Raw genomic sequence first — 71,082 nt, 5'->3', positions numbered from 1 at the left:
ATAGCCATAATTATTTGACCTGCTTTCTCCGGGTATTTGTGCTGCATCCTGTTTGGCATAAATTCTTCAGGCAGCATGAATTCTCTCTATGTCGCTGCAGCAACGAGCTAGCTAGTGCTGAAACAGATCTTGGGATTAGTGAGTGGGTCAAAGTATTGTTTTAATCTGGTTTTGGCTCCGTGACCCTGAGTGGTGCAGAACCGACAGATGGCTGCAGCAGAGCTGTGTGTGTGGGACACACTATTACAGACTTATTACCATCATCAGTTACAGTGGATGAAGCTGGACACTGTTAGTGGTTGAGCCTCAGGGCCCCCTTTTTATCGACAGTCCAGCCCCCCTGATCCTACAACCACATGCACGCTGATGCTTACAAAGAAATGTGCCCCCAGAAAAGCTTTAGTTTACTGGCTGCTTCTGGGTTAAGGGTGAGGCACATCTCGCCCTGGGCTGGACCAGGTAACGGTCAAGTTACGACTATGGTGGGTAATGAAGAGAGACCAGGAAACTCTGCAGTCTGCTTCAGGTGATTTCAGCTTTTAGACGGATGCTGCTTTAATAAAACATCTCATACAACAGGCGAGTAGTTTAGTTACCAGCAGGCTTTTCTGTGTTCAGGATGAGACGTTTAATAACTGGTTGGCTTCATGCTGTCAGAGGCTCTTACTTTCAGACACATTGTGGTCTCTCTTCATTACCCACAATTGATCGTAAGTTGACCGTTACCTGGTCCAGCCCAGGGCGAGATGTGCCTCATCATATTTTCTTGTGTTATTTATTTTAAATCTCTGTCGTTGATTCATCATTATTTACTACTTTCACAAATTTGGCAATATCCAGCTAGCTGTGCATAAACATTTAGCCTTTCTGCCCCCTGCATGGTTTCCTTTAACATCAGGAAGCTTTGTGCAGGCATGCTTTGGCAGTTTCAGCATTTTTAAACCTTTCCTAAAAAACTGAACAGGAAATAAAGAGAAATATGTTAAATCCAGTGAAACACAGGCCTCAACATGTTTTAAGCAGCTGTTGTTTCCAGAAAAGTCTCAGAATCACAGAAACACACACAGGATCCTCAACAGGGTCACAAATGTGATCGAAGGTCCACACTCTTAACACACTCTTAACACACTCTTAACACACTTTTAACTTCTGCAGCTACAGTTAGGATACCAGAATGAAGCAAAACACTTTGGTTTTTAAAAAGGTGTAATTGGAAGTAAATTATTTTGTTTGTATCAAGGATCCCCATCAGTCCTCCTGGGTGTCCACATCTAAAGCCACAATGCAAGAAATGACCTTCAAACAACTCACACCCCAGCCCACCCCATACTCCCATTACCCCACCCCTAAAAGCCAAGACATGACCCACACCCACATACAAACTCAAGCTCTACCAAGAAGAGACCCAACAAATGCTTCTGTCCAAATTAAACTAAAAATCACAAAATCGATGCAATTCATGTCGTCTACAAATCAGATTTATAATAAAAGCAATAAAAATGACTCAGTAAAAAAGAATCTCACATTAGAACTTAGTTTAAATTCTGCATGTACTGTTCAGAGTTTTCAGGGACCAGGGAGGTGGTCCTGCATGAACATGGTCCCTGCACGGGACCGAGCTCGCCGTCGGGTGGACATATGAAATATTTCAGTAGAAACGTGGAGGCTGAGTCCTGCATCGCAGCAGCGCTCGCTCGGGATGGGAAGTTTGTCCCGGTCTGGACAGATAACAGACAGAACTAACCAGGGTTTAACCCGTCTCATGAAAAAGCACATCTTCCTATTTTAGTAGCAGTTTTCTGTTGAGACCACATTAGTTTCTCATCAAGGGTAACACCCAGAAGCTGGGCTTCGTGGACTTGCTCTAGAGAAAAACCTTCATAGGGATGGACAGAGTCAGATCATCTTTTAGAGCCTGATTAAAACAGAAAGTTCTGCTCTTTGTTTCTGGTTAAATTTACAACTATCTCTATCTTAGATACAGTCAGATCACCTATGTGGACCCAAGTGTTGGTTGTCAGACATCTGTGTTAAATGGGAGCGTACGGTGATGCTGGCATCCGTTTAAGGGCTGCAAGGGCTCAACCGGCAGAGAGAAGAGCTGACCCACATTATGGAGGATGTACAGCAGGCAGCGTCGTAGCTTAGAGCGCTGGAGTTAATTTTAGTGCCTCATCTCTCTGCCTCGTTGCACAGACACGCACTGCAGTGAATGCTGCGGTTCGTTATTCACGCTCATTTTATGTTGATGGACATATGAGAACGGGATTATATACAACTGTGGAAGGAGGCCCAGTTTTATTATATAATAACTCATTTATGTGGCACTCCATTGTACAGTGTTGTCATGGCCACCGTTGTGGAAAACATCACATCCCACTGTTTCCTTGGATGCTTTTCAACTCCTGCATGTTGAACTGAAGCTTGTGACGGTTGTTGTGACATCCTGGTACGACTGTTGGCTCAGTGAGCCCTTTGCTGGTGTCCAGCTTACACCAGAGATGCTGGACAAACGAGGACTTCCATCCAAGACCAGGACCTGGATGGCAGCTGGTGTTTACATGACCAGCAACGTCTGGTAACTGGGTGTCATCGGATAATTGTAATAATCTGATCCGATGTGTCTGTGTGTTCTACATTTTCCAGTCCATTATCAGATTTATTTCGTACGTAGTGCTGTAACTTCCAGTTATTTTCAGGATGTCTGTTCTTTGTTAAACATGGCGATGCCTACTAGGGCTGGGCAATTAATTGAATTTTAATTGCAATTACAATCTGGGTTTTCAACGATCATCAAAATGAAATGGTCCGATTATTTTTTGTCCTTCGATTTGTGCTGTTTTCAAATTGAGCGCAGCTTTCATTGCAGCGCTTTGCTGCAGACTCCTCCCACTGCTGCAGACTCCTCCCACAGCCCGACCGCTTTAGTTTTATTCAGAACGAGTTGCAGACACCTGGACACACGGGAGGCGGCGTCGCTCCTTCTCCATCATTTTCTATGTAAACTTGCGCGAGGAAGCGAAAATCGTTGCCCTCCTCCAGCCAAGCGACAGGCAACAGTCATGCATGTAAAATGTCGCTTTCGTGCACGCAGACGTGCACACGGGGGCTTGTGACGCAACACAAAAAAATAGAAAAATGTTCAATTTTTGTGAGTCGCAACTAAATAATCCACCAGCTCCCAGAGTCACAGAGAGACAAACGTTATAAACAAACAGAACTTTTTTCTCAATTAACACAGTGAACAATCCGGGATTTAAGAAACTCATCAACACTTTGGACAAACGGTATCACTGCCATCTCACCACCATGTTAGTGGACTGTCTCTTTCTTCCCTGTATGATGAGGGTAGAGAGGGTGTTGTGAAAGACGTGGTGACAGTCTGATGTTTCGCCACCGCTACGGACCTGTGGTAAAGCCGCACCAGAGCCGTATAGAAATGTCGCGCTACATTTTATTGACGTGGATTTCAACGTGAAAACGAAATGTCTCCAATTTTTTATTTATTTAGTCGACATTACCACAGTAAACACTTTAAATGCCCCCCCCCCCAACCTCTCATCTATAATTGTGTTATATACTCGAGATCTCAATTTCAATCAAAATAATCATGATTATCATTTTTCCCATAATCGAGCAGCCCTAATGCCTACTCTCTGTGAGAGCGAGAACTTTCTTTTTCTTCTTGCAGCCTTGAGAACAAGAACAAAGTTCTCGCTTCCTGCGTAACCGGCTTTAGCTGTAGCTGCTAACATTGGAGCTAACATGCTGCAAAACAGACTGCAGGAAAAGTTTAAACCTGGTTTATACGCAGACTGCTGCTGCACATTATTTTTCTTTTCAGTTCCACCCTGAGCCCGTTTACATCACCAGCACCAGATACCTGACCGGATGTTTTTAACGTCCTCTGAAAAAAAGGCAGTAATGCGATATTACCTTTCAGAAGTGCATGTAGACTAGTGGTAGCCAACCTCTTTTGAACCACACAACAAACAGAAAACACATTCAGATATCATTAAAAGTATTTTGTAAGTTGTAAAGCTGTGGCAGTAAATGTATTTCCCTACCTCGATGAGACTTCTGGCATTGGGAGGAGGCAGTTTGTTTCTCGTAGTCAGGGCAGTAGTAGCTGGTTGAAGCCTCTGGCAGTCCACAAGGTGAATGTCCATCATTGTAGGTCTCTGGTCCGACCTGATGATTTTCATGTGAGAGAAAGCAGCCTCACACAAATTTCCAAAAATTCCAAAAATTCCAGTCACATCGTTGGGATGTTTTAGTTCCATCAGTAGGTTCCAGAAGTCTCTTTTCTTGCTAGGTGTTGCCCTGGATTTATTCTCCATGTCATTTTGCAGGTGAGAATCTCACTGCCAACAGCAGAGCAGTCCAGTTCAAACAGTGCTGCTCCACTTTGATGTCCTCCCCAAACGGAAAACAGGTAGCTGGCAACAGGCTCAGCGGATGTAGGAAAACACCTCTAAGTTCTGACCAGATGCTCTGAACTTGCTGAACTTGCTCCTAACGTGCAGTCAGCTGTGCAGAAGCATTGCCATGACGCTGGAGTTCTGCTTGCATGTGAGGAATGTTTTGCAGGTCACAGCGTTGCAGCCCACTGAAAACAGTTGAAGTTGCTTTTATATGTATTCACCCTGGAGCTTTAAACTGAGCATGTCAGTAAGATTTGTCCGCAACGCAATATTCTGCCTGTTCTTAAGACTTCAGAAAGTCTGATTTCTGGCAACAACTCACTGAACCTCCAAAACTTCACCTCCATCCATGTTCTGCATCTGTCTCCTCCAGGTGAGCTCTGAATATCCTTCTCTATAGACTCTTGACCCGAACAGAGCATGCTGTTTCCATAGCAACATCTATCTCTTCTTTCATATTTAAAATCTTCCCACACAATGCCAATGAATAATGCAGTGATAATTAAGGATGTCTGGGAACGATTACAGTGCAATGAACCCACGAGTGTGGCCTCCCGCTGCCGGAGCACCGTCAGCTGTTATGGATGAGCTTGAAGAGAGACAGTTGGCTCTTGTTAACAACCTCCATGGAAGCGTTGAACACATCTTTGCCTCTTGTTGGCCTGTCGATGGAAAACTGTGAGCAGCTCTTCTTTGGCCTTCATGCCTTTCCTTTTCCAATGGAAACACAACTGAGCCACATCCACATATCAGTCGACTCACTGAGCTGGAGGGAAAGCACTCACATGCATCAATGTCCTCCTCCACCTTCCGCCATCACCTCGTGTTATACGACTCCAGGATAATTCATGTCCTTAATAGTGGCAACAAGTTTTGTTCTTAAAATAAGCGTGCATCTGCAGCCTCAATGAACGCTTCTTTCACAGCTTATAGTCTCCTAGTTTGGTGCACTGCTGTCCTAGGTACGCCGCTCCAGAAGCCTCGTCTTTGGTACGTCTTCGGTAGGACCGCTTCAGAAGCCACGTCTTCGGTAGGGCTGCTCCAGAAGCCCCGTCTTTGGTACGTCTTCGGTAGGGCCGCTCCAGAAGCCCCGCCTTCGGTACAGCTTTGGTAGGACCTCTCCAGAAGCCCCGTCTTCGGTACTTCTTTGGTAGGGCCACTCCAGAAGCCCCCTCTTCGGTACGTCTTCGGTAGGGCTGCTCCAGAAGCCCCGTCTTTGGTACGTCTTCGGTAGGGCCGCTCCAGAAGCCCCGTCTTTGGTACGTCTTCGGTAGGACCGCTCCAGAAGCCCCGTCTTCGGTATGGCCGCTCCAGAAGCCCCGTCTTCTGTACGTCTGCTCCAGAAGCCCCGTCTTAGGTACGTCTTCGGTAGGGCCGCTCCAGAAGCCCCATCTTCGGTACAACTTCGGTAGGGCCGCTCCAGAAGCCCCGTCTTCGGTACGTCTTTGAATGGACTTTGAATGTGAGTAAAGAAAAAAAAAACAAGCCTCCTCCCACTGAATGAAAATTTTAAGTTTTTGACTTTTTGGACTCTGCCATGGGGCTGCACAGTGGTGTGGTGGTTAGCACCACAGTCCTAATAGCAAGGTCATTGGTTTGATCCTGGGTAGGGTGGAACAGCAGCCTTTCTGTGTGGAGTTTGCATGTTCTCTCCGTGTATGCGTGGGTTCTCTCCGGGTTCTCTGGCTTCCTCCCAACATCCAAAGACATGATGTTAGGTTAATTGATGTCTAAACGGTGCGCATACGGTTCGTGCACACTTACTACTGCTTGTGCAGTCTATGCAGACTGCAGTCGACTGGTCGGGCACCTCAGATGTAGACGCTTCTGACCAGATGATTACAGTAATCTGATTACCTGTTATTAAATGGGCTCAGTAACTTGAGGTATCTGGTGGACAAATGTGACCTGACCAGTTTACAAGTAGGAAAGAACTACCACTAGGAGCTACTAAACTTTAAAATGGCTGAGATTCCCCGGATGCTACTGGGAAAGCTTAGCTAGGTGAATGAAAGTGTTCTCTCCTGGTGCTCCAGCTTCCTCCCTGAGTCTGAACTGACCCCAGGAGTCGGTGGGGGTGTTGGGCTCAGGACTGATGACTCTTCCAGCCTCTGCTGGGATAGACTTCCTTCCCCATAGAGCTCTGGCTGTATTTATCTGCACACTCCAGACCAGATAGCATGTTTATTAGTGTGATGTGGAACGGGAATAAGATTTATTTCCACTTTATTACACTATGCATCCTGTTTTCATGCTTTTGGTCTTTGTGGTAGAAACATCAGACGGACGCAGTACGCTTACTTTGCTGATGGATCAGCTTTAGATCAGCTGAGCAGTTGCAGCTTATCATAAGCGTACAGCTGCATGTCCTTCTGCTGATGACATGATCCAGTAAGACAGGTCCACAGGGGTCATCGCGGAGGCACTTTGGTTGCGACTGTTTTTTTTTAGCTTAACATGAGTATATGATCAGAAAGGCTGAGAAATGATTCCAGTTTCCATCAAGTAACAAATCTTGACTTCTGATGAGTTCTTATTCTAACCAAAGCATTCTACCACTGAACCTTTATGTGCATCAAAACCAGTTGGCTGAGAGCTCCGTCATGACCGAGACATGGCAGTAAACACATCTGCAGCTCTTCCTGGTGTTTAGCTGAAGAAAACTGCAAATAACTGAAGTAACACACATCCAAGAGCTGGATGCCTTCTAGGAGGATCACCTGCCTGGTGACCCAGGGCTATCCCTGCAGGACCTGGGACTGGACACGCTCCTCCCTTCTGCAGACTCCGGGTTTTTCCCAGAGTCGACTTATCGTGTCAGCTGGAGTTTGAATTCAGTTTCTTTCTTTTTTTTTTTTATAATTTTATTTGTAATTCTTCAACAGCACATCAGTGAGACATTACAACAAATACACAATTTTTGCTGTTCATTTTTTTTCTTCAAGTAACAACCCCAACAACAAAAACAAAAACAAAAAACAAACAAAAAAAAAAATAATAATAATATTAAATAAATAAATAAAAAATATTAGTAGTGATGTCACTGATTAACAAGAGGTGTTACAACAAATATCCCATAAAGTAAGACTGAATAAATAGATAAACAAGTAAATAAATAAGAAGAAGATACACCAGATCCACAGTAACTATGCTTAAGTAGTGAGTTGGTTACCAGGTCCTGTTAGGGTGCACATTCTAAGCGTTTCTGTGTAAGTCAGAAATGGCTGCCATGTTTTGTAAAATTTAGCTGTCGAGCCTGCCAGTGTACATCTTATCTTTTCCAAATGAACAAATCTCAGGAGATCTGCAATCCACTGATCATGTGTGGGAGGAGTCTCATCTTTCCACCTCAAGAGTATAAGGCGCCTCGCAATTAAAGAAGCAAATGAAATTGCATCTGAACAATATCTGAGGATAGAGAAGCCGGGAGGTATAACACCAAAGAGTGCAGTTAGGGCTGAGGGAGCGAATTCGATGTCATATGCTTTAGAAAATGTGTCAAATATGGATGTCCAGTAAGTATGAATATTGGGACACGCCCAAAAGGTGTGGACCAGTGAACCAGTTTCCACTTTACATCGACTGCACAGTGGGTCAATATCTGGATAAAACTTTGCCAATTTTTCCTTAGAGATATGTAAGCGGTGAAGGACCTTGAATTGGAGGAGTCCATGCCTGGCACATATAGAAGAAGAGTGTATCCTGTTAAGAATAGACTCCCAGAGGTCATCTGTTATGTTGAGAGCTAAGTCATTTTCCCAGTGTGATTTAATAATTGAAAGGGAAGGAGATTGCAGGTCTAGTATTATACTGTAGATTTCTTTAATCACCCCTTTTTTATGAATTTTGATATCCAAAATTTTGTCCAGAGTTGTTTCTTCAGGTAAATTAGGAAACGAGGGATACCTACTATTTGTAAAGTGACAAATTTGTAAGTAGCGGAAAAAATGTGTCCGTGGGATGCCAAATCGTTCAGTAAGTTGAGAAAAAGAGGCAAAGGTCCCCTCTATAAAGAGGTCTTTAAAGTTATGAAGTCCATTATTTCTCCAAATTTTAAAAGCGGAGTCAAGCACGGAAGGTGGGAACAAATGATTGGAAAACAACGGTGCCTTTGCCGACATTAAGTGTAAACCAAGTTTCTTCCTACACAACACCCAAATTCTGAGGGAGTCATATAATAAGGGGTTACACTTGTAGGTAGACAACTCTATAGGAAGTGCTGAGCACAACAGTGCTACTAGAGATGTTTTACAGCTAGATGACTCAACATGTAGCCAGGCTGGGGTTTGTCGAGATAGGTCACTATTCCAGTAAAGCATGTTTCGTATGTTCACTGCCCAGTAATAGAACTGGAAATTTGGTAAAGCCAGTCCACCTAGTGGTCGAGGTCTTTGCATAAAATCTTTACGTATTCTAGGGGATTTACCATTCCAAATGAATGCAGAGATACATTTATCCAACGCTTCAAAGAATTTCTTTGGTATGTAAATTGGAATACACTGGAATAAATATAAATATTTAGGTAAAATGTTCATCTTTATGGAATTAACACGGCCAATTAACGACAGTGGTAAGTTGTTCCACCTCTGAAGATCAGATTTAGTAATTTCAAGAAGTGGAACAAAGTTTTCTTCATAAAGCTTTTTATATAAGCGAGTGACCTTGACACCAAGGTAGGTTAGGTGGTCTGATTTTATTTTGAATTTAAAATTTGTAAAAGAAACCTCACTTGCCTTAGAGTTAATCCGTAGTAATTCACTCTTATGCATATTCAATTTGTAGCCTGAGATGTTGCCGAAATCTTCAAAAATGGCAAAAGCATGGGGAAGCGAGTTTAAAGGATCCGAAACATACAACAAAAGGTCATCTTCATATAAAGAAAGTTTATGCTCGCAGTTGGCTCTGTAGATACCTTTAACTTTATTCTCTGCTTGTAGCCTAATTGCTAAGGGCTCGATAGATAGAGCAAAAAGAAGATGAATTCAGTTTCTTAAATAAAAGAAAGAACTTGATATCTGAAACTAGTTAACTGGTTAAATAACATGTTTTTAAGCTCTATCATAAAAACTGAATTATTTACTTAAATACTTATTTTATTTATCTAGTTACTTTATTTTTCTGTTTCTGAAATACAACACTTTATCCAGTAAAACAAAAATCTATTTATTTATTTATTTGCTTACCTCCTTACATGTGAACTTCCTAACTTTATTTATTGATTCATGGCCTTCATTTTAATATTAGAATAAAGATGTGGTTTTATCCATCCACCTATCCATACACACATCCATCCATCCATCCATCCATCCATCCATCCATCCATCCATCCACCCACCCACCATCCATCCATCCATCCATCCATCTGGAGTCGGGTCGCAGGGCAGCTGCCTAAACAGGGAAACCCAGACTTCCCTCTCCACTGGTCACATTCACCAGCTCATCCGGAGGGATCCCAAGGCGTTCCCAGGTCAGCCGAGAGATGTAGTCCATCCAGCGTGTCCTGGGTCTTCCCCGGGGCCTCTTTCCGGTGGGACGTGCCTGGAACACCTCACCAGGGAGGCATCCAGGAGGCATCCTAACCAGATGTCTCTACGACTCTACTCTGAGCCCCTCCCGGATCACTGAGCTTCTCACCCTATCTCTAAGGGAGAGTCCGGCCACCCTGCGGAGAAAACTCATTTCAGCCGCTTGTATTCGTGATCTTGTTCTTTCGGTCACTACCCACAGTTCATGACCATAGGTGAGGGTAGGAACTTAGATCGACAAAGGCAAAGCTTTCGATTTACTGGTCGACTTTACAATGAACACATGTAAAGTGTGTTTACATATTTATATACATGTTTATGTACATATTTATATACTGTACTAAATACGTACGTACAATACTGTATATTTTCAACATCAATATGAGAGGGCGGAGACGGGGTGGTGGAGAAACTGGCAGAGTGGTGCCATGCTAACACAACTAAAGGTGGATTTATGCTCGTGCTGCGTCACTGCCATAGGCTCGCCGTGCACCTCTTCCAGACCTGACGTGCATTCCTGCTACCCAGACGGTTACAGAGGTTCTCCCTTGTTATTGATCAGTTTGGGATCACGTGTTGTGGGATATCTGGATCTTCTTGCTGAATTTGTGTGGTAACCACCGTTTTTAAAAACAACAACCAGTGGATCAAGTTGATGAGAAGCTGGTCGAATTATTTCTTCGTTTTCTTCCACAAGCTAATAAATACTGAACCATACTGGACACCATTGTTGTTTTAAAACAGGAAATACCACCGAACTGAAGAGAACCATCAAAAGAACCCAGACCTGGTGAGTTTTCCTGCTGATACCACCCCTGCTGCCACCTTTAGGTTAGGAGGAGAAACTGCAACACAACACCAAAACGACGTGTTCCTCTACGCTGGAGTATAGAGCAAATTAACCAGCGTCAGCTACATTGCAACGACCGCACTTATATATCGCGCGAGTATAAATCCACCTTTAGGTGATGATTACTGACTATAGGAGGAGCCAGCAGAGGAACTACAGCCCTCTGTAGATTACTGGGACTCTGGTTTAGAGGGGGTGCAGGTTCCAGTACCTGGACTCTCCTCACCGAGGATCTATCCTGGACTCTGCACCATAGACAGCCAGGTGAAGAAGACGAGGCAGCGACACCTGAGAAAGTTCAGTCTTTCTGAGGATCATGAGGATGTTCTCCACTGGAGTGGTGGAGAGAGTTCTGGTAACACCACCCAGTGGTACGGGACCAGGACTGGTCGGGACAGGAGGGCTCTGCAGAGGGTGCTGAGGTCAGCAGAGCGTACCATGGTACTACCCTCCCCCCTCCAGGATATCTTCATGAGGAGACCAGCAGCCAGAGGAACAGGATCATGGAGACCCTCATCATCCTAACAACGGTGTGGTGGAGAGGCGCCGCCGTCTGAGGCTCATGAAGGCGAACTCAGACTCAGGAGGAGCTTCTTCCCTCAGGCTGGCAGAGCTAGGGACTCAACCCTGCAGTGGCCCTGGCCAGCGTCCGACCTTCTGCTGGAAACACCGTCATTTCCTCCCTTTAACAAGCTTCATATGCTGCTCCATCCACACTGGAAATGTTCTGTATGTACATGTAGTCAGTCTGTACAGCAGCACCTCACTGTGGCCCAATAGATTTGTATTTATTGTCTTTTTACTTTATTACTGTGGTGTTGTATTACTGGTGGTAAATGTGTGCTCAGCCTCTGCTGCATGTACGACTGCATTTTACCGCCATCTTGCACGTAACAAATAAACAACTTGAAACTTGTACATACTCACCCTGTCAGACCAGATAGTGGACATTTTATTATCTGTGTGTGTGCTTCTGATTACTGCACTTGTACTGTTGTAACATAGATATTTCCCCACCCAGGGACTAATACATGTTTTCCTATTCTTAAAAACATGTATATTCTTCATGTTGCACCTGAGTTATTGGAGCAGAGTTGGTGGAAATGAGGCAGAAAGGAGGGAGGACTGGTTTTCAGGCTTGTGAAAGCAAGGGGTTGGCACTTCTTGTTTTTGAACTGCGTTCTTAAACACTTGCACAAAGCCCTGTTGCCTAGCAACGGGTGAGGCGTCTCAGGGAGGCTACCAGGTCTGCTTTGTGTGAGCGGGTCTCTGGCTGAACAGGATCATCTGGAATGCAGTCAGGCAGAATTCCCCTTCATCTTATTCAGTTTTCAGATGGTGGGAGTCATTCAAGTGTTGCCATGGTGCGTTGGCATCTTTTCAGCTCGGACAATCTGCCTCTGTGAGACCGGGAGTGGAGGTTTTCATGTCAAATTCATAATGATTAAAGAAAATTTATCAAAAGCAAACATGTCGAATTCAAGTGGATTTCTGGAATACTTCACTACTTTTGCTCTTTATGCTGCTCATCTTTTTCTGATTTGACTTTTTATAACACAGTAGAAGACCTCCACTCTCACACAACGCGTTTCTAAAAATCCTTTTGTGAAATACAGCACTCAGTCTAAAGTTTTCTCAACTTTCTCACAACCAACCAACCAGCAGGAGCTGATCAGCTGACCTCGGAGTGCAGGGCTTCAACACCTCATCCAAAAAGGATGGGCCCATAGTGTTCTTAAAAACAATCAATAAAACCTTAAACCTTAAATAAAACCTTAAAACAGACAGGAAGCCAGTGTAAGGCGCGCAAATGGGGGGTGTGTTCCTTTCGTAGGTTTGGTCGGTAGGCTGCAGCTCTGTAGGCGCTGTTGGTAGCAGCAGTAACTGGAGAGCGGTCACATGGCACAAATCTAATTATAAATCCTTCATCTTCATTTTCCTCATCATCAACAGCTAAACTGGATTTCATGGTGAAGCTCTGGAAGGTGGATTATTGACGAGCTCACCACCGAGACCAGACCGGGCTTCCTGAGATCTGGAACCATCAGTCATCCAGGAGACATGAGATGATGTTTAGACATTTTATTCATCCTAAATAAGTCAGTTTGATTAATTAAAATATACCAGAGAGAAACAAGAAGAAAAAAGAAAGCTAAAATGCATGACATTATATTGTATTGCAGTTTTTTAGCTCTTACTGAAAACCTTATAAACTTATTTTAAACCATTATTAAACAACCAAATATGCAACGTTGCAGAAAATCATTTAGCTTTAACTTGTTGTCTTTAAACAGAAGCCATAGACTGCACCAGCTACTATAGCAGTCTCATTCCTTCGGCCCTGGCTCGGATCTCACGGTCAGGGATGAGGGCTGCAGCAAAGCTAGACTGATCCAGCTGATCTGGACAACACTGCGGGAGAAGATCTTATTTGCTTCTGTTGCCACTAAACCTTATCAAGAGAGATATTTGGAAAATCAGACACCACTCAGGTTCACAGAGAGAGCTGGAGGAGTGCAGGGATTTCTTCAATAAACTCAGTCTAACAAAATACACCAAGAAGAATCTGGTTCATTTACAGCAGCAGAAAAGAATGTGAAAAGCCGATGTAGGAGAGACAGTGATGTGAGCAGAGATTTAAGGCCTGAGGGCAGAGAAAATGAAAATACTGAACGAGTGCAGCTATTCGTCACGTCTCCAGTCATCAACCCAACATGAGATGATCCCTGGACCTGAACCGTGGTTTTAATGATGCCTCATCCAGACACTGTTGTGTCTGAAGCTTTTCAAACAGACATGAAATCTTAACCCTGGAACCAACAGATCTTGTTTAAACCCCAGCTTGGTGTTGGTTATCTTGCTATCCTCCATGTGCAGGTCTGACAGCACAGACATCCTGTCGGGACATGCCTGAGATTACCTGCTCACCTGAAACCTCGGGACTGATAACTGGCTATAAAAAAGTGAAGGACATACACTTACACAAATGAAAGATATTTACAGTACTTAAAGTTGAGACTTGGCCATCATTTGTCAGCGTTATATACAATATTAGTACATATTTAGATGTGTAGAGTTGCACTTTCACCTTTAAATAAAGAGGTTTAGCTTGTTAAATCTCTGTTTCCTAGACAAGTAGTCATCACTAAAGCCAGGTCCACCAGGCTGTCAGGATGCTGCTCCCTACCTAATTTATTCAGTGATAGAACTTTAGTTGGTTTTGTTATTGGCTTACGCGCTTGTATTTAATGCATCGAAGTTTGAGAGAACCGTAATTTAATCCTCTGGTTGTCCTGTACATGCTGCAGAACTGACAATGAAGCTGACTTTGACTAAATGTTACAGAACCCATTTCTAACAGTTATAAATACTTAAAGTGAGCTAGCTGTATTTTTTTTAACAGTTTGTTGTATTTAAGGGTTACGGTTTAGATTGGGGGTGGGTTGTTGTAAGAGGAGATTGTTTCAGCAGGTCTGACTCATGTTTTTGAGGGTTATATCGGCCCAGCCCACAATGTCCCAAGAGAAGAGCATGTTTAGCACCACTGACGGTACTAATGTCCGTCCACCCGGCCTTTTCCCTTCCTGTTTTCACACTTTTTCTCTTCCCTGCAGCTGAGAGGATGACGGGGAAGAATCCTGGATCTCTGGACAGGCTGTAACAACAGAAAAAGCAGTGATCGTGGCAGCCTGTCCAGCTCCTGTATGACCTTTCTGTCTGCTGTGGAGCTTACCATGAGTTAGCGAGCATCAGAGACCGCCACCACCCCTGCAATCACCAGCATCTGGAGCACAGCGTTGGAAGACAGCTGCATCACTCGTCCTACTTCATGAGCCAGCAAGATGCGGCTGAGGTCCTCGCACTCTCCGAGCGCCTCCTCATAGCTTCACACAAGGGACAAGCTGACAATGTGGTCCAGCTAATCAACAAGGGTGCAAAAGTAGCTGTTACCAAGGTGAGAGAGTAACGCTGGGCATCAGTGGTGTGGATAATCTGCCTCATCACCATCCTGAGAATGGTGCAACGGCTTCAAACATTTCTTGGTAAAGTTTGGTCATTGTTAGGAATGTTTTAAATCCCACTGCACCATCTGTTGTTAACTGGTTTAGTGAGGCCAGTGTCCCAGTTGCAAACTTCTGAAGGTGTAATTATACAAGTCAGAGAAAGATTCTGGAGCTAGTAAATGTTCGTGTGTAATGGATGCTTGTTTGTTATTTCTGGTTTTATTCTCTCTGGTTGAGAGTTCAACAAGTGAGAGGGTCAGGGGTTAGCCATTAGCGTTTTTACCAGTCACTGGGGAGGATCAGGGGTTAGCCGTTAGCATCTTTACCAGTCACCGGGAGGGTCAGGGGTTAACCGTTAGCATCTTTACCAGTCACCGGGAGGGTCAGGGGTTAGCCGTTAGCATCTTTACCAGTCACTGGGGAGGATCAGGGGTTAGCCGTTAGCATCTTTACCAGTCACCGGGAGGGTCAGGGGTTAACCGTTAGCATCTTTACCAGTCACCGGGAGGGTCAGGGGTTAGCCGTTAGCATCTTTACCAGTCACCGGGAGGGTCAGGGGTTAGCCGTTAGCATCTTTACCAGTCACCGGGAGGGTCAGGGGTTAGCCGTTAGCATCTTTACCAGTCACCGGGAGGGTCAGGGGTTAGCCGTTAGCATCTTTACCAGTCACCGGGAGGGTCAGGGGTTAGCCGTTAGCATCTTTACCAGTCACCGGGTGGGTCAGGGGTTAGCCGTTAGCATCTTTACCAGTCACCGGGAGGGTCAGGGGTTAGCCGTTAGCATCTTTACCAGTCACTGGGAGGGTCAGGGGTTAGCTGTTAGCATCTTTACCAGTCACTGGGAGGGTCAGGGGTTAGCTGTTAGCATCTTTACCAGTCACTGGGAGGGTCAGGGGTTAGTGGAAAAACTTTGGGTGTCCTCTCACCCGGAAAAGTGTGGCTTTTAAAACATCCCCATCCCTCCAGTCCATGCATAGAGCCAGCCAGCTAATCGTGTCCATCTTACTGTAGACACCGCCATGTCTCACCTTCATAAATGACGGATGATGCGCATGCGTTAAAAATTTAAAAACAATTATTTACATAAATTTGTTACTGCTGTTAGCATGTTTTTGACAGCCTCAGGCAGGGCTAGTTTATTTCTACAGCACATTTCATGTACCGCACAATTCTAAGTTCTTCAAGGTAAAACATTAAAAACATTACAGGTGGTGCAAAGAAAGCTTTCAGAAGTAGTACAAGCAGCAACAAATAGCAAAAATCATAAATTACATTAAAATGATTAGAAGTTAATAAAAGTTAAAACGTTAGCGTGCAGATTTCATGCATAGGCGCATGAGAGCCTTGCTATAAAAGTTTGCTATATAAAGATTTTTCCATCCAGGTTTTGATCGAAAGAACTTTTTTCAGAGGTTTTTATAATTACACGCTTATAATTAGTGCATCAGAAAAGTGGAAAAGTGTTATTTATGTCCTTGTTTCAGTGTTTGCCACATATCTGGTGATTCCCTTCCTTCTCTCAGAGTTGGAGGAGCATGTTCACCAGGCCTCGTGAGCTCGTGGCTGACAGGTTGAGTTGCAGAGGTTCGGTCAGAGTGAGACCATACCTGAACTTGTAGCAGGTTCTCCTTCCTTTGTCTTCAGTTTGACTCATTTCACTTTTATGACATTTACCAATGAGATGTTTTAGGATGAAGAGGGTTGACAGGGATGAATAATGCAGCTTGATGTGACTCCGCCTGCATGCAGAGGCTCATTTAGCAGAAAGCTTTACAACAGCTGCCTGCTGAAGACAGGAAGGAGAGAAGCAGGTTAGAGGCTAGAAATCAATGTGGCTGTGAATATCTCAGCCACAGGGACATGAAATATGGATGGATTGAATTTTATAGCGTTATTAACATTTAATTCTCTTCATTTAGTCTTCTCTAATTCATAGTAGACACATTTTTACCATCATACTGGAAGAAGAGACTCAAACTCCTGCTTTAAACCTCTAATTCAGTGTTTCTGTGACAGAATGAGCCTCATTACAAACGGCAACATGTCGGTTTCTCTTCGTAAGTTCGGCATCATCACAGCTGATTTCAGCCCCAACACACCAACCCTGACAGAGCCTTGCTTTGTTCAGCTTTGCTCTCATATCCATTAGCCAGCACGTTTCAAAGGTCATTTACCGCCACCTGGGATGTTATATAACGCGCCCGTGCAGCAGGACGTTGACCTGGATGTTACATGAGCACAACAGGCATGTTTGCATTGGTTTTTCTACTTTAACATCAGTTTCTGTGGCATCAAATATCAAATCATTTGCTCAAGAACATCCATCATTTTTCACTTCAATCCAGCTTTATTTGTAGAGCACCACTTCACAACAAGGTCATCTCAGGGATTTACAGACAAATCAGTTCCAGCCAACTCATAATCAATAACAGCCTCGTTAAGGTAAACCAACAGACTGCATTCAATCTTGACTTCGATCAGTCCCCCATCCTGAGCTGCAAGAGGCAACAGAGAGAAAAAAAACTCCCTCTTAACAGAAAAAAACCTCTGACAGAACCAGAACCAGGACCTGAACCAGGACCTGGCTCAGGGAGGACACCGTCTGCCTGGACCGGTTGGGGGGAAGAGGACCGGAAAGATAGACCAGCAGACCCTGCAGCTTTTATCCAGGAAGACCTGCTGAGAGGAGAAACACGTTAATGATGCCGATGCTGTCACATTGTTCTACATGTAAGATGATGAGCAGAGAGATGAAGAGGAAGAGCCCCGTGCATCATGGGACTTCCCTCAGCAGCCAAAGGCTCTGCCTCCCATTGGACTCTTAGAGACTCTGGGAACCGCAGGTAGACCTGCAGTCTGAAAGAGAAGAGCTCTGGTGGGAATATATGAAACAAAGAGACCTTTGATATGGACCATTCTCAGTCACACTGTTCGTTTAATCCGCCTGAGTAGAAGCCAGCAGATGCAGTGACGTTAGCGTGATGTAAAGATTAGGGACGTCCCGGAGAGATATTTAGGAGTTAACGTTACTAACAATCACTGTTTGCTTTACTAAGATCACGAAGGAAAATACATGTCCAGTTTTTCATTACCACTGAAACCTGCCGTCACTGTGGCGATCCACGGTAGAGGCTGGATCAGTGGAACATCCACCCATCACCGTGGGGATCGGTGGTGGAGGCTGAATTAATGGAACATCCACCCGTCACCGTGGGGATCGGCGGTGGACGCTGGATGAGTGAAACATCCACCTGTCACCGTGACGATCTGCGGTGGAGGCTGGATCACTGGAACATCCACCCATCACCCTGGGGATCGGCAGTGGACGCTGGATCAGTGAAACATCCACCCATCACCGTGACGATCGGCGGTGGAGGCTGGATCAGTGGAACATCCACCCGTCACCGTGGCGATCGGCGGTGGAGGCTGGATCAGTGGAACATCCACCCATCACCATGGCAATTGGCGGTGGAGGCTGGATCAGTGGAACATCCACCCATCACCGTGGCAATCCAGGGTGGAGGCTGGATCAGTCGAACATCCACCCATCACCGTGGCAATCCAGGGTGGAGGCTGGATCAGTGGCGATCCAGGGTGGAGGCTGGATTAGTGGAACATCCACCCGTCACCATGGCGATCGGCAGTCGAGGCTGGATTAGTGGAACATCCACCCGTCACCGTGGCGATCGGCGGTGGAGGCTGGATCAGTGGAACATCCACCCGTCACTGTGGCGATTGGCGGTGGAGGCTGGATCAGTGGAACATCCACCCGTCACTGTGGCGATTGGCGGTGGAGGCTGGATCAGTGGAACATCCACCCACCACCGTGGCAATCCAGGGTGGAGGCTGGATCAGTCGGACATCCACCCATCACCGTGGCAATCCAGGGTGGAGGCTGGATCAGTGGCGATCCAGGGTGGACGCTGGATTAGTGGAACATCCACCCGTCACCATGGCGATCGGCAGTTGAGGCTGGATCAGTGGAACATCCAACCAGTTTCACCGTGGTCGCGTTTCCACTGGGAGAAAGTGGAGAATGTTTGGTTCATTTGCTGCTTCACATAAAACATGACTTACGTAGAAACTTCTCGTCTGACCATCCTCCCGGTTAAAACAACGTTTCTATGTTTCTGGTTGGATGAACCAGAATCTGTTCAAGAGTTAAACGAAGAAACGAGACCATCTTTAACAACTTTAATTTTTTCTCTTTTCTGCTTGCTGTCGTCTTTCTAACTTTTCCAGATCCTCCTTTAGCTTCTTTCCTCAGGAGTGCAGACAAACAGGAAGATGGACGGGACATAGGCTGGGGACAACGGCTTGTCTTTTACCCAGGGGACGACACAGTTAGCCTCAGCTACATGTCCGTTAGCACCAGGCTAACATGAACTGTCTGATCCCGGGACACAGTAACGGTAAACCCCTGCAGTTTGCTGCACTTAGTAACGCGTCTCCTTCATTTTTCATTATTAAATATATACAAAATTAGAGCATCCCACTGTTACGACTCGACTCAGGGGTATGGAAGGGCGTAACAAAGAACACGACATGGACAGATGTTAAATTAAAATGAAAGCGCATTTATTTACATTTCCCGTGCAAAGTGATGGACAACCTGTAAAACAAAATAAAGATGAGCTGGGGTTAGCGGACCTGCAGAAAGAAACAAACCAAAACCTATACCAAACACTCACCGAGTGCACACAAAGACACGACCGCAACTCGGTGAGGAAACTATAACCAAACAAAAGCAGCAGGCCCATAAACTAAAGTGACCGTCGTCACAACACAAAAACACTAACCTAGCCCAGCACTAAAACAATCACCACAAAGTAAACATAATCACACAACTAAACACTTAAGCACCCATTGTGGAAAAGGAGGTGGTCGCGACACACACACACCCGGTGCACAACATGAGGGGGAGAGCAGCCGAAGCCATTCTGGCTTCTCCCCCTCCAGACCTGCCTCGGCTGCAGCCTTTTCAGCCTGAGCTTTCCCGTAGGCTGCAGCCTGACTGGTCCAGAGGGATGCCAGTCACACAGGGGCGGGGACAAAGGCGCTGGCCTTAGCCACTCCGGGCAGTGCTCTGCCGCCCCTAATCAATATACAAACGGCCACAGCTGTCTGACAAGCAGGGGCCGTAACACGCCCCCCCCTAAAGTGTCAAAATCCTCCCTCAAGGATTTTGGCACAAAAAAAAACAAAAGAAGACAAACAAAGAAAACACACAAACACAATTGGTAGTGTTGCTCCAAACCCAGCCCGTGCCCGAAAATGTTCTCCACGGAGAACAAGGTGGTACGCCAACCCTCCAGGACTACTCTACCGTCCCCGACTAGAGACAACAACCCTGCAGGACTCATCCTGCTACTGACACTCGAATAGCCCGGCCCACACAGGGGCGGGGACAAAGGCGCTGGCCTTAGCCCCTGCGGGCAGCTCTCTGCTGCCCCTAATCAATATACAAACGGCCACAGCTGTCTGACAAGCAGGGGCCGTAACACCCACCATAAGTAGACCTGGAAAGCGTAGAAAAATAAAATTTCTATAAACTTTCAACTAACAAGTGCTGCTACAAGCTGAAAGTCTCTGACAGCTTCCAGTTATCTGTACTGGCAGCAGCAACACATTTAGGCATCGTCCAGGGTCAGCAGCAGTCTGGAAAATACAATCCCATCCTGGGGATGTGGACTGGATTATCCAAAGGCACAACAATGATGGATCCTTCTTTTATTTTACGCGAATAGCTAGCTGTAGATCTGAGCCCTGTAGCAGTACGTCTCCTTTATCTTTTTGTCACCCTCGAACGTCACCAATGTGCAAGTCATGTGATCAGTGACGGAAGCTGAGAATGGTCTGTACAATGGAGGCTGGTCATGGAGAGCTTTAGAGGTTTTTATGGTGAACAACAACTGGTGTAACTTCCAAACACCAAAACTCTCCGGCTCCTGCTCACCAGATTTGAATCATCTCTCCATCCTATGCCGACCATTCTATCTCCCCGATAATTTACAGCCATCATCATGACGGCCATATGCACAACATGGACCTACATGATGTGCTGTGTCGCTGCCAAACCGAACTCCTGGACGCTGCCCTTATCGTGGCGAGGGTTTTAACAAGGCTAACCTTAAAAAAGTTACGATGACTTTTTATCAACACGTCACGTGTGCCAGCAGAGGGAAGAACATCTTGGAATGCTGTTACACATCATTCAAAGAGACTACAAAGCGATGTCTTTGCCAGAAAATCAAACAAAGGATGACACAGGAGGAGGTCTCCATGAAGCAGGTGAGGCCCTGGAACGACCAGGTGGAGGCTACACTGCAGGACGTTCTGTAGGACGACGAATGAGACATGTTCCAGTCCCGCTCGCGGGATGTCAGTGAGTTTATGGAGGTGACAATGGACTTCATTGCTAAGCTGGTAGATTACGTCATTCCCATCACGACTCTCCAGGTTTTCTTAAACCAGAAGCCATGGGTGGACACATCTATTAAAGCACTGAGGGAGCACGCTGCCGCCTACAGCTCAGAGCTTCTCCTTGGTAAGATGGAGGACTACTAAGTGACGTCATACGTACTGTGACGCGCAGTGAAGGAAGCTAAGTGGAGATACACAGAGTGAAGTTGCTGTTTTTCCACATCACGAGTCCAGGAGCCTGTGGCAGGGACTGCAAACTATAAAAGAGGAGAGCCCCGCTCTGGTGGGTGCAGTTGCCGCTCTGGCTGAGGACCTGAATAGTTTTCACGAGCGGTTTCCAGGTACTGCCACCACCCTCACCCACCTGGGACTCTGTAAGGATGCTGTTCACTGACTTTAGTTCACCACTACAGTCCCACCACACTGCACTCCAAGCTGCTCAGTCTGGGGCTGAACTCCACCCTGGATCCTGGATCCTGGACTTCCTGTCAAACAAAACTAAGGTGGTGGTGGGCAAACACAGTTCCAGCCCCCGAACCCTCACCACCAGATCTCTACAGGGCTGCGTCCTCAGCCCTCTGCTCTTCTCCCTGTACACCATGACCGTGTAGCCATGGACAGCTCCAGCACCGGAGTGAAGCTCGCGGATGACACTGTAGCGGCTGGTTGCATCAACAACAACGATCATGAGCGGGCGGAGACAGGGAAGGTGGAGAAACTGAGTGGTGCCATGCTAACACCCTCCTGCTAAATGTAGACACAATTAAGGAGATTATTACTGACTATGGGAGGAGCCAGCAGAGGAACTACTGGGACTCTGGTTTAGAGGGGGTGCAGGTTCCAGTACCTGGACTCTCCTCACCGAGGATCTATCCTGGACTCTGCACCATAGACAGCCAGGTGAAGAAGACGAGGCAGCGACACCTGAGAAAGTTCAGTCTTTCTGAGGATCATGAGGATGTTCTCCACTGGAGTGGTGGAGAGAGTTCTGGTAACACCACCCAGTGGTACGGGACCAGGACTGGTCGGGACAGGAGGGCTCTGCAGAGGGTGCTGAGGTCAGCAGAGCGTACCATGGTACTACCCTCCCCCCTCCAGGATATCTTCATGAGGAGACCAGCAGCCAGAGGAACAGGATCATGGAGACCCTCATCATCCTAACAACGGTGTGGTGGAGAGGCGCCGCCGTCTGAGGCTCATGAAGGCGAACTCAGACTCAGGAGGAGCTTCTTCCCTCAGGCTGGCAGAGCTAGGGACTCAACTCTGCAGTGGCCCTGGCCAGCGTCCGACCTTCTGCTGGAAACACCGTCATTTCCTCCCTTTAACAAGCTTCATATGCTGCTCTATCCACACTGGAAATGTTCTGTATGTACATGTAGTCAGTCTGTACAGCAGCACCTCACTGTGGCCCAATAGATTTGTATTTATTGTCTTTTTAATTTATTACTGTGGTGTTGTATTACTGGTGGTAAATGTGTGCTCAGCCTCTGCTGCATGTACGACTGCATTTTACCGCCATCTTGCACGTAACAAATAAACAACTTGAAACTTTAGAAATGGGTAACAGCAAATTGTGTTTCGTACTTAAGACTGCTGTGCAGGCACTGATAGACGGAACCAGTACAGCTAAAACTGCTGGCTACATGCACCAGCAACACATCATACCGGGTCGTCCTCTTCATCAGGTCCACCTTCTAGTACCGGGTCGTCCTCTTCATCGGGTCCACCTTCTAGTACCGGGTCGTCCTCTTTATCAGGTCCACCTTCTAGTACCGGGTCCTCCTCTTTATCAGGTCCACCTTCTAGTACCGGGTCATCCTCTTCATCAGGTCCACCTTCTACATGCAAACGTGGTGCTGTGGAGACGCTGCCTCTCCAGTAGCTCTCCTGTTTTTTAGCTCTTTTCAAACTTTTTAACCTCTTTATTTTTTTCTTACTCTTCTGTGAAGAGATTGTGTGGTTCACATGTCATAAGGATACTTTAAATTTTTAAATGCAACCAGGAGCCAGTTTTATTACTTATTTACAGGAGGAACTGCTGGCTCTGCGAACAGAGGGACAAGCCAGGATACGACACCCCATTCCGGAGGAGCTGAGGAGGAGACCCCGGGGCTGCAAGGCCGGGCCAAACTAAAGGTGGAGCGGGCGGAGAACCGTAGGTGATACAAGCCATCGATTCCTTCCATCATTATGGGGAATGTGAACTCACTGCCCAACAAGATAGACGAGCTGTCCGCACTGAACAACCCACAGATCTACGGGGAGAGCAGCTTGTTTATCTTTACAGAAACATGGACCTGCTGGGATTCACTGCTGTGAGAGCTGACAGACACTAAGGCGAGCGGGAAAAGCAACGGTGGGGGTCTCATCCTGTATGTTAACAACCGCTGGTGTAACCCAGGACACATCGCTTTAAAGACAGTGCTATGCTGCCGAGACCTAGAGCTGCTAGCTGTTAGTCAAGACTGTACTCAACAAGAAGAAGGGTGCCTTCAGGAGCAGAGAAAGGGAGGCCATGAAAGCAGCACAGCAGGAGGTGAAACACTGTGTGAGGGAAGCCAAGGACAGCTACAGGAGGAAGGTGGAGCAGAAGCTGAGGGACAACAACATGATGGAGGTCTGGGAAGGGGTGAGGACCATCACTGGTCTTAACACAAACACAGTGTAGTGGGGGGGACAAGACTTCTTCAACAGGTTAAACCAGCCCGTGTCTCCCCCACCCCTGCTCTCACCACCTCCCTCTCTCCAATCCACACACCTCCCACCAGACACCACAACACCCCCTCCTCCACCCCCACATTAACTCAGTCTTCACCACTTATCACCACAGACCAGGTCAGAGGACAGCTGAAGAAGCTCCGACCCAGGAAAGCCTCAGGCCCAGACAAAGTGTGTCCAAGATCACTGAAGACCTGCGCGGCAGAACTGGGGGAACCACTACAACGGATCTTCAGCCTTAGTCTGCAGACTGGGAGAGTGCCCACCCTCTGGAAGATATCCTGCATCGTTCCAGTGGCGAAGAAGAACCGGCCTTCTGATGAAGACGTTGGAGCGGCTCTTCCTCAGCCTCCTCAGACCCCAGGTGCAACACGCCCAGGACCGCCTGCAGTTTGCCTACCAGCCAGGTGTTGGTGTGGAGGATGCCATCCTCTACCTGCTTCATGGAGCCCACTCCCATCTGGACAAGGGAAGTGGCTCAGTGAAGATTCTTTTTCGGGGCTTCTCCAGTGCCTTCAATACCATCCAGCCCTCTTTGCTCCAGGACAAACTGAGCAGGATGGGAATGGATCTCCATCTGATGGACTGGATCTCTGACTACCTCACTGGCAGACAACAGTACGTCAGACTGAAGGACACCACGTCTGACATGGTGGTCTGTAGCACGGGACCCCCCAGGGTAGTGATGTGCGGGTCGGGGTTTTTTCCGACCCGCGGGTCCCGCTCTTTTAAAAAAATTGGACCTCACCAAACCGCCCCGCACCTCCGCTTCTATTTTTTTAACCCGCCCCGCCCCATTAAAACACATGTTATGATACTGACGAATGCTTTTATTTAGTCTGAGAAAGGTGCATATGGTCTCCTAAATTGGCACTGGAAACTGGCAACACAAAATGTATTTTCATTTAAACGTTAAGCCTATAAACATAAATAGGCAAATAAATAAAGTGTTTTAAAGGGTTTAAGTGTTATAAAGCACATAGCCAATGCTGCTGCTGTTGTCTGCACTGATTACCTCGCTGAACCTGTCCCAAACCTGTGATTTAGCCATTTGACCCTCCTTCTTCTTTTTAAGGACGTAAACTCCCAAATGAATGTTATTCAACACTTCTTCTTCCATCGTTGCGGGACCCGCGGGTTAGGGGGCGGCCTGCGCATCACTACCCCAGGGTACAGTGCTTCACCCTGTACACCTCGGACTTCTGCTACAACTCAGAACTGTGTCACATTCAGAAGAACGCCGATGACACGGCCATCGTTGGGTGTATCAGGGATGACAGAGAGGAGGAGAATCTGGTGGGGGACTTTGCTGCATGGTGCCACAGTAACCACCTGCAGCTCAACACCTCTAAGACGAAGGAGCTGGTTATTGACTTTGGGAGGTTCAGACCAACACCGCGACCAGTCCGGATAAAGGGAGCTGAGGTGGAGGCTGTGGACTCTTATACATACCTCGGGCTGTGGCTGGACAATAAACTGGACTGGACAACACACACCAGCCACCTGTATGGAAGACACAAAGCAGGATGTACTTCCTAAGGAGGCTGCTGTCCTTCAACATCTGCAGCAAACTTCTGCAGATGGTTTACCAGTCTGTGGTGGCCAGTGTCCTCTTCTACACTTGGTGTGCTGGGGGGCAGCTTATTCAAGAAGGACACATCCAGACTGGATAAACTGATCAGGCGGGCTGGCTCTGTGGTCGGCATGAAGCTGGACTCTCTGGTGACGGTGACAGAGTTGAGGATTCTGGACAAACTGCTGGATATTATGGACAACGCCAGCCACCCTCTGCACACCGTCATCAGTAACCAGAGGAGCCTGTTCAGTGAAAGACTGCTCCTTCCCAAGTGTAGGACCACCAGGCTTAAGAACTCCTTAACCATCATGCCATCACACTACAACTCATCACAGGGGGAAGAGGACAGAGAGGAGGACACAGAACATAGAGAACAGTTAAAAAAGGGGGGTTAGATATTTACATCAACTTGTGCAGTTACAAGCACACAGAGACACTTTCCTGGTGCAATAACCTCATCTTCATCCGTAGTGTAATAATTTCAACTCACATTATATACAAGCCATATCTGGCTCTTTTTGCCTTATTTATCTTTATTTTTGTCTTATTTATCTGTGTGTTGCTCTTTTTACTCATTTTGCTCTTTCGTACCTGTGTGCTTATTTACCTGCTTTTTCTATCGTGCTGCTGGAATTTTGAATTTCCTGAGGAAGTCATCCCAAGGGATTAATAAAGTTAAGTCTAAGTCTTCTAGTACCGTGTCTTCCTCTTCATCTGGTCTGCCTTCTAGTACCGGGTTGGTCCCTCCGTTTCATGTGGTATAGGTCCAACAATGTGTTGGAAACCTTCCTGAGAGATTTTTGCCACACTCAGATCTACTCAACGCTGGTTGGTCATCAGGAATTTTCTCCTCGGTCACCAGGAATTTTCTCCTCGGTCATCAGGGATTTTCTCCCCGGTCATCAGGAATTTTCTCCTCGGCCGTCAGGAATTTTCTCCTCGGTCATGAGGGATTTTCTCCTCGGTCATCAGGGATTTTCTCCCCGGTCATCAGGGATTTTCTCCTCGGTCGTCAGGAATTTTTTCCTCGGTCATGATTTTCTCCTCGGTCGTCAGGGATTTTCTCCTCAGTCGTCAGGAATTTTCTCCTCGGTCGTCAGGGATTTTCTCCTCGGTCGTCAGGAATTTTCTCCTCGGTCGTCAGGAATTTTCTCCTCGGTCGTCAGGGATTTTCTCTTCGGTCGTCAGGAATTTTCTCCTCGGCCGTCAGGAATTTTCTTCTCGGCCGTCAGGAATTTTCTCCTCGGTCGTCAGGGATTTTCTCCTCTGTCATCAGGGATTTTCTCCTCGGTCGTCAGTAATTTTCTCCTCGGTCATGATTTTCTCCTCGGTCGTCAGGGATTTTCTCCTCGGTCGTCAGGAATTTTCTCCTCGGTCGTCAGGGATTTTCTCCTTGGTCATGAGGGATTTTCTCCTCGGCCGTCAGGGATTTTCTCTTCGGTCGTCAGGAATTTTCTCCTCGGCCGTCAGGAATTTTCTCCTCGGTCGTCAGGGATTTTCTCCTCTGTCATCAGGGATTTTCTCCTCGGTCGTCAGGAATTTTCTCCTCGGTCGTCAGGGATTTTCTCCTCGGTCGTCAGGAATTTTCTCCTCGGTCATCAGGGATTTTCTCCTCGGTCATGAGGGATTTTCTTCTCGGTCATCAGGAATTTTCTCCTCGGTCGTCAGGAATTTTCTCCTCGGTCATGATTTTCTCTTCGGTCGTCAGGGATTTTCTCCTCAGTCATCAGGGATTTTCTCCTCGGTCTCTCCTTGGGTTCTGGCCTCCTGCTTGTTTTTTTTAATAGGGGAGGATTTTTGTAAGAAAGTGTTTCTGTTGAAAACTTTGAATTTCAGTTTAAATTTTCTTTAAGGGACACTTTCTATTAGAGGACAATAAAAGGTTTTCCCAAAAACTGAAATAAAAACATTACAGATTCATACTTGTTTTGTTCAATACTCTCAATTAATTTCCCTTCTAATCAAAAGTACCAAATATGTAATTATTCATATTATTTTGATTACTTGATGTCACTGTTTTTATAAAAAATGCCTTTAATAGTTTCAGATAAAATACATGTTAGATAATGGGATTTTATTTAAAAATCTAAATAGTTGTTTTAACCTTTAAGACTGATTACACCCTCCCCAACATGTATTTTGTGAAATTGTTTGTTTGGTATTTCATTCTTTGCACCGCTTTGTCCATAACGGGTCGTGGGGCAGCTGGAGCCTAACCCAGCACTTAGCAGGTGAGAGCACACCTGGACAGGTAACCAGTCCATCGCAGGGCAGCACAGAGACACAGACAACCACTTACTCCTAGGGAGAATTTAGACTAACCAATTTACCTGGCATCATGTCTTTGGACAGTGGGAGGAATCCGGAGAACCCGGAGAGAACTCTGATTATATGTTGGCCAGCTGTATTTAGTATTTTGGTACAATGCCCTATGAGAGCTTAATCCAGGATAAAGGGGGCGGAGTTTCAGGGAAAGGAATGCAGACTCATATGATGAATGGGCTCAGACCAACTGAGAAAATAACTGGATGAGAAGAAAAACAGGATTAACTGGTGATAAAGCAGGATATGAAGGAAAGATGCAGAGACAACTTTTCCTCTGAATATTTATTTGGAGCAGATAAAAATAAAGACAAACTATTTAATAGGTATTCTTCAGTCCCATATAGAAAACATGAAAGTGAATGCAGCAATGCTGAAGATTCATGGGGCCATCAGACAGTGTGTTATCAGCTACTCGATCCTAGCGGCTCAACAATGACCAGAGATGAGACTAACACACTGTTTAACCACAGATCTTCACCTCTTTTAGGGCTCTTGTCTTCACATAAAACAGAGCTGGAGCCAAAGAATCACACGTGACTTCTGGTGCATCCAATCACATGACTGAAACATTAAATTAATAGATTTTAAAAAATCCAGGTTCAGATTCAGGATTTGGGTGAAACATGATGTTCTTCTGCCTCTGTGAGACTTCTTCACTAGAGGCTCAGAAGAAACCTCCATCGGGACCAGAACCAGGAAGGAAAACCTCCATCAGGACCAGAACCAGGAAGGAAAACTTCCATCAGGACCAGAATCAGGAAGGAAAACCTCCATCAGGACCAGAACCAGGAAGGAAAACCTCCATCAGGACCAGAACCAGGAAGGAAAACTTCCATCAGGACCAGAATCAGGAAGGAAAACCTCCATCAGGACCAGAATCAGGAAGGAAAACTTCCATCAGGACCAGAATCAGGAAGGAAAACCTCCATCAGGACCAGAATCAGGAAGGAAAACCTCCATCAGGACCAGAACCAGAAAGGAAAACTTCCATCAGGACCAGAACCAGAAAGGAAAACTTCCATCAGGACCAGAATCAGGAAGGAAAACCTCCATCAGGACCAGAACCAGGAAGGACGGCTATCTTCCAGGACCAGGTGGGGGTGGAGAGGACAGGAAAGCGGTGAACCAGCAGCAGAACTCTCATCCAGGGATTCCTGCTGAGAAAGAAGAGAAACACACATGAATGAACTACAACCTCAGATGTTTCTACATGGAGAGTAAAGAGAGCAGAGAGGAGCCCAGTGCATCATGGGACGTCCCCCAGCAGCCTCTGCCTCTAGCAGCAGGACCAAAAGATGGATCAGGGTCACCAAGCCAGACCTGCTAGAAGATTTATCAGGAAGGAAAGTTGGAAGATGATCTGAAGGTAGAGAGGGGTCTGAAACTCAAGCCGAGTTGGTTCCACAGAGAGGTTCTGCTTCCTTTAGGAACCAGCAGTAAACCTGCAGTCTGAGTAAAGCTGTGGTGGGAAAATGTGGAATTCTGAGATCTTTAAGATCTGATGGAGGTTGGTCACTAAGTTTTATGTGTGAGGAGAAAAACAAGGAGTCAGATAAGCTGGAGAAATCTGAGCAGATGGAACAGAACAATAATCAGGAATCGCAGCAGTCCGATCTGGAAGGAACAAATCCATGGACCAGTATAACGCAGACTGGGTAAAGGTCCTGGAACTAACCCCACTTCTCTGCACCAAGGTGTGGGGACTTCTCACCCCCTTTTTATTCTTCCATTTCAAAGAGTAAATAATAGATTGTGGTAGGCTTTTCCATGTCAGCTGGGACTGGCCTCCTGCCCCACCACCACCATAAAGTAGGTTACATATAGAGGATTTGTTGCAGAATTCCCAAAAGAAAAACCACCAGGACTTGAAGACGTGACCCTGAAAACCAGCAGCAACTGCTGCTGTATACCTGAACCTGTCTGCTCCCTTTGTTCCAGGCCCAGCGTAACCCGATCTGCAGACCGCATGAATGCAGAACCAGGCTGCACCCACACAAAGCAACACGCAAACACTAAGATCACACCTGCTGCGCACACCTGTAATAAACTCTGTTTATCCCCTATAATTAGACCTGGATCTGGTTGTCTGAATGAAACATTCCAGCTGCCATCCTGCTCTATCATTCATCTTGATCCAGCTTATCAGGAATGTGATGATCAGGATGCCTTAGATGAGCTAACCTGCAGAAATCTGATCACCTGCCGTTTGTCGGAGGGAATCCCTCCAGAGCATCACCGCATTCCAGATCTTTCTGAGTTTCTAGGTTAGCTGTAGTTTTACATCCACTGACGTTAATCGTTGCAGCATTATTTTCCCAAGCAGGGATTTTTCCAAGAAACTGGTTAGCCATGTGGTTAGCCACAGCATCTCAGCAAATTAGTTCATGTGATAAATCACCTCTTGGAAAACTTCCACATTATAGGTCCAGGTTTTCAGGTGTCACACCCTTCATCCTTCTCAGTGAAGATGAATCCAGCATGTGATACTCATACAGTAGCATGATCGAGGAACGTGATACTCTGCTCATCCAAAAAACACCTGGATTACACTAAGCTAACAGGGCGGAGCGTCCCATTGGATAATTCCTGCCTGGATGATGTTCGAGCTGCAACTAGTTATTTAACTCCAACTGGTCAACAGGCAGCTTGTCTTAAACAACCATGAGGAAAGACATCCATGGTTGTGGAGAAGATGTTTCTCTGTTCCAGAAGGGTCAGATCATCAGCATCAACCAGAGAAAACATCTGAGGAGAAGCAGAAACTACTAGAACTGGGTCCAGAACTGTCCAACCATCGTTAAAAACTGGAAGGATGGTGGGAACCATCGTCTTCCAGGAAGAAATGTGGTCAGAAAACATCCTGAATGGGGATCGGTGTATGTCCTGTTATTCTGCACAATCCTCAGGTGTGATGTCCACAGTTCAGATCCATACAGGACACGCCCCCACGGGCCGGCCTTTCAAACAACACACAGGTGCTTTTATTGGCAGGAAGCACTGATCAGCTTTAATCCTCTGCACTGCTCATATGAACAGCTGTGCACTGTTCTCTTAGAGCTTGTATTAAGGATCTGTTTGTGTTTGGTTGACTTATTATCAGACTAGATTGTACTCTGCACCACCAGATGACCACAGCATTGATAGTTCTGGTTTTCCTCACCAGGCTGTGTTGTGTGTTTTTGTCCCCCAGTATGGCAGAAGTCCTCTGCACTTGGCTGCCTACAAAGGCCACATGGAGGTCGTGCGTGTCCTCCTGAAAGCGGGCTGCGACCTGGACATCCAAGATGATGTGAGTAGATCCAGCGGTGTCTTTGGTGAGCATGCTTTCTGCTGTCCTATTTCCACGAGGGTAGTCAGCAGATTCATCTCCTTTTTGTTTTCAGGTCCATTTTTATTTGGAAAAAGCGTTTGAACTGATGTTTTTTAACTCATAGATAACTGTACTCTGATGGCCTCCAGTGGCCTTGAATGGGATCCTCTGGAGTGCCCACTCGTGGGTCTGCCTTCAGAATGCAAGTCCCTCTTTCCCACAGACAGTGAAGACCCAGACCTCTGGCTCTGCCCAGTTCACTCTCTTTGGTCAGTGAGCTCTGCAACAGGCTGCAGTACATCCTCCGGGACAGGGGGGAGCAGCAGAGGCAAACTAAAGCAGCAGGAGGAGGAGGGAAGAAGACAGGCTGGAACAGAGTCTGGAGGATCAGAGAGAGTAAAGGAGGTTAGCCAAACCTAGTCCTATTGAGCCGATGGAAATCTGCCCCCTGCCCCATCCCTCCTTCCCTGAACCACCTCCCCTCCTCCGCTGCCGGCTCAGTTCTGATCTCTTCTTCACCTTTCCCTCCCATTTCTCTGCTTATTCTGGTGGAGATCAGGCACATCGCTCTTTCCTGCAGTACTCTGTCAAACCTGGCCCACTAAAGCTGGAATTATGCGTGCAGTCGGTTACAGCGTAGCTGACTCTGGTCGGTTATGGCGTAGCTGTCGCTGGTCCCTGGTCGGTTACGGCGTAGCTGTCCCTGGTCGGTTACGCCGTAGTTGACTCTGGTCCCTGTTTGGTTACGGCGTAGCTGTCCCTGGTTGGTTATGCCGTAGCTGACGCTGGTCCCTGGTCGGTTACGGCATAACTGTCCCTGTCGGTTATGGCATAGCTGTCCCTGGTCGGTTACGGCGTAGCTGTCTCTGGTCGTTTACAGCGTAGCTGTCCCTGGTCGGTTATGGCGTAGCTGACACTGGTCCCTGGTCTGTTACGGCGTAGCTGTCCCTGGTCAGTTATGCCGTAGCTGACGCTGGTCCCTGGTCGGTTATGGCGTAGCTGTCCCTGGTCGGTTATGGCGTAGCTGTGCCTGGTCAGTTACGGCGTAGGGGGTACACAGTGTTTTGGTGTTGCAGTTTCTCCTCCTAATCTGAAGGTTGGTAAACTCACCAGGTCGGAGTTTTAAAACAACAATGGCATCCAGTATGGTTCAGTGTCTTCATGAGCTCGTGGAAGCAAACAGAGAAATAATTCCATCAGCCTCACATCGACTTGATCCATTGGGTGTTTTTAAAAATGGTGGTTACCACACAGCGAGAAGATCCAGAAATCTGGAAACGCGTAATCCCCTACTGACCAATCACAAGTGAGTACCTCCGCGTAAGTGTGTAGCAGGAGCACACACACAGACTGTATATAAAAGATGGGCAGAGCCTTTGTGACATCACCCGTAGGTTTCTGAAGGGCTGAATTGAAGCTCATTGGGCGGTTCCCACTAAAACAAAAAATGGGCAAAGAGGTGGAGGTGAGCGGGGGGACTGTTAAGATGGGGGCGGTGATTGCCACCCATCAAACTCGAGCTGCCTGTAGCTAGGAGCTAACCGAGCTAACCCAGAGCTAATGGTAGCTAACCAGCTAACGGAGGTAGGCGGGCTAAAGCTAAGGCGTGCTTTAGACAGCTAAAAATCGCAGTTATGCTGCACTCTCCCTTCTTGCCTCAGATATTGGATACCTGTCAATCAAAAGGACACGCCCCTAATTATGCCGAATTTCAAGATTAAATAACATCCAAACGGATGATTTAGAAAAAAAATTAACCCCCCTCACAGTTGTCATGAAGGTAAACTTAACCTTTTAATCCTAAAATGTTTTTTTGTACCAGGCTTTTAACATGTTTATTTCTGCTGTGAAGTTGGTCTTTTTAACATGGGAGTCTATGGGGATTTGCTCTGTTTTGGAGCCCCTAGTGGACGAGGGGGGAACTGCAGATTTTTTGCACTTTGCATAGACTTCACATTTTACCGCCGGAGGCTTTTGCTTGAGCGTATGTCAAGTCTGGAAGAGGTGCGCATCTGGCCTTGACAGACCTACGCAGACCTCTGTGCGACTTTATATCTGCATCTGCTCCGTCTGCAGGCTGATGGTAGAGGTGAGCTGGACCTCTTTCCTGGGACTCTGCAGTCTCTAACAGCGTAAATGAAAGAGTGGACTCTAATGATGGGGTGGTTGCTATGAGATGATGTTAGAAACACCTGTCTGTCAGCTTCTAATGAGTTGGTTTGTTTTGGGGAATTTCAGACGATGGCGGGGTGCTGGATTGTAGGAGGAGCTTCCGTCAGACTGCTTACTGATATCAGCTGAAAGCTTAGACAACCTGCTGCACACAGAGCGTCTTCTCATCACAAGGTTTAGATATTTTAATCCACCTTCTCTTGTTAGCAGTGCTTTTCTACCCTTGTTTGGGTCTGCTGTTTCCACAGAGGTGCTGCTAACAGATCTGAGACCTCAGTTCTTCAGTGTTTCTGTTGGGACCCATAAAAAGTCCTCTGAACATGCAGCTCATTTATTTCAGAGGAAGTTACACAATTACAGAAAGCAGAATATAAACTAAAAGACTAAAAAGTGCAACATGTTCTTCTAAAAAGGTTCCTCATCAGTGATTCTGTTGTCTGGACTCGTCCGGCCTTCAGACTTTATTACAACGATGTAAAAACATGGTTCCTCCTCCATGTTTACCGTGTGTGTTTGTATGTCGCTGTGACACACACACACAGGTTCAGAACGGAGGTTTTAAGGTAAAACCTGACTGTTGGACTACAAAGTGTTATCTATTCATCTCCAGGTCCACAAAGGATTAGAATCTGTATAAAATGTAAATAAAGCAGAACCTCGTCAGGTCCTATTTTCCTCCCAGGAGAAGATCATCACATGCCTCTGGTCCATCACATCGGATGATGGAACGGAGACATTTTAACATTTGATGGAAAACAGGAGCTGATAGTGAATCTGACCCAGAAGCATCTTCATCCAGGTTTCCAATTTGCCTCAGACCATTTTAAATGAGCTTTGGTCCAGAGAAGAAGCTCTTTCTGGATCCTGAAACCTGCATTTGTGGGTTTCAGGGTGAACTCTGTTCACAGACAGTGGTTTCTGGAAGTCTTCCTGAGTCCATGCAGTGGTTTCCAGTAGAGAATCATGTCTGCTTTTAATGCAGAAGATCACCAGCATCCAGCCTTGTCCCATGCATAGAGATTCCTCCTGATTCTCTGAATCTTCTGATGATATTCTACACTGTAGATGGTGGATCTCAGGGTTTCCCACACAAACCAGGTACTTTTCCAGCCTTTTGTTGCTCCTGTTCCAACTTTTTCCAGACGTGTTGCTGCATCAGATTCACTATCAGCTCATATTTTCATCACATGGTGAAACGTCTCCGTTCCATCCTCTGACATGTTGGTTATCTTCTACTGGGGATGAAAGATGAATCCATGGGGTTTATAACTAATTGAATCCTGGTTTTATTTACATTTTGCACAGCGTGCCAGCTTTCATGGAATCCTGCTGCCTCCAGCCTTGTCGACTTCACCGTGTTCCAGCAGAACATTTTCTCCGTGATTTCAGCGCTGTCTCATCTTTCGGCTTCACGTTGCACAAAGCTGTTAAATGTTAATAAAAGGCTTCAAACCTGATTATAACTTCCCTGAACGCTTGAGTCTAGAAAATGCTGGCTGTATTAACCAGTGAGTTTTGGAGGTGTTGTGTCTTTTAAACCTTCCTGTGTGATCTGAGCAAACAGACGAGTTCAGCTTCCAGCTGGAAGTAAAAAGCTCTACAGCTGACAGCTCTACCCGAGACGGGCTCATTCCAGCAGGAATAAACCCAGAATGGCCTCCATAACTGAACTTCTAACGCTTTCATCTAGTTTGTTCCTGTCAGCAGGCTTAAATAAATCAGAAATGATCATGCAGCATGTTCTGACTCAGGTGATGAAACATGAAGGTTTCTACGTATTTCTGTCTGGTTGCTCATGGCTGTGTGTCTGTCCACAGGGAGAACAGACTGCTCTGCATCGTGCTGCTGTGGTGGGAAACAGCGACGTTGTCAGAGCTCTCATCCAGGAAGGATGCGCCCTGGACAGGCAGGATAAGGTCCGGGTCACAGCACACACGCTACACACGCCAAACACGCTACACACGCCATACACACTACACATGCTAAACACACTACACACGCTACACATGCTAAACACGCTATACACGCTAAACACGCTGCACACGCTACACACACCAAACACACTAAACACGTTACACACGCCAAACACGCTACACACGCCAAACACACTACACACGGCTACACACGCTACACACGCCAAACATGCTACACAGGCTAAACACGGCAAACACACTAAACACGCTACACACGCCACACACACTACACATGCCAAACATGCTACACACGCTAAACACGCTACACACGCTACACTCACCAAACACACTAAACACACTACACACGCCAAACACGCTACACACGCCAAACACAAACACGCTAAACACGCTACACACGCTAAACACGGCAAACACACTAAACACGCTACACATGCCAAACACGCTATACACCCTAAACATGCTACACACGCCAAACATGCTACACACACTACACACGCTGAACACGCTAAACACACTACACACGCCACACACGCCAACCACACTAAACACGCTACACGCGCCAAACACACTAAACACGCCAAACACACGCCAAACACACTAAACACGCTACACAAGCCAAACACGCTACACACGCCAAACACACTAAACACACTACACACACCAAACACACTACACACGCCAAACACACAAAACACGCTACACACACCAAACACGCTACACACGCCAAACACGCTACACACGCCAAACACAAACACGCTACACACGCTAAACACTGCAAACACACTAAACATGCTACACACGCCAAACACGCTACAAACACTACACACACTGAACACGCTACACACACTACACACGCTACACACGCTAAACACACTAAACACGCTACACACACTACACACGCTAAACACACCAAACACGCTACACACACTACACACGCTAAACACGGCAAACACACGCCACACACGCCAACCACACTAAACACGCTACACACGCCAAACACACTAAACACGCTACACACGCCAAACACACTTTTTTGTTTTCATACAGGGTGCCAAATCTTTTGAATTGCTTGAAATTTTAATTGAGATTTTAATAATTTCTTAAGCGATAATAAAAAGTCCAACATCTTCTAAACTAGGTGACCTAGTCACTTCAAACTATTCTATTCTATTCTATTCTATTCTACAGTCATTTAGCAGACGCTTTTATCCAAAGCGACTTACATTTGAGAGTAAGAACAACACGGATGAACATCATCATTAAGTGATAGTCAGACTGCTTTGAGTCCAGTTGGACCAGGTGCTGTCATGTAGTACTAAAGGCAGTGCATATAATTTTTTTTTGTTTTGTTTTAGGTTTTTTTTTTGTAAGTCATTTTGTTTAAATACAAGATCATGATTTCATCCCACAACATCATCTTGGCCATAAGTGCAGCAGCTTCTTCAGTACTTGGTTGAACCAAAGAGCTGGACAAATCTTTCTAACTCATTCTGAGTAGAAGAGTTAAGCTAAGTGTGGAAATGCTCCTTAAACAACTGAGTCTTTAGCTTGCTTTTAAAAGTGGTTAAGGATTCTGCAGATCGGACGGAGTTTGGTAGATGGTTCCACCACAGAGGAGAAGAGTCTAGCTACTGATGTGGCGCCACCTTGTGGTGGGAGCACTAGGCGTCTTTCACTGGCAGAGCTTAACTGTGGAGAGGGGGTGTAGCTCTGGATTAAGGAGTGGAGGTAGAGCGGAGCCGTTTGGGTTACTTTTTTGTAAGCCAGAAGCAGAGCTTTGAATCTGATGCGCTGCAACTGGAAGCCAGTGGAGAGCGATTAGCAGCGGAGTGACATGAGCTCTTTTGGGCTGGTTGAAGACCAGACGTGCTGCTGCGTTCTGGATCATCTGCAGAGGTTTAACTGAGCATACAGGCAGGCCAGCCAGTAAGGAGTTGCAGTAGTCAATGCGAGAAATGACCAGAGCCTGGACCAGGAGCTGGGCCGTGTGTTCAGTCAGGTAGGGTCTGATCCTCCTGATGTTGTAGAGAGCAAATCGGCAAGATCGAGCAACCGAGGCAACATGGTCCTTAAAGGTCAGCTGGTTGTCTACCATGACACCAAGATTCCTGGTAGAAGACGTAGGCACAAGCGTGATAGAGTCAAGCTGCACGCTTATCTGTGGCGGTAAGGAAGGATTGGCTGGAAAGACAATAAGCTCAGTCTTGGACAGATTTAGCTGAAGGTGGCGATCCTTCATCCATGCGGAGATATCAGCAGGGCATGTATAGTAAAAAGAGAAGAGGGCCAAGCATCAAGCCCTGAGGCACCCCTGTTGTCAGGTCATGTGATCTGGACACTCCCCCTTGCCAAGATACTTTGAAGGATCTTCCTGTGAGTTAGGAAATAAACCACGAGAGGACAGATCCTGAGATGCCAAGCTCCGAGAGTCTGGAGAACAGTATATGATGGTTGACCGTGTCAAAGGCAGCAGACAGGTCCAGCAGTATAAGGACTGAGGATTTACCAGCGGATCTGGCAACCCGTAGGGAATCAGTAACTGACAGGAGAGCAGTTTCAGTAGAGTGACCCTGCCTATAGCCAGACTGATATGGATCTAACAGGTTATTGTCTTGGAGGAACTGTGAGACCTGACTGAAGACGGCACGCTCTAGTAGTTTAGACATGAATGGAAGCAGTGAGACTGGCCGGTAGTTTCCAACCTGGGCTGGGTTGAGTGTGGGTTTCTTCAGCAGCGGGGGAACCCGAGCTTGTTTGAAGGCAGAGGGAAAGACACCAGATTTAAGAGAGGAGGTGATAATATGAGTTACTGCAGGTTGGATTGTAGGTAAAATCCTCTGCAGGATGTCAGAGGGAACAGGATCAAGAGGACAGGTTGTGGGTTTTGAGTTGACTAGAAGTTTAGAGACTTGGTCCTCATTTAGAGAGCGGAAGGAGCAGAGTGAGGCACCAGTAGCTGGTTTGGTAAGGCTGAGTTGGTCAGGCTCAGTGAATTGGTTACTGATGGTAGCGACCTTTTCAGTGAAGTAGGAAGCAAACATTTCTGCAGTCAGCACAGTGGGAGGCTGAGCAGGTGGTGGAGATAGAAGAGAGTTAAACACCATGAACATGTCGTGTGTTGGGAGCATTGCGGATCTTGTTCTGATAAAAGGCTATCTTGGCCTGAAGCAGATGATCATCCAAACGAGACACAACTCTTCCTGATTTTCTTCAAGCTGAGTCCCAGTCAAAGATCAACCGCTTGAACTGAAAAATAGGCAGAACGCTTTAATGTTAAAAAATTAAACAAACTGTTCAAAATGAGTTGAAGTATCACCCTAAAAACCAGGTAGTAACATTACTGTGGAGTGTGTATGAAGAGTTCTGCCATTGTTTGTTATGGTGTTCATGCTTTTGCTGCCATGTTGAAAGTCTTCATGTTTGTTAAATATGTTCCTACACTCATTAATATCTCAGTTAGTAGTTTTGTTAGGAATGTGGCATGGGGCAGTGTGTGTGTGTGTGTGTGTGTGTGTGTGTGTGTGTGTGTGTGTGTGTGTGTGTGTGTGTGTGTGTGTGTGTGTGTGTGTGTGTGTGTGTGTGTGTGTGTGTGTGTGTGGGAGACAGGGGATTTGTGGTAGGGAGCCTGTGCCCCAGTAGAGCTTTATGCCTAGCAACGCCCCTGGCTAGTCCACAGCGCTGGTTAACCTGGAATAGGGCTGGGCGATTAATCGATAAAATCGATAAATCGAATTTTCCATTTCTGGAGATTTTTTTTTATGAAAATCTGTATTTTTTTCCACAGTTAGTTAGCAACAGATTTAGCCCTCCCTCCACACCAGGACTCTTCCTGTCATCTGTCTGTCTCTCTTCCTGTCATATGTCTGTCTCTCTACCTGTCATATGTCTGTCTCTATTCCTGTCATATGTCTGTCTCTATTCCTGTCATTTGTCTGTTTCTCTTCCTGTCATCATTCTGTCTCTCTTCCTGTCGTATGTCTGTCTCTCTTCCTGTCATATGTCTGTCTGTCTTCCTGTCATTTGTCTGTCTCTCTTCCTGTCATCTGTCTGTCTCTCTTCCTGTCATATGTCTGTCTCTCTTCCTGTCATTTGTCTGTCTCACTTCCTGTCTTCTGTCTGTCTCTCTTCCTGTCATTTGTCTGTCTCTCTTCCTGTCATATGTCTGTCTCTTTTCCTGTCATCTCATATGTCTGTCTCTCTTCCTGTCATCTGTCTGTCTCTCTTCCTGTCATATGTCAGTCTCTTTTCCTGTCATCTATCTGTCTCTCTTCCTGTCATATGTCTGTCTCTCTTCCTGTCATTTGTCTGTCTCTCTTCCCGTCATCTGTCTGTCTCTCTTCCTGTCACATGTCTGTCTCTCTACCTGTCATTTGTCTGTCTCTTTTCCTGTCATCTGTCTGTCTCTCTTCCTGTCATCTGTCTGTCTCTCTTCCTGTCATTTGTCTGTCTCTCTTCCTGTCATATGTCTGTCTCTCTTCCTGTCATTTGTCTGTCTCTCTTCCTGTCATATGTCTGTCTCTCTTCCTGTCATTTGTCTGTCTCTCTTCCTGTCATATGTCTGTCTCTCTTCTTGTCATATGTCTGTCTCTCTTCCTGTCATTTGTCTGTCTCTCTTCCTGTCATCTGTCTGTCTCTCTTCCTGTCATTTGTCTGTCTCTCTTCCTGTCATATGTCTGTCTCTCTTCCTGTCATATGTCTGTCTCTCTTCCTGTCATTTGTCTGTCTCTCTTCCTGTCTTCTGTCTGTCTCTCTTCCTGTCATATGTTTGTCCCTCTTCCTGTCATTTGTCTGTCTCTCTTCCTGTCTTCTGTCTGTCTCTCTTCCTGTCATTTGTCTGTCTCTCTTCCTGTCATCTGTCTGTCTCTCTTCCTGTCATTTGTCTGTCTCTCTTCCTGTCATCTGTCTGTCTCTCTTCCTGTCATCTGTCTGTCTCTCTTCCTGTCACATGTCTGTCTCTCTTCCTGTCATCTGTCTGTCTCTCTTCCCGTCATCTGTCTGTCTCTCTTCCTGTCATCTGTCTGTCTCTCTTCCTGTCATATGTCGGTCTCTCTTCCTGTCATCACTGTCTCTCTTCCTGTCATCTGTCTGTCTCTCTTCCTGTCATCACTGTCTCTTTTCCTGTCATTTGTCTGTCTCTCTTCCTGTCATCTGTCTGTCTCTCTTCCTGTCATTTGTCTGTCTCTCTTCCTGTCATATGTCTGTCTCTCTTCCTGTCATCACTGTCTCTCTTCCTGTCATTTCTCTGTCTCTCTTCCTGTCATCTATCTGTCTCTCTTCCTGTCATTTGTCTGTCTCTCTTCCTGTCATCAGTCTGTCTGTCTTCCTGTCATATGTCTGTCTCTCTTCCTGTCATCACTCTTTCTCTCTTCCTGTCATTTGTCTGTCTCTCTTCCTGTCATTTGTCTGTCTCTCTTCCTGTCATCACTGTCTCTCTTCCTGTCATTTCTCTGTCTCTCTTCCTGTCATCTATCTGTCTCTCTTCCTGTCATTTGTCTGTCTCTCTTCCTGTCATCAGTCTGTCTGTCTTCCTGTCATATGTCTGTCTCTCTTCCTGTCATCACTCTTTCTCTCTTCCTGTCATATGTCTGTCTCTCTTCCTGTCATCTGTCTGTCTCTCTTCCTGTCATTTGTCTGTCTTTCTTCCTGTCATATGTCGGTCTCTCTTCCTGTCATCACTGTCTCTCTTCCTGTCATTTGTCTGTCTCTCTTCCTGTCATCTGTCTGTCTCTCTTCCTGTCATATGTCGGTCTCTCTTCCTGTCATATGCCTGTCTGTCTTCCTGTCATTTGTCTGTCTCTCTTCCTGTCATTTGTCTGTCTCTCTTCCTGTCATATGTCTGTCTGTCTTCCTGTCATATGTCTGTCTCTCTTCCTGTCATATGTCTGTCTGTCTTCCTGTCATCTGTCTGTCTCTCTTCCTGTCATATGTCTGTCTGTCTTCCTGTCATTTGTCTGTCTCTCTTCCTGTCATTTGTCTGTCTCTCTTCCTGTCATTTGTCTGTCTCTCTTCCTGTCTTCTGTCTGTCTCTCTTCCTGTCATTTGTCTGTCTCTCTTCCTGTCATCTGTCTGTCACTCTTCCTGTCATATGTCTGTCTGTCTTCCTGTCATATGTCTGTCTCTCTTCCTGTCATCAGTCTGTCTGTTTGCCTGTCATATGTCTGTCTCTCTTCCTGTCATTTGTCTGTCTCTCTTCCTGTCATCAGTCTGTCTGTCTGCCTGTCATATATCTGTCTCTATTCCTGTCATTTGTCTGTCTCTCTTCCTGTCATCAGTCTGTCTGTCTGCCTGTCATATGTCTGTCTCTCTTCCTGTCATTTGTCTGTCTCTCTTCCTGTCATCAGTCTGTCTGTCTGCCTGTCATATATCTGTCTCTATTCCTGTCATTTGTCTGTCTCTCTTCCTGTCATCAGTCTGTCTGTCTGCCTGTCATATGTCTTTCTCTCTTCCTGTCATCACTCTTTCTCTCTTCCTGTCATTTGTCTGTCTCTCTACCTGTCATTTGTCTGTCTCTTTTCCTGTCATCTGTCTGTCTCTCTTCGTGTCTTCTGTCTGTCTCTCTTCCTGTTATTTGTCTGTCTCTCTTCCTGTCTTCTGTCTGTCTCTCTTCCTGTCATTTGTCTGTCTCTCTACCTGTCATTTGTCTGTCTCTTTTCCTGTCATCTGTCTGTCTCTCTTCGTGTCTTCTGTTTGTCTCTCTTCCTGTCATTTGTCTGTCTCTCTTCCTGTCTTCTGTCTGTCTCTCTTCCTGTCATTTGTCTGTCTCTCTTCCTGTCTTCTGTCTGTCTCTCTTCGTGTCTTCTGTCTGTCTCTCTTCCTGTCATTTGTCTGTCTCTCTTCCTGTCATATGTCTGTCTCTCTTCCTGTCATTTGTCTTTCTCTCTTCCTGTCATCAGTCTGTCTGTCTGCCTGTCATATATCTGTCTCTATTCCTGTCATATGTCTGTCTCTCTTCCTGTCATCAGTCTGTCTGTCTGCCTGTCATATGTCTGTCTCTCTCTTCCTGTCATCACTCTTTCTCTCTTCCTGTCATATGTCTGTCTCTCTTCCTGCCATCTGTCTTTCTCTCTTCCTGTCATCACTCTTTCTCTCTTCCTGTCATATGTCTGTCTCTCTTCCTGTCATTTGTCTGTCTCTCTACCTGTCATCTGTCTGTCTCTCTTCGTGTCTTCTGTCTGTTTCTCTTCCTGTCATTTGTCTGTCTCTCATCCTGTCTTCTGTCTGTCTCTCTTCCTGTCATCACTGTCTCACTTCCCGTCATTTGTCTTTCTCTCTTCCTGTCATATGTCTGTCTGTCTTCCTGTCACATGTCTGTCTCTCTTCCTGTCATATGTCTGTCTGTCTTCCTGTCATTTGTCTGTCTCTCTTCCTGTCATTTGTCTGTCTCTCTTCGTGTCTTCTGTCTGTCTCTCTTCCTGTCATATGTTTGTCCCTCTTCCTGTCATTTGTCTGTCTCTCTTCCTGTCTGTCTCTCTTCCTGTCATTTGTCTGTCTCTCTTCCTTTCATCTGTCTGTCTCTCTTCCTGTCATCACTGTCTCACTTCCCGTCATTTGTCTTTCTCTCTTCCTGTCTTCTGTCTGTCTCTCTTCCTGTCTTCTGTCTGTCTTTCTTCCTGTCATCTGTCTGTCTGACAGATTTTCAGTGAAGTGACCCTTCAGTCACGCCTGGGATTTAGCTGTACGTATAACTGCAGTGAGAAATGCTGCAAACCCTCGTTAAGAGACAACCTTCATCAGGGGAATTATTCCTGCCGTGGATCCTGTATGATAAGGATCCAGATGGAAAGAGATCACGGTCATGATCTTCTTCCGGCCCTCGACGAAGGCAGACGCTGTTCTTCTCTCCCTCCTCCCCACTATGCCCTGCTACTTGTCCTGTCATCTCTGAAACTCTCTCTGCATTTCTGTTCTGAATCTAGAATCTAGAACCATGGATTTGATCAGTTGGTCCCTAAATGCAATCGACCAAATTTATTTGAACCGGAAAACAGGCGTAGGGGAGCCTGCTTGTCCTGGTGGAACGTTTTCGGCTGGATATGTGATGGATTCCTGGGGAGTGTGGAAAGTCAAGTGCCTGTCGATCCTTTCTCTCGAGAACGCTGAAGATATCTATACATTCGGATTCATGATAACTGTGTTTCTGCTGTTTGGAGCGGGCAGTTTCCTGGCATATCTCAAAATTCGGACACTGTCGGCGGCCACTGGCAAGCTGCCGGATTTCTGTGCCGGTGTGTGTGGAGCTATGAACAATCAGCCTTTTGGAGTTGCAGGAGCTTAATCGTAAACTGGAGGCTATTCTAGCTCAGAACAGCAAGCTGGTTGTGATTCTGGAGCTCGTACGCGGGGTGGACACCAACTTGGAGAAGTTGTCGGCTCGGCTGGATGGAAATTGACCCATAAATTCGGATGATTGGAGTCGCCAGTGGGACCACTGAGAGACTCAAGGCAGACGAAACAGCTCTGGCCTGAAACTAAAACAAAGGCTGTTATCTGATTCGGCTCCCTGTACTGGCCTTGGATGGCTGGTAACAAAGTTCTCCTGGAAGGTTATGTTGATGGATGCTCCCCCACCCTCCCCCCACTCTCCTCTTGGGCGGTGGACTTTTCCTGGATCAGCTCCCAAGGACGCCCCACTATCATCTGGTGGCAGAGACTGGAGAAAGGAACTGGGAGGAAGTTCACAGGCTCACTTACTGCACACACACACACACACACACCACACTCACATACACCACTACATACACACCTCCCCCGATGATTCACTGCCTTGGTCGATCCTTTCCCCCTCCCTCCACTCCTGGGCGGCGGGTCGACTGGATGCGCTCATGTTCAGCTGCGTCCACATTTGGCCGCGATGGGCCGGATCCTGTTTGTGTTTACATGTTGTTGCTGTCTACTCTTGGACGGGTTGTACTGGAAATCATTTCGTTGTACCTGTGTCCTGCACTTGTATAATGACAAATAAAGACTCTTGAACTCTTGAGATGGAAAGAGATCACGGATGCATTGTGTTGCATATTTCTATGTAAGATATGAAGTGGTTTATATGGTGGAAAAGCTACGACATTATATGCTTTATTTTTGCTGGCATTCATCTATATAAACAAATAAATGTTTTTAATAAGTTTATTTATGTTTTTTAAGAGAAAAGATAAAAAATCGATTAAAATGGGAAATCAGATTTGGTTATAAAAAAATCGGAGATTTTATTTTTAGGCCATATCGCCCAGTCCTAACCTGGAGTCTACACAAGCTCTAAGTGGACTTAGGAAGAACGTGATGTGGAAGCTTTTAGATCTGTGAGCATCTTCCAGCAGCAGCAGCTGATCAACAACAGGAAGCCGCGGGTGGATGAGGATGCTGCTCTGGTTCAGCCCTGAAGGGGTCCGGTACATGTTCTGCTGGAACATGTACATGAGCTCTGGAACCGGTGGATGAAAAGGCCGGACCGGATCATCTCCGAGATCTGGGTGGATGTAAAGTCCAGTGTGTGTTTGTTTTTTGTCCCGTCAGGACGGCAACGCGGCCCTTCATGAGGTTTCCTGGCACGGTTTCAGTCAGTCCGTCAAACTGCTGGTGAAGGCTGGAGCCAACGTCCACGCCAAAAACAAGGTGAGTGGTCCGCACCACCTGGTTGCCTCCATGCGAACAGTCCTACATCACCAGTAGGGTACAGTTCTGACACATTAGGGCCTAATTCAGACTTTTTAAGACACCCGATGGTAAAAATTCTAAATACAAGACTTGAAAACATCAGAAACTTCAGAAATAAGGATAATAAAAAAATTGAATGTTTACATGACAGTTATTAAAAAGGTGATGATATTTAAATGAATCAGATCATACCGGACTCATCCGGGTGGATAAGAAGTAGTTCCTGCTCACTTTATTTCAGCATGAACACATTCTGCCTTCGTCACCATGGTGATCAGCCTCACCAACTGGATGCATGACGCTCTCCTCCTCCTCCTTTCCAGGCTGGGAACACAGCGCTCCACCTTGCATGCCAGAATGGTCACGCTCAGAGCTCCAAGGTTCTGCTCCTGGGAGGCTCCAGGCCCGACAGCAAGAACCATGTAAGTAAGCTACAGGGTTCCAGTGCTGCTTCAGCGGCCTGCTGGACCCAGTGCCATGGGTGCAGACTCGGGACACATTCACCCATTGTCCACCCATCCATCCATGTCAGAACCGGAACCGGAGTACACCTAGGAAGGTTGACAGCTAACAGTAAAATCAGGATTTATTTCCAGCCTTCAGTCCTGCTCCTTGATGAGTCTGCTCTTCCTGTAGCGGATGCTCACATGTACGAATCCAAGACAGCAGCTTGTTCCCTGAACGCAGCACATCAAGCGGTTTACATGGCACAGTCGCCTCTGAGTGACTGCCCTGGGTGGCCAGTCCCTGGCGGGGCCGGCGGCTGCTGATCTTGGCCCACTGGGGCCTGTGCCCCAAGACTGTGGGGGGCTCTTGCTGGGGCTCTCCTCTGCTGCCCTTCGGGTGGGGCTGGAGTCGTCTTCGTGGTGAGGGGGCTTGGGTTGGTGCTCCGGGTCTGCTGCTGAGGGCCCGGGTCTCTGGCCCTGGTCTGCCTCTGGTCTCCGTGGAGGCGTGGTCGCATTTGCATGATCTCACTTACCACTCTTCATCACTGATCACTCCTCTTCCTCATGCTCTGCATGCTGACACAGTCACTGAGTTGTCCAGTGGGTTTTAATACTAAGAGATAATTATTTATTTATTTTTTTTCCTGTGAGTTAGTATCTGGTCACTGTTATGTTTTTTTGATTTGGTTATTATTTAAAAACTCTTAATGACTAGTTTTTTTCTGTGTGTGTGTTTCTGCTTTTGTAAAAGTTATAGGAAATGTTCTGGTGTGTTCATGTACAGGTGTAACAGTTTGTTGTCTGGTGATGGTGGATTGAAGGGTCGTTTCCTTCTGTCTGTGATCTTTTTGTCTCCTTTCTTCTTTCCCTTTTGCTCTTTTCGCTATTTTCCATCTTTTTCTGTCCCCTCCGGTCAGGTCCAGCAAGATTACATAGATTCCGTGATTCAAAGTAAATAAATGAATCAGATTATCAAGAGGAGCCTTACCCATAGGCCTCCCCTTGGCAGAGCAAATTTGTTCAGCATGATACAGAAACCAGATTATCATTCTGCTGCTATGATGCTGGACAGGACAAGTTAAAAAAAAAAAAGATAATGAACTAACACTGATGACGTGGCTGCCTGTGTTTGCCAGGCAGGTGATACGTGTCTGCATGTGGCCGCTCGCTACAACCACGTGGCGACGATCCGGATCCTGCTGGGAGCGTTCTGCTCCGTCTCCGACAAGAACCTGGTGAGGCTTTTCTGTATCCTCTAATCATTCTGAGGAACATACTTTAATTTCCTGCTGTATTTCATTCGTTTTCTCATCATTTTACCAGTAAAAATACATTTTTACAGCTTTATTCATAAACATCTGGGATTCTTTGATTAGCTTACAAATAAAAATGGAACAATCTATGGTTTAATAACCCTTAAAACTCTAGCAGGCCTTCCTGAGGTCCACCACCTCCACCACGAGGAGCGGTGTGTAGCTCTGTGGGGTAAACTGTGTGTTGTTCAAGGGGTACGTCATTTGGGTCGTGGACAAGTTGTACTTAAACACAGCTTTGCATTGTTGGCAGTGAACTGAGTCATTTTTTAAATCACGGTGGTCCCACGCCGCACTTCGCCGTGACCCCTTCAAGATTAGGCTTCTTTTGAAATACACGGAAACCCGCAGGTAACAGAGTAGGCTCGTGGAGTTCAACCATTCAAACATTGCCTTCGTGTGGTAAAGTCTTTAATTACTGCCACATAGAAAAAGTCATTGCATTCCTTAGACTCACATTACGCAACAGAACATGTATTAGTTTTGCCAATTAAAAAAAATGTCAACGACATTCTTAACCCTTAAACCTCCAGCAGATCTCCTCGAGGTCTACCTCCTCCACCAGGAGGTAGCATGTAGCTCTGTGAGGTAAATGTGATGGATATTTAACCCTTTAGATGATCTACAGAAGTTTTCCAGCATTTCTATCCCGTCCAGGAGGTTTACAATCCAGCCACTAAATGTAGTTTTATTCAGAGACTCTATCTGGTAAATCCACAATGATCCATGATAACAGCATTATTTATCACATTTCATCATAAAAGCATCACCATCACTACTATGTTGCTAAGAGACCTCTATTTAGACCTGGACATGATGATGAAGCCACTTCCTGTCAGACTTTCCACCAATCAGAGAGCTTAGATTGACGGTAACGTCCAATCAGGAGCAGCCGAAGATCAACCAGTGAGCAGAAAGTTCTATGTGTGTGTGAAAAGAAGAAAAATAATGCTCCTCTATGGCTGGAATAAAGCCAAGAAGACGTTTCTGGTGCACGGTGGCGCCACAAAGCAGCTGAGCTGGAGTTGGTTTAGTGAGGATAGCAGGTAAATAGTAGCAGGAATAACTGGAAATGAGGAAAAAGTGGAAACATGGAAATAGTTTCTGTTGTGTGTTTGTTTCAATAACAATATTTTTTCTCCTGAAAGCCAAGACTTGAGAGAACGATGAGATGAGAAAAGGTTTGGTCACTGTTGATCTGTGTGTTATTTCTACAAAGTTCTGTTAGTAATAAATTCTGTTTTCTTCTTCTGGTCGACCTTTATGCTGCTTTATCTATTCATATATCATTTTACATCATTTTACCTCCCAGTCTGACAGCTGCTACACACTGGTTTATACTGGGATTAAAAGCTGCTACAGACTGGTTTATACTGGGATTAAAAGCTGCTACAGACTGGTTTATGCTGGGATTAAAAGCTGCTACACACTGGTTTATACTGGGATTAAAAGCTGCTACACACTGGTTTATACTGGGATTAAAAGCTGCTACAGACTGGTTTATACTGGGATTAAAAGCTGCTACAGACTGGTTTATGCTGGGATTAAAAGCTGCTACACACTGGTTTATACTGGGATTAAAAGCTGCTACACACTGGTTTATACTGGGATTAAAAGCTGCTACAGACTGGTTTATGCTGGGATTAAAAGCTGCTACACACTGGTTTATACTGGGATTAAAAGCTGCTACAGACTGGTTCATACTGGGATTAAAAGCTGTTACAGACTGGTTTATACTGGGATTAAAAGCTGCTACACACTGGTTTATACTGGGATTAAAAGCTGCTACAGACTGGTTTATACTGGGATTAAAAGCTGCTACAGACTGGTTTATACTGGGATTAAAAGCTGCTACAGACTGGTTCATACTGGGATTAAAAGCTGTTACAGACTGGTTTATACTGGGATTAAAAGCTGCTACAGACTGGTTTATACTGAGATTAAAAGCTGCTACAGACTGGTTTATACTGGGATTAAAAGCTGCTACAGACTGGTTTATACTGGGATTAAAAGCTGCTATAGACTGGTTTATACTGGGATTAAAAGCTGTTAATGACTGGTTTATACTGCGATTAAAAGCTGCTACAGACTGGTTTATACTGGGATTAAAAGCTGCTACAGACTGGTTTATACTGGGATTAAAAGCTGCTACACACTGGTTTATACTGGGATTAAAAGCTGCTACAGACTGGTTTATACTGGAATTAAAAACTGCTACAGACTGGTTCATACTGGGATTAAAAGCTGTTAATGACTGGTTTATACTGGAATTAAAAGCTGCTACAGACTGGTTTATACTGGGATTAAAAGCTGTTACAGACTGGTTTATACTTGGATTAATAGCTGCTACACACTGGTTTATACTGGAATTAAAAGCTGCTACAGACTGGTTTATACTGGGATTAAAAGCTGCTACAGACTGGTTTATACTGGGATTAAAAGCTGCTACAGACTGGTTTATACTGGGATTAAAAGCTGCTACAGACTGGTTTATACTGGGATTAAAAGCTGCTACAGACTGGTTTATACTGGGATTAAAAGCTGGTACAGACTGGTTTATACTGGGATTAAAAGCTGCTACAGACTGGTTTATACTGGGATTAAAAGCTGCTACAGACTGGTTTATACTGGGATTAAAAGCTGTTAATGACTGGTTTATACTGGGATTAAAAGCTGCTATAGACTGGTTTATACTGGGATTAAAAGCTGTTAATGACTGGTTTATACTGCGATTAAAAGCTGCTACAGACTGGTTTATACTGGGATTAAAAGCTGCTACAGACTGGTTTATACTGGGATTAAAAGCTGCTACACACTGGTTTATACTGGGATTAAAAGCTGCTACAGACTGGTTTATACTGGAATTAAAAACTGCTACAGACTGGTTCATACTGGGATTAAAAGCTGTTAATGACTGGTTTATACTGGAATTAAAAGCTGCTACAGACTGGTTTATACTGGGATTAAAAGCTGTTACAGACTGGTTTATACTGGGATTAAAAGCTGCTACAGACTGGTTTATACTGGGATTAAAAGCTGCTACAGACTGGTTTATACTGGAATTAAAAGCTGCTACAGACTGGTTTATACTTGGCTTAATAGCTGCTACACACTGGTTTATACTGGGATTAAAAGCTGTTAATGACTGGTTTATACTGGAATTAAAAGCTGCTACAGACTGGTTTATACTGGGATTAAAAGCTGTTACAGACTGGTTTATACTGGGATTAAAAGCTGCTACAGACTGGTTTATACTGGGATTAAAAGCTGCTACAGACTGGTTTATACTGGGATTAAAAGCTGCTATAGACTGGTTTATACTGGGATTAAAAGCTGTTAATGACTGGTTTATACTGCGATTAAAAGCTGCTACAGACTGGTTTATACTGGGATTAAAAGCTGCTACAGACTGGTTTATACTGGGATTAAAAGCTGCTACACACTGGTTTATACTGGGATTAAAAGCTGCTACAGACTGGTTTATACTGGAATTAAAAACTGCTACAGACTGGTTCATACTGGGATTAAAAGCTGTTAATGACTGGTTTATACTGGAATTAAAAGCTGCTACAGACTGGTTTATACTGGGATTAAAAGCTGTTACAGACTGGTTTATACTGGGATTAAAAGCTGCTACAGACTGGTTTATACTGGGATTAAAAGCTGCTACAGACTGGTTTATACTGGAATTAAAAGCTGCTACAGACTGGTTTATACTTGGCTTAATAGCTGCTACACACTGGTTTATACTGGGATTAAAAGCTGTTAATGACTGGTTTATACTGGAATTAAAAGCTGCTACAGACTGGTTTATACTGGGATTAAAAGCTGTTACAGACTGGTTTATACTGGGATTAAAAGCTGCTACAGACTGGTTTATACTGGAATTAAAAGCTGCTACACACTGGTTTATACTTGGCTTAATAGCTGCTACACACTGGTTTATACTGGAATTAAAAGCTGCTACAGACTGGTTTATACTGGGATTAAAAGCTGCTACAGACTGGTTTATACTGGGATTAAAAGCTGCTACAGACTGGTTTATACTGGGATTAAAAACTGCTACAGACTGGTTTATACTGGGATTAAAAACTGCTACAGACTGGTTTATACTGGGATTAAAAGCTGCTACAGACTGGTTTATACTGGGGTTAAAAGCTGCTACAGACTGGTTTATACTGGGATTAAAAGCTGCTACACACTGGTTCATACTGGGATTAAAAGCTGTTAATGACTGGTTTATACTGGGATTAAAAGCTGCTATAGACTGGTTTATACTGGGATTAAAAGCTGTTAATGACTGTTTTATACTGGGATTCAAAGCTGTTAATGACTGGTTTATACTGGGATTCAAAGCTGCTACAGACTGGTTTATACTGGGATTAAAAGCTGCTACAGACTGGTTTATACTGGGATTAAAAGCTGCTACAGACTGGTTTATACTGGGATAAAAAGCTGTTACAGACTGGTTTATACTGGGATTAAAAGCTGTTAATGACTGGTTTATACTGGGGATAAAAAGCATGTGGAGTTTACGGGTTAATGGTGAAAAATCTCCAGACGGAGTTTGTTGAATGCAGGAGTACGATTTTCTTCAATTGTAAAGAAAATGTGTTTTTCCCAGCAACACCTAATTCGTGTATCTTGCGTCCAGGTCGGGGATACTCCGCTACATGTGGCCGCCGCTCTGAATCATAAGAAGACTGTCCATCTGCTGCTGGAGGCTGGAGCAGACAGTCACATCTGCAACAATGTGAGTTCCTGCAGCTGCAGTTCAACTTCATACAGTTTTTATCCAGAGGAATTTCCACTGCAGCCCTTTGTCATGTCTACTTTCATAAAGTCTTTAACGATTATCTCTCTTTTTTTCAGTCTGACCTTCCTCTGGCATGGAGGAAGGGAGTCCTAGTGTTCACTGTGATTTAGAAAACACATTTTGCTTCAAGACAGATAAAAGTAGGCAGTGCCAGAAAATGTCCATCCTCCTCCACGTCTGCGCTTATGTAACTAAATGAACTTGATTGGTGGAAATGCTGGCAGTAATGGAAGGAAGCTGGTTTAATATGCACACAGAGAGGTGTGTGTTTCACACCGTTGGCTTGCAGTCCGGACAACCAGAGCTCCACTCATGTTTCTATTAAAGCACTCATTCAGGAGCAGGTTTATGCAATGATTTTATGTGGCTGCAGAAGAACTCGTGGCTAAAAAGGACAGCACGTTGGCTATTTTGAAGTAGTTTGATTCCAAGAGAGATGCAACAGTACAAACACAGGACATGCTGGATACTCGCGCCTCTTATCTCTAGTCTGCAGGCTGAAGGACACCACTGTACGGGTTGTGTTTGTGTCCCTGACCCATCGCTTACTAGGAAGAGGAAAAGAGTTACTAAAATCTAGAATTAGCTAAAACAATGCTACCAACGTTGCTAAAGGAACAAGTTCAGCAGAGGCCCATGCATGAGTATTTCTTCGAACGGTGTTCCATATGAGAAACAAGAGGCATCAGATTTAATTTCACGTAGATCATGTCATCCTAACTTTCTACAGTGTTACTGCATTTTGCATGTATTCCTGATGTCATGCAGACCTAGTGGCCAATCCATGCGTAAAAATGATATCTACTGTTCCCGGAACCACTCTTTCTAGTCCATGCCTTACAATGTGAAGACACACTGCTGGTTGTGTGTGTTGCAGGCAGGTCAGACAGCCTTGGACCAGGCTAGAGATCACAACAACCCAGAGGTGGCTCTTCTTCTCACCAAAGCTCCTCAGGTGAGAATGAGTCAGCTCTCACGATGCAGCTGTAGACATCATGATGACTTCCCTCCTCTGCGTGTTCAGGTCCAGAGCTTTGTGCGTGGAAGGAGTGTGAGGAAGAGGCGGGACAAGCTGAAGGCAGAAGGCAGGGCTCAGTCGGTTCCCAGAGGTGAAATGTTACCCTGCAAGGTAAATACAGAAGGGTGGAGTTAAAACAGTTAATGCTAAATGTATAGTCTCCATAGAAACAAAGAGCAGAAACAAGTAAATGAGCATGGACTCTAAACCATGGAGAGAGGAGGAAGGAAGATCCTATGTTTTCTATGTTGGACAATAAAAAGTTAAACCAGAAAACATCAGAAAATGCAGGTAGGCAGAGTATAAAAGCTGTTCCTGTTTCCTGCAGGACAGCCCATCTGGTGCAGACGACAGCCAGAGCAGCGACAGAGCAGCCTGCAGGCGAGCCGAGCCGACCCAGTCCAGCACCAGGAAGGGCAAGACCCGGAAGCAGAAAGAAAAGGTAAGCATGGAGAAGCTGCGGTTGCTGCCTCAAGCATCAAGCTCTGCTTCTTGGGAGTGTAAAAATGACAATGTCACTTTTATGTACAAAGCACAAGCACGGGCTAAATCCAGAACTTTCCTCCCACTTAACATCTGATCACGTCTCCTCCCAGTTAGGGATGGGAATCCAAAGCCGGCTCCACTCAGGAAACAGTTCTAAAGTTTCCAAACTACCGGAATTTTGGGCACTGGGCTTATCAAAGCTTATCAAACCTTATTGAAGCTTATCGAAGTTTATCGAAGCTTATCGAAGCTTTTTATACGAGGTGATGCAGCAGATCTGTGGCTTTGGCATCCAGATCAGTAGGAAGATGTTATTGATCTGATTCATTTTCTTTACATTGTTTGTGTGGAGTTGACAGATTCTAAACTCTGAGTTTACTCGGTTTAGATATTAAATAGAACATATTTTAACACCATAGATCTGTGATGTAGATATTGGTTTCTTCATGAATAAATCAGGTCAAAAATTAATGAGGGAACCAATAAAGAACTGGGATCAATAGCCAGAATTGATAATGGCATTGACTGAGGATGCTAACAGCACCATTTAGTAGCTCAGGTTTACCAATTATGATTATTTCTGTTTTCTTTTTGTTAAATTTCAAAAGTTCTATTCAGTCTTTTAAATTCTTTAAGCAACACAGCAGTTTAACAACAGAGTCGCCTTTTTGCTTTCAAAGGAACATAAATCTGCAGATCATCTGCAAAACAGTGATAGGAAACGCCATGCTTTCTAAATATAGACCCCAGAGACAACATAAAGAAAACTGGAGTGGACCTACGATGGATCCTTGTGGGACACCTGCTGTTTAGGAGTACTGAAACAGGAAGAGTCCTATCAGACAAACAGGACTGAACCAGAACAGAATCTGACTAACCTCACGTTGCGGTTACAGCCCTCGTTGTCCGACCCTCTTCGTCGCAGAGAGACCAGGCACAGTGAAGCCATTCACAAAAGGAAAAGTAAGCTGCAAGGAGCATTTCCTCATTCATCAGTGCCTCCACACAACTATAAAGCTTATCAGCTCTACACGCTGTACCGTGGCAAAGATGGCAAGATCATGCAGGTAAGAGCACAAACTCATTTTCTTTTCAAACAAAGTGAACTGGACCAAACAGATGCAGCCACTTTCTTACCTACAGATGGGGGAGGAAGCCCAAGCATCCAGCCTGGTACCGTAAATATCATTCGGTTGTATTGCAGGCTCCTCTGAATGGCTGCCGCTGTGAACCTCTCATTAATAAACTGGAAAACCAGCTGGAGGCCACCAAGGAGGAAATGAAGACTGAGATCCTCACTGTTCAAGACCTGATGAACAACAAGATGGGCCAGCTGGACCGCAAGAACATACACCAGGTAACATGCACACTACAGATCACTGCGTCTTCACGCAGATTATAAGAATCATGCACGATCCATCTTTTTACTTGGTTTAGTACAGGGGTGTCAAACAGATGGCCTGGGAGCCAAAATCGGCCCACTGGAGGGTCTAACTGCAAAATGTGAAAATAAAATGGAAGATATTACCGGCAATATTTTAATTAAAGTAACTGTAATATTTAAATAAATGTAGCTAATATTTTAATTTAAAAAAACAGATGGTAACAAATAGTATTTACAGGACATAAAGTATAAAAATATAAGAAAATATAAAAAACAAATTAAGAAAAAAAAAACTATCTCTCACCCTGCTGTGAGGTGCTGGATTGTTTCAGGGGCCTCTTTGCACAGTCTGCACCTGGTTCCTGCCTGGTGTGGTAGACCTGGGGTCCTGCCTGGTGTGGTAGATCTGGGGTCCTGCCTGGTGTGGTAGATCTGGGGTCCTGCCTGGTGCGGTGGATCTGGGGTCCTGCCTGGTGAGGTGGATCTGGGGTCCTGCCTGGTGAGGGGGATCTGGGGTCCTGCCTGGTGTGGGGGATCTGGAGTTGGTTGCCCTGGTCCCCAAGGCTTCCTCCTGTGCTGCCATGGTTACCCCCTCTGTGCTGTCCTTCAGTCCAGCCCTCTCTAGCCGTCGGTAGGACTTGTTCATCTCCACCCCCTCTGCTCTCTGTCGGTGGTACAGCCCATGCAGGGCTTGTCCTCCATGATGGTTCCTCCATTTAATTTTCCTCTAGGTTCCATTGCCTGAGACATTCACTCAGTGCTACATTGGGTCCATCTTCCTGATGAATTCACAGAGCTTGGATGTTTCATCTTGGATAGTGGCCCTCATGCTCACTAGTCCTCAGCCTCCCTCTCTGTGCTTAGTGTGTAGGCTCTGGACTCTGGATCACGGGTGGAACCCTCCATGCATGGTGAACAGTTTCTGTGTTTTAATATCTCTGGTCTGAACTTCCTCCTTTGACCAGCTTATTATCCCAGCGGGGTATCTGATCACTGGCAGGGCATCGCTGCTAATTTCCCGGATCTTGTTCTGGCCACTGAGCTGACTTCTTACCTTGCCTTACTCGTTGCAGATATGTGGCTGTGGCAGTTTTCCTTGTGGCTTCTTCATGGTTGCAGTTTGCTTGTGGTTTGCTAAGGTACTTGTAGCTCTCCTCAGCATCTGCTATTCTGTCCTCTGGGAGTGCAATGTCCTCTGTATGGACTACCTTCCCTCTCTTTGTTACCATTTGACCACATTTCTCCAGTCTGAATGACATTCCAATGTCCCTGCTGTACATCCTGGTGGTCAGTGAGTCCATGTCTCGCTCACTCTTAGCGTACAGATTGATGTCATCCATGTGGAGGAGATGATTGAACAAAATCATTGCTGCACTTCAAGAAAACAAGAGGAGATGAAGAGGTACAGTCTGCTGAATCTCCCTGAGAACAATGATGTGAGAAAGGAAGGTTGGATATAATCGCCCTGATCCTCCCAGAGGAAAAACAGACTCGAATTTATGACAGATCCTGTGCACAGAGTTGGACGAACAAGAGATGAAAAGAAGTCACGTCACATCTTCAAACGATTCACCTTCCGACACAAAGTATGGAGGGCTTCCCTCAACTCTGATGTGATGAAGAAAATGAATCTCAGACTGGCAGAAAATCTCACCTACACAGAGATGCTGCTGAAACAATATCAGGAAGGATCAGCTATGATCTTTCCCACGGCCTCAGAGTCCTGGAGGAGTAAATGGTAAATGGTCCGTATTTATATAGTTCTTCACTGTACCTGGAACGATACCCGATACCCTCTTGAGGCCCGATTGTAGCCAGTCGTTCTCTCAACTGTCTGGATGATGAGTCAGGATGAGGTCTGGACTCCTACTGGACCAGGATGAGGTCTGGACTCCTACTGGATCAGGATGAGGTCTGGACTCTGGACCAGGATGAGGTCTGGACTCCTACTGGACCAGGATGAGGTCTGGACTCTGGACCAGGATGAGGTCTGGACTCTGGGCCAGGATGAGGTCTGGACTCTGGACCAGGATGAGGTCTGGACTCTGGACCAGGATGAGGTCTGGACTCTGGGCCAGGATGAGGTCTGGACTCTGGACCAGGATGAGGTCTGGACTCTGGGCCAGGATGAGGTCTGTTGGAGAGTTTTTCTCTCTGCTTCTTGTTAATGACGTCTTGTGATTCTGAGCTTGTTTTTATTCATTCATGTCCAGACATTCATACACAGAAAGTATTCTCACAGCGGTTCAGATAAAAGTTCCACCACACACACATTCATACACACACATTCAAACAGGCATAAACTACATGCACGTTGAGGAAAGGCGTGAAAGACGCTGCAGTAAATAAACAAAACAGCATTATTGGATGTTTGTCATGTGACCGGCCATCAGATCCGAGCTCTGGATAAGATGATGGTGGAGAGGGTGTCTGCAGAGAGGAGCGAGTGTCTGCAGAGGATGGAGGAGTGGGCCCTGCAGGAGCGACTGGAGGCTGAGAAGAGACAGGTAACCCCAACAGCTGCTGTTGGCTGCACACGACAACAAAATACAACATGCAGTCAGTACTGTACAGTACAAACTGAACATGGATGTATTTATGCATGTGTCTGGATATTTTCCCCCAATAAGAACATAGTAAACATGCTATTCCAGCATGTTGGAGTTTATTTAGAACGGATGAATAAATAAAAATTATATCAATGCTACTAATGAATTTATATTTATATACTACCATCCATCCATCCTTCCTTCCTTCCTTCCTTCCTTCCTTCCTTCTTTCCATCCATCCATCCATATACCCTTCCATCCATTCATCCATCCATCATTCATCCATCCATCTACCCTTCCATTCATCCATCCATCCATCATTCATCCATCCATCCATCCATCCATCTACCCTTCCATCCATCCATCCATCCATCCATCATTCATCCATCCATCCATCTACCCTTCCATTCATCCATCCATCCATCATTCATCCATCCATCCATCCATCCATCTACCCTTCCATCCATCCATCCATCCATCCATCATTCATCCATCCATCCATCTACCCTTCCATCCATCCATCCATCCATCATTCATCCATCCATCCATCCATCTACCCTTCCATCCATCCATCCATCCATCATTCATCCATCCATCCATCCATCTACCCTTCCGTCCATTCATCCATCCATCATTCATCCATCCATCCATCTACCCTTCCATCCATCCATCCATCCATCATTCATCCATCCATCCATCATTCATCCATCCATCCATCCATCCATCCATCTACCCATCATTCATTCATCCATCCATCCATCCATCTACCCTTCCATCCATCCATCATTCATCCATCCATCCATCCATCTACCCTTCCATCCATCCATCCATCCATCATTCATCCATCCATCCATCTACCCTTCCATCCATCCATCCATCCATCATTCATCCATCCATCCATCTACCCTTCCATCCATCCATCCATCCATCCATCCATCCATCATTCATCCATCCATCCATCTACCATTCCATCCATCCATCATTCATCCATCCATCCATCTACCCTTCCATCCATCCATCCATCCATCCATCATTCATTCATCCATCCATCCATCCATCCATCCATCTACCCTTCCATCCATCCATCCATCCATCATTCATCCATCCATCCATCTACCCTTCCATCCATCCATCCATCCATCTACCCTTCCATCCATCCATCCATCTACCCTTCCATCCATCCATCCATCCATCATTCATCCATCCATCCATCTACCCTTCCATCCATCCATCCATCCATCCATCCATCCATAATTCATCCATCCATCCATCTACCCTTCCATCCATCCATCCATCATTCATCCATCCATCCATCTACCCTTCCATCCATCCATCCATCCATCATCCATTCATCCATCCATCCATCTACCCTTCCATCCATCCAGCCATCATTCATCCATCCATCCATCTACCCTTCCATCCATTCATCCATCCATCATTCATCCATCCATCCATCTACCCTTCCATCCATCCATCCATCCATCATCCATCCATCCATCTACCCTTCCATCCATCCAGCCATCATCCATCCATCCATCCTTCCTTCCTTCCTTCCTTCCATCCATCCATCCATCCATCCATCCATCCAGCTTCTATCCCTACTTATTCCATTGACTGGTTGCGGGGAAACAGGAAACAGGGTCCACCCTGGAGACGTCCCAGTCCATCCCAGTTTTTAACCCTTGTGTGGTGTTTGTATTTTTGTTACTTAGCCAGTGTTCGTGGGTCTGGTGGACCCGTTAGAGTTTTGGGTTTTCAAAACAACACAATCAAACAATTTTATGTGAAAATACTCAACAGATTTTTACTTAATCACAATTATAAGCCATATGAACAGCAACCATGGTTAATATTTGCCCTTTACCTTTTATAGAACACATTTGTGGATTAATGTGCAACTCGTTTTTTTAATAAAATGTAATATAAATATGAAAATCAGGTATAATCAAGTGAAGTGAGTGGAAAAAAACACATTTACAAATGAAGCAAGATGTTTCACAACTACTGATTTTATTCATTTGAACTTTGTTAGACATATAACTCATTTAGGTTAGTTTACATAACACAAGATGAACATATACAGTAATAATAACAGTCTCATCACATCAGCCCCACTGAATTCTGTTTACACAAGCCTATACAAAACATGAGGGGCAGAGTTTTACAGTGTGTGTTGCATATGTATTTGTTACACTTGCTGCATGTATATTGACTTTTCCTGTCAAACTTGGGTCCACACACTTCACAGCACTTCTTTTTGTTTTTGCTGGCCACAACCTAGAATAATGAAAAGATCGGAAATGTTACTAACACCTCTCTCTGTTGCAAAGCATACATGACATACTGCAACAGCATCACACACTGACTTCAGGTTCATCAGATGGTGGTTTTGTAGGTCGGGTGGATGGGGCACCAGCATTCTCCTCTTCAATTCTCCTCACAATGGCTGCAGAAGCTGGTGTTCGTGGAACATGTTTTCTTTTGAGGATTTTAGGTCTCACCAGTCAAAGAATATCACCAGCGGCCAGCGTAGGGTCCTCCTTTTGCAGCTGTAGACAGTCACCAGCTTGTCCATGTTGTCCACCCCTCCTTTTGTGACATTGTAATCCATGATGATCTCAGGCTTTTGATGCTCCTGGTCACAGATTCTCCTATCCCTATGCAGCGTACTCACAAGTAACTCATTCTTGCCTTTCTTTGGCACATAGGAGACCAGGGATGTGTCAGCTGTGTACACAAACTTGGAGGACTTGGCAGGCCTGTTCTTCATAGTCAGCAGTTGGGATGGGAGCTCAGATTTGTTTTTCCGTATTGTTTCCACCATGGTCAGTTTTCTCTTTAGGAGCTCCTGTATGAGGTAAAAAAATTGTCACAAGTCTCTGAGTCAGGTTCTGGACAACTCTCATCCCTTTTCTCAGGGGCTCCTCCATCAGGTTTCCCTGTGTAGACTTGTAAGTTCCAAGCATATGAGGAAGTGGCATCACAGGCAGCCCAGATCTTTATACCATATTTTGCAGGTATAGATGGTATATACTGCCTAAAAGGGCAGCTAAATGGCATCAGCTGCTCATCAATGGTGATATTAGGCCCTGGGTTGTAAAACAGGGGGAGGCGGAGCACCCACTTATCCCACAATGTCCTGATGGCAGCTAGCTACCACACTGGCAAAGCCTTTATTTATAGCATCACGCCCCTAATTTGCAGGTGGGATTGGGCATGAGACGGAGGGTAAAATGTGCGGGAAAGTAAGAGCAGACGTGTTGGTTGCAACTTTGTGTGGGAACAGGAGGGAGAGAAAACACCATCAGTAGCCCCAGAAAGGAGGAAGAGTGAAGGTACGCAGGACCTGTACTTTTCACACTTTATTATCCCTGGGTCCAGTGGACCCACACACCCTGTATGTAATATAAATGCGGAGGGTGGTGTACAGTATGCGGTCATTGAAAATGTGTTTTGATTTATGTTCTTCACAGATAATGAGCCAAAGCCAATGGATTTCAGGTTGAAAAAATAATTGTTTAATTTTTCTATTGATAAAAACTGAAAACGGGTCCCACAGACCCGAACACCATACAAGGGTTAAATAATATCATTTAGAAGCATAAATGATGGAATAAATGGATAATAATAAAAAAAGCCAATAAATAGCAAGTTAGGTATGTAGATAATGTGACATTGTGTGGTTGTGTGTCCTCTAAGCAGGCGTCTCTAGTCAGTGACCTGAAGAGCTGGTGTTTGTCCAAACTGCAGAACATGGAGTTTCGCATCACCAGGGACCCCGGCACCACCAAGCTCCAGCGCTGCTCCTCTCTATCTGAAGGTCTGAACAAAGTAGGCAGAGACGACCACACCCTGCCTCCTGCTGAACAGGTCTGCACAGATCTCCACAACAACCCTACGCTCCTGGAATCTGGCCAAGAGGAGCCCAGTGTGGCGGACAGCGGAACAGCCAGCCACTACTTTGTGGTTCATGTGGAAAGCTCTCCAGGTAAACATCTCCTTTCACAAGATAAACCACGTCCACCTGCAGGACGGAGGAGGAGTGGGAACTGAATGTTAACTTGGTCTCTCTCCCACAGATGCTGATAAGGCTCATAAAGAGGAAGTTACCTCTCTAGCAGCAGCAAAGAGCCCACTGTCCTCCGTCCAGGTGGTTCGGCCAAAGGAGCGTCCAGTGATCTCTGCAGAGGCCCTGAGGAAGAAGCCGGACCTGCAGAGCGTGGAGGAGAGTGGGGGAGGCCGCCACAGAGCCAGCAGCCTGTCTCCATCCACAGAGCGGCGCTGCAGCAGCAAGACCGAAGCAGGGCTCAGAGACCGGGAACGTGGCCGCGGCAGAGGCAGGCACCACAAGAAGCACTCCCAGACCAGGACTAGGTCCAAAGGGCATGCAGGGGTCAGGACCCTGGAGGTTTTTGGAGACCAGCCCAGTGGATCCTCCTTTGTTCAGGAGAGGGACAACATGCATGCTATGGAAGTGACCCAGTACTTCTTCGAGGCGGTGTCAACGCAGATGGAGCGCTGGTACGAGAGGAAGGTGCAGGAGGCTCGCTGGCAGGCCGATCAGAGGGCTCAGGCTGATAAAGCTGCTCTGGTGGAGAGGATCGCGTATTTAGAGGATGAGCTGCGCATGCTGAGGACTAACCCACACAATGACTGCTAACACACACCTCGTCTGGCTCTGAGAAATGAATAAAACACTACCCAGACACATGCAAGGTCACATTTCATTCACTGGATAAGAAGTGCTGTTACAGAGAGGAGCTCCAGCCCCAATCCCAAAAACATGTAGACACAAAGCAGGATCCCCTCAGCCCTCTTTATCCCCAGTAGACCATAAACAACATGTCAGATGATGAAACAGAGACATTTTACCATGGATGGAAAATATCTTCAGATTTCAGACAACTTTATTAACCCTTTTGGGACATTTCCTCAGAGAAATGGAAGCAACCCCCGCCGTGTTTTACTATCAGGAAAAAATAAAAAGAAGAATAATATGAAAATATAGTAGCTATAAAAATGTATGACTATATACAATGATATACATAAATATATAAATGTACATGCATATATATATATGTGTTGCCAGGTAACCTGGTTAGTTGTCCAATGCTTCTCCAGGTGTTTCTGGTTTGTACCAGGTACTTTTCCAGCCTTTTGTTGCTCCTGTTCCAACTTTTTCCATCAGATTCACTATCAGCTCATATTTTCATCACATGGTGAAATGTCTGTTTCATCCTCTGAGATGATGGTTATCTGCTACTGGGGATTAAAGATGAGGATGAGGTTTATAAATCATTGCAATCTGGTTTAATTTACATTTTAAACCATGTCCTGACTCTTTGGGGGGAATTGGGGTGTTTGGAGGAACAGCAGCTTCTGTCACTGTTGCCATGACAACACTAGCCTGTTATATTAACATGTACATTGAAGGTTTGTAATGTAAAGATGCCACGTAGAACATCACCAGCGAACACTGGGTAGCAGACTGTTCATCTGTGCAACACCATGAGGTCCAGGCTTCGTGCACCAGGTGCACTCTGGATTATCTGAAAGCTGCCTGATGATGGAATCATAGCAAAATAAGCTTTGTGTTAATATTGTCCTGCTGAGTCGCCTGTGACTTCAGAAAAACTGACTACTACTTATTTACCAGAATGTAGACTGACACGGTGCAGGACGTCCGGCTCAGTAGCTGCTTTTTATCTTGTGAAGTGTAATTATGTGTTTAGACTTGTAAAGCTGTTTTGAGACTAAAGGGGCATTTAAGATGCATGTTTCTTTAAAATAGAATATATTAAACATGGAATTCATTCAAATGAGAGGATATTAGTGGTTCTCTACGAGGAACTCCCATAACAGCGTCACGTTTCTGATCCTGCATCCGTCCCACAGCTGCCGGTTCTTTGCGGCTGCCGGTTCACCACGACTGCTTCTTTCATTTTCAGCTGCTTTAACTGTGTCTAAAAACTCCGGTTTGTTTACTTTTTACAAAATAAAACAGCTGAAAATGTCACATTTTTATAAAACGACCTGATAAAAACACGACTGGTTGTTTTTTATTTTATCACATCGATTAGTTTGGTGGAATATTTGTTTATTTCTAATTAGCAGTGTGTGTGTGTGTGCGCGCGCGCTCCACCCCCCACCCCAACCCCCAACCCACCCCACGGTTGAATCCATCGCATGATGAAGGTCGCGGTGTCGCAGTATTACCGTCTGCTTGTTTACTTTTTCACCGACATGAATTATGCACTGTGATGATGATGATGATGCCAGACAACATATTTTGTATTAAAAACGAAGATACAAGGTGTGTGTGTGTGTGGTTTCATTCTTTATTTCTATGTACAGCAGGACGAACAGACACGTCACTGCGATGCCTTCAGGTCTCTGCTGTCTGTCCTCCCCGAGTCCAGAGACCCGACCAAGTCCAGTGACCCGACCAAGTCCAGAGACCCGACTTAGTGTAGAGACCTGACGAGTCCAGAGACCCGACCCATCTCTGACGGGTTTCCAATCTTCAGGGTCGTCCCCGTCCTCGCAGAACTCAAGCAGTCCACATCCAGCAGGTCAGAACGACTCCCAGCCGTCAGCTTCTGGCCAACGCCAGCGTTTTCTGCAGCGTCTCCAGATGGTTGCGGGCCTGTGTGATCATCATGCGGATGGCGTCCTGAGGGTCATTCAGCAGAAAACCAAACAACTTTTGTCATTGCAAAAACATCAGGCAATAAACACGGAACGGTTTTGCCGTCCTAAACCTCTCAGCTTTCAGAGCTGTGAGCCTCAAAGCTCCATTAGCACGTCTTCAACCAGAAGAGCTGAACTGTCCTGATGAGCATGCTGCTGTCCAGCAGACCTGATGAGACCTGATCTCATGACCCTGCAGAGACCTGTACCCGGGTGGGCTGAACAAGACCATGAAAATAACTGTCACATGTTTTATTCACACAGGTGTAACATGATGAAGCAGGTACATTACATTTTCCTCTAACTCAGTGATTCTCAGTCCTGGTCCTCAGGGACCACTGTCCTGCATGTTTTAGTTCTTTCCAGCTCCTGCACACCTGATGCAGATTAATTTAACTGCTCGACAAGTTCTTTGCAAGCCTGCTAATGATAATTAGTCAGGTGTGTTAAAGATGAATACCTCTCAAACGTGCAGGGCAGTGGTCCCTGATGGGACGGGGAGATACATGAACCCGGTCCCACGTCTGAGGTTCCTGCTGCCGATCGGACATGTTGCTGTCTCTTTTCTTTTCTAAACCAACTTTATTTCAGAAACCGTGTGATGTATGATTCATTAACAGCAAAAATGAAACATGAACACATCTGAAAGCTTACTGTAAAATACAGAACATAAGGTAAATAAATACAATAAATAATTAATAAATGGTGAAAAATGTAACTCAGTGCCGTTTTTAAGTAGTCATATTTTAACTATATCATGCAAATATCTTTCTGTAAAATGTGATTGGAGATTATTAAATATTGACATATGTTCATGATCATTTGTCTGTGTTGAATAAAAGCAGCTGTTTTCCTAAGGGTGCACTGATGTGCACCTAATTAGGCTTAGCTTTATAATGGGATGCATTTTAAACCAGAGTATTATAATAATCTTATATTTGCTATAATGCCATACTCTTTACTAACACCTGGTTTTGCTTTTTCCTTTCACCCCTCATGTTTTTAACTGCCTGTAAGATCTATGAACATTTCCGAACATAAATTTCAATGAAAAATATCCAAATAACTGACAAATGTACAATCGCTTCGCATTTAATCCATTCTAAATCCATTTGTTTGGGTCTACTGAGCTATTTTGCCACGACCAATATGGCGGATGTATGACGTAGTCAACGCGGCGTGTGTAGTTCCAGCCCACCATGTCTATCAGCTAATCATACTTACTTAATATTCTAAATCTATGTGGACTTTTCTGGTTCACAAACAGGAAAGTGGAGGGAAAGAAAACTGTCAAGGAGGCTGAAATCTCACGAACGAGCAGAACCTTCAAACAGTTCACCTGATTTGTAGCATCCTTATTTCTCCTGAACTCTTCTCTGGCCCAGTCTTTCAGATACTTCCTGTCCGCCTCGTCTGGTACCTGTCGGATGGTCCTCAACATGGTTCTGTAGATCCCCAAAACCCTCTGTCTGTGTAAAAACTGAGAAATAAAGGCTTAGAGCTACAACAGAATAGCATTAGCCGCTACCACATCAAACCGTGCAGTTTTAGCGTTTGTAAAGTCCTGCTGTTTACTCTTGATGTTCACCTGTTTTAAAGAGAGCGCTGCAGGTGGTAACCTTGAAACTGTCATCTTTTAAACACTGTTTACATAACTGACCGACATACTATACTCAGAGTATATCGACAGCTCTGAACCTGACCAATAACACACCGCTTCACCGGATGTTGTAGAAACAGCGACTCACGCAGTCTGTCGCCCCCTGGTGGAGCGGAGGACTGCAGCTAGTTTATATACAGGCAGTAGGGGAGCTAAACTTTTAATATCGGGGGGCAGTAGTTGGGCAAGAGTTTTTCGGGGTGGGTGTGTCCATAATGTAAGAAAAAAATATGTTCCAGTTATCCTGCCCTGCATCATAAAGGTTGCGGTGTGGGACCCAGCCAGCCACAATCTGAGTGGCCATGGGTGGAGAAGCCCCCGGTGAGAACAGAACCCCATAATATTGCTTCCTCAGAGCAGTATTAGACCTGATGCTGGGTACTGGGGTTGGTCGGTGGGGTATGGGATAATGGGCAGGGGAGTGGGGGTGCTTTTGTGTGCTCTGCCTGTGTGAGTGTGAGAGATGATTGGATGTTTTTATTTTTATTTTGGTTGAGTTATATGCCTGGGTATGTGAAGACTTGTTTTTAACTTTGTTTTGTTGTTGATATTTAGTTGTTACAGTGGTTTAAAGGACTTTGTGCTGCTCTTATGTGTGAAAAGTGATATATTAAAAATTTTTAACTGACTGAGTAAGCACTGCTGTGAAAATGGATTACTCGGTTTGGTCCTACGAGACCTGCAAACCCAGCAGGTTTTCAATTTACTTCTGCTTCAGCACGCCTGAATTTAAATAAATAATCTGAATGTCCAACTGGAAGTAATTTACAAGTTGGGAAAAGTCCATAGAAAGATAAGCTGGTTCTTGTAGGAGCACTTATGTGTATGGATCAGTTCTGGTCTACAGTCTGTTGGTAGACCGGATCCTAGTGTGGTTTAAAACCAGTTAGCATCCTTGCTAGCTTCCTGTTTACATTAAACTGGATCATGTAGCGCTAGCTTACCCGGTGCCAATACTGAGCTTCTCTTTGAGCATCTTTACAGTTTTTCAGCTCCAGTGTAAAAATCTTGATGAAGTGAGTTGATGTGTAGTCTATTAATCCCCTCACTGGAAACTAAATATGACCTGGTTCATCAGGTATTAGCCTTCCATAACATCAGTAGTTGTACCTGCACAGGAACTAAATCTCTTCTAGAAACGTTCAGCCATGCAGCTGCAACCACGAACCTTCTGTTCAGCATGTGGTCCAGGTGTAGCGACTGGCATGGACTCCAGACCCATGTGACCCTGCACTGGGATAAGCAGGTAGTGTTTTCAGACTAAAGCCATGCTTTTAATACAGAGTAGACAGAAGACTGTTAGCTTAAATCATTTTCAGTAATTAAACTGAGAATCATTCATTTCTTTCAGCGTCAGACTTGAATATCTGATGCTTAAATGTTTCTAAAGGACAGAAATGAAGACACAGGAACTTTGTAAACCATTTATTATCAAGACGTTTTTCATGATTTGACAGATGGAAAAAATAAAGATGTCTGCTCATGTTCACGTTACAAATCACAAACACTGCAGTGACACACACACACACACACACAGGAAACAAACACAGAAACGGTCTTTAAAAAGCTTGAAGATGAGTCCTGCAAGCGTCTGCAGCTGCTGTGCTTCAGAGCTGGAACAGCACCTGCTTCAGGTGCAACCTGCTTCAGGTACGACCTGCTTCAGGTACGACCTGCTGACCTGCTTCAGGTGCGACCTGCTGACCTGCTTCAGGTGCGACCTGCTGACCTGCTTCAGGTGCAACATGACGCGACTCTGTCCTCACAAAGGCACGTTTTGCTACTTGGTACAGGACTGCAGAGTTCCTCGCCCTGCAGGTGCGTTCCAGACGGGATGAAAGAGGTGGAAACCTGTACTGAGGCAGGAGGTATTTACTGACACGTCACATGCACGAAAACATTCAGCTGAATCTGGAATAAAGACAACAGTAAAGCTGCTATGAAACGACTAAAATCTGAAGCAAACTAAACGAAGGCATGTGCACGATGCAAGTCGTCCTCGCTGGGATCCGGTCTACCACCACCGCCGGGCTCACTGATCAGCTGCCGTGACCAGTTCAAACCACTGCCGGAGGGCGTCGCTCAGCGTCTCGGGCAGGGCGTTGACGTCTCTCAGGATCACGTAGAACGGGAAGGGGAACTCGTCCATGTAGGAGTGGATCTCTGGGAGTTCTCCTGGCCCTTTGAATATGGGTACCTTGATGTCCAGGATAGAGTCCTGCAGCACAGACCAGCAGCAGCGTTCAGAAAAAGCTCTGCATGTGCAGATGTAGGAAGTAAAGCCGTCTTACCCGGGAGTTGGGGTTGTCTAGTACAACAAAGATCACAAAGATGTTGGCGCTGCGAACTGCTCGCACGGCGGCCATCACTCGCTCCTTCCCCTCCAGGAACAAGCCCCTGCCGTCGGACACGATGACCAGCAGCTGGGCCGTCTCTGTGGAATAAACTTATTAATTTTTAAAGGTCACACTTCGGTTTCTACAGATCCAGACTGGAGCTGCTTTCAGTTTAAGAGTCTCAGACAAGTTTCCTTTTTCTCTGTTAGATTGAACATGTACAAGCAAAGTGCAGAGAAGGTTGCAGGATCTTCCACCCACACTGGGACCTGGTTCCGCAGAACCTCCTGGCGTGACGTGGAACAACATGGCCAGTTTCCAGCACCCCTTTGGGACAAAATGCTTCTGATTTCAGAAATGCTGTGTAGATTAGAAAATGCACCACATTCAGGCGCTTTGACGTTTACTGGATGATGTTCATCCGATACGATAAACTGATATTTTTAGGTTTCAGGATCCGGAGTGTTTCCTGGTTTTTACCTGAGCTGACGGATCCTGGAATCTGCTGACGAGCTGAAACAAACATTTTTGTCGAGGTTTCCAGAAACTGCAGAGGACAGACACGAAGACGGTCATCAGGACATGAACAGGACACAACATTTTAATGTAAAGACCTGCCAATAATGTTAGAAATGATTCTGTTAGTGGCTGTTTATTAACATTACTGGCTGAGCATTAATACAAATATCCAGTAAAATGTAAAACCTGCAGCCGATGAATTAATCGGACTAAATTTCTATCTTCATTCCTCATGGACGTGTACACGGCAGCTCTCTCCCTTCTTACCACCAACTGCTGAATCATTTGTTGAACAGTTTTTAGAAGTTTGTTTGCTTAGAGATGCAAACTTGTAATTTCATGTCAGTCTCTACGTTGTAAAAATGAATTAACAATATTTATTAAAATCCTCTGTCACACATTTCTTCTGAAACTAGCTGCAGCGGCTCCGTGATGACCCTAACAATGAACTCCTAATTTTAAAAAGTAAATAAAATATATATTAATGAAAGTGTTGCGGTTCTGGTGACATGATGGGAGCTGCACACCTCCACACAGCTAAACCAACAGAAAACCTGAAAATGAAACTTCAGCCGAAGCGGCTCCAGCTCGTCTGGAGGTTTTTCTGGGTTTTAGGGAACAGATCATTCCCACCTGAGCTATCCGGGTCTTCTTCTGCTGGAACTGACAGAGTCTGAGAATCCGGGCCCCCGACTGCTCGTTGAACTGCTGCTGGAACGGATGCAGCAGCTGCACCTGCTCACCAAAGCTGCACACACACAGACGAAGAATGTGTGTGTTCAGCGGCCTCGTCATCTTCACTTCAGGTTCAGACTTCAGGAACTTACCTGCACACGGACACCTGTCCAACCTCCAGCAGAGTCAGAGCCTGGATGATCACAGACAGGGATTCGAACGCCAGCTGCAACACACACAGGAGACAGCAGAAATGTAATCAGATTACTAACCCACGAATTTCCAAGTACACTTTTATTCTCAGTGAGCACAGAAGGTAAAATGCTGAGTGGAAGCTCAGGGACGGTCTGCAGGACGTAATGAGGACACGTCGCAGGGGGACGTTGTCCAGCAGCTCTGAACAAGAAGGGAACCTGGAAGGCTGATTGGACAAAAGTCCTACTTTTGCGGACAAATATTTATCTCTTCTCCTCTCTTCCTCTTGGGTGTCTATGATGAATCGGGCACGATGTGCATTTAACACGGCCAGTGTGTTGATGTCCAGTTGCTGGCGTGAGGAACGTGCGGTTTGTAAGAACCGTCGGTTCCCACGTGACAGCACGACCAGAACCAGCACCATCTACCGGTGAAATGGCAGCAGGTCATAACGGATGAAGGAAATTCCCTATCGGCTTCATGTCTGACACCAGATCCAGGCATCAGGCTTTCATAGAAAGCAGGACCCTCACCTGTTTGGAGTGGTTGTCCACCATGCTGGAGGAGTCGTCCACAGCCAGACAGATCTGGTACTCTCTCTTGCTGGGCTTCGTCCTCCTCAGCCAGATCTTGTCTTTACGGAACTGACTAGCAATGTATGGGATGACCTTCCTCATGTTCAGACGCTTCCCTGTGCGGTAATCACCTCTGAGGAGCGGAAACACCTCATCAATCACCATGTCAGAAAGCAGTATCCTCCGACGGGACAAAACCAGAGAAGAAGAAGCAGGAGGAAACTGAAATGTGCAGAGGGTTAAAAAAAACAGAGAAGAAGAAGCAGGAGGAAACTAGGAGGTTTACTGACTTGAGTTTGGCGGCCTGTGTGGGCTCCAGGATGAGGCGGAGCTGCTCACACAGCTGCTGGGACAGAGCTGACGTCAGAGTCTGGTACTGATGCCACATGGAGGCTGCTGCACCCTCCTGGACCAGAACCAGAAATCAGGATTAGAAACAGCCGGGGCTCAACAGGACCAGGATTACAAAGCTTCTACGAGGACTGAGCTGGTTTTAATCAGCTCAGTCCTGAATCCGTATCTGTGCAGCCACAGTTTATACTGGCCATATATATGTGTGGATAATTCCAACCGACTGGACTGAAGCTTCTTCCCACCTGCAGTGGGATTCCTCCTCACCTCCTCCTGAGTTCCTGGAGCTAGTTTGTGCCAGGCCTCCAGCTGCAGCTCCATCTCCTTCCTGATCTCGTCTGGGTCTGTCTCTGCTCTCTGCAGAAAGAACAGAAATATACTTTCCTGCAGATGCACCTACACATGTTGTTACACCAGAAATGTCTACCGATGCACTTTTCCACCACATACCTGTGTGACGTCCAGTAACAGCTCAGGAACAGTATGAATGGTAGATTCTGTGCTTCTCATGGCTCGCTCTTCTTTGGGCTGTGGATCCTTCCACCTCTCCTCCTCCCCCTCCTCTTCCTCTCCCTGCAGCTCCATATCTCCACTGATGGCACCTGCACCGCAAGGACCAGGTGATGATGATGATGATGGTGTGAATGGTATGGCTCATAGCTGGGGTGTAAAGTCAGCTTATTCTTGTTTCATTTTCTTATTATTGTTTTTATAAAAGGGAAAGGTGAGATACTAAAGTTTCATTTGCCTCTGACATAAACAACATTACAGGGTTCACCTTGTTTTCTTGCTGCAAAATGCAACTCAGGTTCGAGTGAAACAAAAACCAAAAGTTACCATTAATTCAGCTGTTTTATGGATTATTTAAAGGACAATTTAGAGGTGGAAATAGGAGCAAATACAGCTGATAACTCTGGTGGTAAAACACTGATGAGTGATGAGTTACGAACACACGTTTTTATGTAATCACCTCTTGTTTTGTGGCGTGTCATTTGCTTCTGTTCTCATGCTGATTGTAGGCTGGAGGTCTGCACGCTCTCATAGTGGAGCAGCATCTTTTTGTAAATCTAGTTTCTGATGCAATTTTTTTTTTAACTATTTGAATTCTTCGTAACCTCTTGCAGATGAAATGCGTTAGGGCCTGAGCATGTACTGAAC

General features: G+C 45.6%; 3 protein-coding genes and 1 long non-coding RNA gene across 9 annotated transcripts in view; 1 reads left to right on the top strand and 3 right to left on the bottom strand.

The window, feature by feature from the left end:
* Nucleotides 1-2,417, bottom strand: part of LOC121633835 — a 17,121-nt gene extending 14,704 nt beyond the window's left edge. The window contains exons 1-2 of the long non-coding RNA XR_006009128.1: nucleotides 2,404-2,417; nucleotides 1,126-1,130 (exon numbers count right to left, since the gene is read on the bottom strand). This is a non-coding gene — a long non-coding RNA (uncharacterized LOC121633835). The remainder of the gene's footprint in view (nucleotides 1-1,125; nucleotides 1,131-2,403) is intronic.
* Nucleotides 2,418-14,070: 11,653 nt separating this feature from the next.
* Nucleotides 14,071-61,939, top strand: ankrd6b (ankyrin repeat domain 6b). 6 transcript variants are annotated; one of them, XM_041975977.1, is made up of 15 exons: nucleotides 14,071-14,754; nucleotides 31,035-31,133; nucleotides 35,144-35,242; nucleotides 44,771-44,869; nucleotides 45,235-45,333; nucleotides 46,494-46,592; nucleotides 51,325-51,423; nucleotides 52,364-52,441; nucleotides 52,511-52,615; nucleotides 52,833-52,946; nucleotides 53,887-54,057; nucleotides 54,195-54,347; nucleotides 56,768-56,881; nucleotides 60,623-60,911; nucleotides 61,003-61,939. In XM_041975977.1, exons 1-15 carry the CDS (start codon nucleotides 14,629-14,631, stop codon nucleotides 61,581-61,583), a joined length of 2,325 nt encoding a protein of 774 aa, XP_041831911.1. In that variant the 5' UTR covers nucleotides 14,071-14,628; the 3' UTR covers nucleotides 61,584-61,939. The 6 variants fall into 6 exon arrangements, with proteins under 6 accessions (XP_041831911.1, XP_041831915.1, XP_041831913.1 ...); XM_041975981.1 differs by having other exon boundaries at nucleotides 14,072-14,754; nucleotides 60,626-60,911; XM_041975979.1 differs by lacking the exon at nucleotides 14,071-14,754 and adding an exon at nucleotides 31,279-31,559 and having other exon boundaries at nucleotides 60,674-60,911.
* A 1,214-nt stretch (nucleotides 61,940-63,153) lies between these two features.
* Nucleotides 63,154-65,364, bottom strand: lyrm2 (LYR motif containing 2). Its single transcript, XM_041976630.1, has 3 exons — nucleotides 65,202-65,364; nucleotides 64,953-65,093; nucleotides 63,154-63,596 (listed from the first exon to the last, which is right to left on the bottom strand). The coding sequence occupies exons 1-3, from the start codon at nucleotides 65,244-65,246 to the stop codon at nucleotides 63,516-63,518; spliced, it is 267 nt and encodes an 88-aa protein (XP_041832564.1). The 5' UTR covers nucleotides 65,247-65,364; the 3' UTR covers nucleotides 63,154-63,515.
* A 1,321-nt stretch (nucleotides 65,365-66,685) lies between these two features.
* Nucleotides 66,686-71,082, bottom strand: part of mdn1 (midasin AAA ATPase 1) — a 94,402-nt gene continuing 90,005 nt past the window's right edge. The window contains 10 exon segments of the mRNA XM_041975695.1: nucleotides 66,686-66,898; nucleotides 66,955-67,491; nucleotides 67,565-67,707; nucleotides 68,090-68,156; nucleotides 68,762-68,876; nucleotides 68,956-69,029; nucleotides 69,532-69,706; nucleotides 69,864-69,979; nucleotides 70,192-70,281; nucleotides 70,375-70,526. Coding sequence (XP_041831629.1) covers nucleotides 67,306-67,491; nucleotides 67,565-67,707; nucleotides 68,090-68,156; nucleotides 68,762-68,876; nucleotides 68,956-69,029; nucleotides 69,532-69,706; nucleotides 69,864-69,979; nucleotides 70,192-70,281; nucleotides 70,375-70,526 — 1,118 coding nt within the window. The 3' untranslated portion in view covers nucleotides 66,686-66,898; nucleotides 66,955-67,305.

This window comes from Melanotaenia boesemani, chromosome 22 (genome assembly GCF_017639745.1).
Source record: "Melanotaenia boesemani isolate fMelBoe1 chromosome 22, fMelBoe1.pri, whole genome shotgun sequence".
NCBI classification, from domain to species: domain Eukaryota; kingdom Metazoa; phylum Chordata; class Actinopteri; order Atheriniformes; family Melanotaeniidae; genus Melanotaenia; species Melanotaenia boesemani.
Note: the sequence above shows the minus strand (reverse complement) of the source record. Positions and strands in the feature narration are given on the sequence as shown.

Bases quoted from the DNA above. Each gene is read 5' to 3' on its own strand.
- ankrd6b (XM_041975975.1), top strand. From the start codon at position 31,293: ATGGCCTCCAGTGGCCTTGAATGGGATCCTCTGGAGTGCCCACTCGTG. The intron at 31,560-35,143 runs GTTAGCCAAACC...GTCTGTCCACAG, and splicing joins GATCAGAGAGAGTAAAGGAG to GGAGAACAGACTGCTCTGCA. The intron at 52,947-53,886 runs GTAAGCATGGAG...TTGCGGTTACAG, and splicing joins CCCGGAAGCAGAAAGAAAAG to CCCTCGTTGTCCGACCCTCT.
- lyrm2 (XM_041976630.1), bottom strand. From the start codon at position 65,246: ATGACAGTTTCAAGGTTACCACCTGCAGCGCTCTCTTTAAAACAG. The intron at 65,094-65,201 runs GTGAACATCAAG...TTTATTTCTCAG, and splicing joins CAGCGCTCTCTTTAAAACAG to TTTTTACACAGACAGAGGGT. The intron at 63,597-64,952 runs GTGAACTGTTTG...AATGACCCTCAG, and splicing joins ATAAGGATGCTACAAATCAG to GACGCCATCCGCATGATGAT.